This window comes from Phaseolus vulgaris, chromosome 3, assembly GCF_051622355.1.
Source record: "Phaseolus vulgaris cultivar YP4 chromosome 3, ASM5162235v1, whole genome shotgun sequence".
Taxonomy (NCBI): domain Eukaryota; kingdom Viridiplantae; phylum Streptophyta; class Magnoliopsida; order Fabales; family Fabaceae; genus Phaseolus; species Phaseolus vulgaris.
The window spans coordinates 36,691,391-36,763,479 of NC_143500.1; the positions used below are offsets into that span (position 1 = coordinate 36,691,391).

The following is a 72,089-nucleotide window of genomic DNA, read 5'->3' on the forward strand; positions in this document are numbered from 1 at the left end:
AATAAAATTATAAATAAATACAAATTTCAATGTCATCATCTATTTACAATTTGTTTATTCCTTATTCAGTTAAATTATCTTAAAATATAACTAAGTTCTTACAAAATGTAAGATTATATATGTTTAATTGTTAATCAACAGCATTATTATTTTCTTATAATCATGTAATTTTTAAAATTAAAATAATACAAGATATTTACAATAATATACTTAAGTTCTTCCTAATTTACAATCCATGTAAAAGGAAAAAAAATCTGGTGGAAAATAGGAAAAAAGGAGCATCTTAAATTCAACCCACCATTTCATTGATTTGTTTTTTACTTAGAAAAGCTTTGAGTGAGCATTTTTTTCAGCCTTTATCTTTGTGCAATTTGAGTCTGGGGTTTGGTAGGAAGAAATATAACCCTTGTTTCCAACCCCACCTTTGCAACTTGGCATTAAAGTAGTCAACACTCAAAAGGAGAAAAGGTTTACCCAACTTTTTATAGTCACTCAACGTCTGAACTTCGCCATTCAAACTAAAGACTGTTGAAAAAATGTTTACATTTAATATTCTAGAAGTGTGTCCCATAAAATTATCTGTCAAAAATATTATTTATGAAAAATTAAAATAACAAGTAAATCAGCTTTTACTAATAATACCTTAACTACAACAAACAGAAATTAATTTAGACCTTTTTATGGAAAAGAAACTTGTTTTAGCACCATATTTGAAAGTTTAGATTGTTTGAGTACAGACAAGAATATTAAGATCTTGTTTAGCAAAATTAGGTGATAAACTAGCTTGTAATTCAAAAGTTTTTAACTTCTAAATTTTGAGCAAATAATTTATATTATTTGGTTAAAAGTGTTTGGCAAACTAGTTAGTAAATATAAAATTATATAACTAAATAAATTTAATAATATTAATAAAATTGTGCTTTTTAGATAAAAAAATACATTATTATATAATTATAATTTGAGACGTCTTTAAATAATTATTTTTTATTAAATTTCTTGGTACTGTTATTTATTTTTTAAAATTTGTATATTTTTTATTTATTTCAACAAGTCATTTCAGTTAAATGACTTGATGCAATACATATTAATCAAATTTAATTTATATTTATTTTTACAATTTTTTTTTTTAATTTCTCAAGTAACATTTAATTTTATATTTTTACCATTTTCAATGTGTGTAATATTTACATAGCATCATGCAATAAAGCATTAATTACTTCAATTTATAATATTAAATATTTTTAATTTGAACTATATAAGAAATTAAAAAGTGACCCAATAAATTCTAAAAACAACGCATTAATTAATTGTCTCTATAAATATATTATAAATTTAACATGGTTTAGATAAACAACAGTTATTTATCACTTTTAAATAATTCACTATTCAAATCTTATATACTACTTTATCTATGAAATAAATTATGGTGACGGAGAAGTCTTTATATTACTGCTATTAGTCATCGTTTCAAATAATAAATAATTTGTATCTATGAAATAACTTATAATTTTTATTGCATATATGTATTTTATAGGAAGAAGTCAAAGACTAAGGCGAGTCTTAGAGAGTAGATGTTTACGATATATAATAAGTACAAAATATAGTTTCTTAGACATGAAGTGACACAAAATGGCTTTGGGACACATGAGAAAGGAAAAGATTTTTAGAGTTGATATTTTTGTAAAGATGTGTTTATGTTAAAAGACTTAAATATAATTTACATATATATATATATATATATATATATATATATATATATATATTATAAGTCAATTATGCGATAGTGTTTACATAGTTTCTTTCGATAAAGATTGATGTGTAATATTTACACATGATAAAGAGACTATTTTTTACTAGACTCCATAACAATTTATATTAGATTGACTTGATTATATAAGTAGAAAATTCCTTGTGTAGTTTCAAAAGATGAACTTTGTGTACAAAAATTGGAAAAGTCTATATACATGTTATAGAATATTAGCGTAAAGACACGGAAATTTGTGTATACTATATTAAAATATTATAAATTAAAAAAATTAAAAATAAATAAGTCTGTAGGAATAAGAGTTGAAAAAATATATCATTATTATTATTTATAGAGTTATTATTATTATTAGAATGGGGAGTTAGACTCTAAATTTTAGGTTAGAAGATTATTTGGTTATATATTTTATTAAAAATTAGAATTATTTAACACCGAAGTTAAAAAATGTCTCCTTATATAATAATATTATTAAATAACATAAATTATCCAAAATGCTAAAGATTTTATTTAAATTTTTTTAAATACTATTTTTTATTTTAAATTTATTTGATTTAAATTATAAATCTTAAAATATCATATCAATTAGAAGATATATATTATACTATTTTTTAGATAAACTATATATAAAACTTGTGGTACATCACATAAAAAAAAGTTAAAATAAAAATAAAAATATGGAACTAGACTAAACCTATGTGAAAAAAAAAAACTCTCAAAAGTGATATTAGTGAGTTTAAAAAAAAATAAGTAAAGATAAGAAGAGAAACAAAATAACATTCTCCCAAAATTAGATAAATGATTGAATCTAAAAAATCTAATTAAATTAATTTTTATTTGCATTTAGTAATGATAATAAAATTATTCTATAATATTAATGCACTATTATTATTTTTTATTGGATTGATTTGATTTAACGGTCATCTTCAACTTTAGGAGAACAATCCTGACCTTTTTATTATTTTTACTTTATTATTTTTCAGAGTCAAGAATTTAGATACCAAATTCACTCTTTCTAAAAAAATATATCAGCAAAATTAAATTCAACTATATATGGTGTCAACATGGCTTGAAATTATTTTTAGATAAACTATTTGTTGACGATCTCTCTGTTTTATTTAACTAATTTTATAATTAAAATAAATTCAATTAACTTTGTTTAAAATTTTAAATTAGTTAAATATAATCCGAACTAAATCAATATATCATGATGGATAAATTCAATCCAAACTAATAATATTTTTTTATTAATTATTATTATTATTATTATATATGAAGTTTTTTTTTATGATATAATTATGTAATTTTTTTTAATTTTTTTGTTATTAGTTGGTTTATATAAGTAAAATACAATAAAAAAAAGTGTTATTAACTAGGAGAAAAAAATTTCAATAGAATATTTTTTCAAAACAAATTTGTATACACTACAAGAAAATAATGAAATAGAAACCAATTTTCAGATACCAAAATAATTAGTTGTCATAGTAACTAAATTAGATACCATTTTAGAAACTAAAAAAAATTGGTTTCTAAATTAGTTTCTATTATTGTTAAATAGTTTTTAAATTGTTATCTAATTAACAATTAATGTTTTAACTACCAATTATTTAGTTTATAAATTTGGTCGGTAAAACCTTTCTAATTAAATACCAATTTAAAAACTATTTAATCATAATAAAAATTAATTTAGAAACCAAAATTTTTATTAGTTTCTAAAATATTCTCTAATTTAGTTAATAGTGTAACTAATTATTTTGATTTTTAAAAATAATTTTTTTTTCATGATTTTCTTGTATTATATAACTGAATCTAATTAATTTCAACCAAATCAACTTTTACTATTAATCTATTGGTTTAGTTTTTCAAAAAATAATCTGAACAAGTAAAAATTATGATTTTATTTTTTCCTAAAATTTCATCTAAACCGATCATAAATACCTGATATAAGTTTTTTTCGGATTTTAAATTTTGATATATAAATTCAATTCTATATATTTCCGTTACTATCTTTCCCGTTAAATCTTATTTTGATAAAGATTACCAATATTGTTTAAAAAATATAATTACGCTAATTTAAACATTTAAATATAATATTAATATGAATTTAATTTATAATGATAATAATATAACTATGGATTTCATAATTAAAAATAGGAGAAAACATTTACTAACTTTAAAAAAAAATATGATTGCGAAATATTGGAATTTAGTTGTCAAAGGATTTAAAACAGAATAATTTAGATAATGCTCATCATACATTGTAACAGATATTTTTTTTAATTCTCATCCTATTAGTCGGTTATAGTTTCTTTTTTCTTACTAAGACGTTATTTCTATTATATGAGTATATCTCACAATTATACATGTTTTAAGAAATATTTTTTTCTTATGATATATGCATATAGCCCGTCAAAATAAGAAATATAATAATTTCGTCTTACATATTTTCCTCTTCAAAAACTCACATAAATAGTGAGATGATGAACAAAAAGTAACATAAAAAGCTAAGCTGTATAAAAATTGTGTTATAAAAAGTTGAATATGGTGTGCAAAGTCTTCATCATGGTAAAAGATTGTCATGTTAAATCTGGTGTTATGACATGTATGATGACAATTATTGAATTTAGCTAAATTATTTTTTAAATGAAAAAATTATACATGATATACCAGACATGAAAGAAATTATATATGCGTAACTGATAGGAAAAAAAATATTTTGAACAGTATATTATTAAATAAAAAATAAAACATCACATCTTTAGTAATGATTTTTAATACTTTATATTTAACTTTTCATAAACTATATCTGTATTTTAAAACAATGATCACAAAAGGAGTTTAATAGATCGGTTAGATCATTCCATTTAATTATGACAAATTACAGAAGGATCCCAACATAATCGTTTATATTATCCTTTTAAAAACACAGGTTAATAATGACTATAGAATGTCTTCTTAAGGTGTATGTTGTTGATTTTTTTTTTTAGTTTATAATGGATTTTTATAAGTTTATATTAGAAGATTTAAGATAGGATAAAAGTAAATATCTTGTTGTTTTAAAGTTATAAGTGTTATATAATATAAAAAAAATTATAAATATTATATATAATAAAATAAATTTATGGGTTAAATATATTTTTCGTTCGTGTATTGTAATACGCAATGACACATTCCAATCATTTTCATACTACAAGTAAATGCATGGTCTAAAGTTTAAACCATTGATGAAAACTAATTTCGTGTTATACTACAGAGACCCGAAAAATATATTTAACCCTAAATTTATTTATTATTTATCTAAAACTTTTTATTGTTTTAAACTTTCTAAATCATCGCTGACATATCTTTTCTTTTAAATGATTTTTTTATCTTGACTATATAATCTAGTAGCGTTTTGTTGGAGATCCCACATCGACTAGAGATTAGAGCATTTCATTGTATATAAGTGGATACAAACCTCATGAGTCGGTTTTATGTGGTTGAGTTAGGCTTAAAAGTCACTTCGTAATATGGTATCAGAGCCATTTCGAGCCTATCCTAGCGAGTATTTGTTGGGTTTATCAGGCCACCCACTATCGGACCATCCATAATATGTTATCCCACGCATGAGCTGTTATCACTCTCGACGTGAGGGGGTGTGTTGGAGATCCCACATCAAATAGAGATTAGAGTCTTTCTTTGTATAACTTAATTATCCAAACTTCATTTTATAAAAAAATTATCATTTCACTAAAATAGTTATGTCTTCTTTAGTTCTCATAAGATAGATTTTTTTTTATCCTTTTAAAGACCAAAGTCCCTCGTAGTGATACTTGTAGAGAGGAGAATAAAAGTTACCAATAAATTTTATGTTTAGGCATATATGTAATGTCAAGTATAATAGGTGTACATGGAAGTTGGAATTATGTTGTTTTGGTTGAAACTTTTTTAATTTGATTACATTGAATTCAAGTTGAGAATTGTGAAATTTAAAAGTTGTTAGATTCTGGTTAAACTAGTGATGCTGAGTAAGATTAGATTTTTTAAATTTTAAATTGAAATAGTTGTATAGTACAATTTTGAGGATGTTAGAAACTATGTTCTGATCAACTTAATATATTGTTTATGGAAGTTAAAGTAAGATATTATGTTGAAATGTATATTGCATATAGTTGTTGGTTAAACTTGGTTTTTGGTAACCATTTGGAGTTAGAAAAAGTTTTTTTTGAGTTTGAAATTATACGCATGTTATGACTTGCAAAAGCGATATACTATTATGTTTAATGAAGTTTAATTAGTTAAGAATAAGTTAGATGGAACATGTTTAAAATGTTTGTAATATTCCAAAAATACATCTAACTATTACAATACAAATTTTACATATTTCTATACAAGCTTAAAGTTTTTCAAGACATTTCTAATACATGATTAAACCTTATAGAAATACAAATATTTACAATATAAGTTTCAACACAACATTCTAAAGCCCTCTAAACTCTCTGACACTTGTATGATCATTTGCTTGTGTACGTAGTACAGTCATCGCAGTTCACAACACAACAAAAAAAAGCAAGGGCAAGCTAATGAAAAGAAATTTCATAACATACTTAATTCATGATAAAAAAGAACCAATCAGACTAATCAATTATAAACATTTCTTTAAATGTTGTCATATAAACTTTCAATACCAATTACATCATTCATATAGAACACACATGAATCTATTTTCAATCACAATCATTGGATTTCATTTCAATCCATATCACTTTGATTTCATTTCAATTATACTCACAACACGTGAATCCATCGTCTTCTAGAAGACTCATTAAGTATGCCCCTACCAAAGACTAACCTCTAATCCATACATCAAGGATCATGGTAAGTTCAAACATCCAATACTGAGTGTTACAGTGAGACCAAGTGTGTATGAACTCCCTCATCAGCTTCTCACCACCTGATATCTTAGTCTATATGACTTAGATCATCAGTGAAGCTAGAGGATCTATGTTAAACATAGGCTTTTCATACTTAATGTACCATCAAACCACAACCCATACATTATCCCAAATGTATGTTCATACAATTTTCATCATTCATATATAATACATATCATTCAATCACATAACATTTAAGAATTCATAACATATAAGAACCTTTCCAACATAAAAAACAATATTTAACTTTGAAAATATCAAAATCTAATATTTATACATGTTCAAACAACATAAAATCAAATAATTTTATCAAATAACATCCCTTCAAGAGAAACTGAAACTTAAGACCACGTCCCCTCCACATTCAGATCTTCTAACCTGGGGTACTATTGAAAGTTAAAGTTAACTTCCCTTACCTTAATTGTTTGTTTTCCAAGCAACCTCTAGAATTTTATCCTTTGAGTTTAGATAAACTTCAAGATTTAAGGACCTAATGCAAGTTATCCAAACATAATAGAAATTCAGTATATAGTAGAATAATTTGAGAGGATTATTCTTCTCAGCTGACCCCACCAAGATTGATGACTAAATCTCAAGGAAAAACAGAGAATAAAGGATCTTCAGGACCAAAATGAACTTACTATGTTTGAAAATCTAATCGGATAGAATGTTAATTTTGGACGTATGATGTTTTAGTTTTCTAATATTTTTGTGCAAGCAAAAATACTAAGCAAAACTAATAATTTCTCACAGGTCAATTTCTGCTTTATGTGGGAGATTCTCACTCAAGAAAAAATCCAAGCGAGACTCTTGGCCTAATTTGTTGGTCAGACTAAAATATAATTTTCTCTTAAGGTAAAAATCTAACAAATTAAATTTATCTTTAATTATTGAGTTCACTAAAGTGATGTTCATATGATAAAGTTTATATGTTCTTATGTTGATAAATGTTATGCATATGTGTATATAATGGATTCAAACATTTAAAGATGTTCTTTGATTAATGTTGTTTGTGTATATATATGAATTTAAATGATATATTTGGATGAATAAGTACATCATATATGTTTGCTGAATTATAATTGCTTTAGTCACATAATGAGAAAAATATATTGACCTTGTGTGCATTTGTGTATTATTAGTAGAACCTATGAAAGAGCTATCATAATTTCACTAAGTGTTGAATCATATGTATTAAAACCACTTATGGTTGTGAAAATTTAAATGAGAGTTTATTGTACATCTGGAACCATAAGTTCTGAAAGTTGGATGTCTTAACTTAACTTGAACCCATGAAATTCAAGTATGCTTAAATGGTAAATTATTAAGTCTTTGATAAAACTTGCCTAATATGAGTCTTCTGAAAGTGTCGGTAGATATTCCTTGGTAAATATCCTTAGTTATATCTATATTTGTATATGAACATATGTTTAATTAATTAATTTGATGAATGAATAACAGGATGAGAGATGTTTATAGAGCAGTTTATGGTAATAATATAGTATAGTTTTTGTGAAGGTGTTTTTTATTTGGTTTTTGTATCCAGTTTTCTAACAACAACTTATAAGTTATTTAAATCTTAATAAATTAAAATTTTTGTGTGTATTAGGTATATATGTAATTTATAAAAACCTATTTATTTGTATATATATATATATGTGTGTGTGTGTGTTCTGACCTCATTCGAGATATTGTTCGCTTTGAAACTCGAAACTTCATCACAATTTTGTCTTTAAAAGACATATTGGAGGCTTAAGGGAGAAAGATACATTTAAATTGTCTTTGATCTCGAATCATAAGTTATGTGAAACATTTATTGACCATAGCGATGTTATCTCTTGGACCTGATGTCAGAATAATATATATATATATATATATATGTAATCGTCAAAGTGAGGACGTGTTGATTAAAGTATTAGTTCACGTGTGTTTACATTCGCATGCTAAGTCTATACCAATATTTAATTGATTGAATTTTTCTGATGGGAGTGAACAAGTCCAATTTTACTTAGGTGTGTTGGATCTTGATTTAACCTTTGAAGTTGAAAAACTTGTTATTACTGATGCTAGTAGCATTGAAGAGAAAGCTCATTACATAACTCAGAAAAGGTCAATCAAACTTAGCATAATGTTGATGTGAATGAGCATAGCAAGTAATATTAAGTTTTTTCTTTCCAGAACTGAGAGTATAAGAGAATTTATGAGATTTGTGGAAAATGGTTAAGTGTCATATTTCAGTAATATTTCATATTAAAATACAGACACTTATGGATATTAATTGATAAAATAACTATAATATAACGTCTAATTTATGAATTTAAACCTTTTTACATATTTTGTGATTATAATTTTAATAACTATTTATTTCTAAATTTGTATTAATTTCAGGATCCTAGGGAAGAATGAAGATGAAAGGAAAAAAAGAGAATAAACAAAGATAAAAAGGGAAAGTTGAATCGTTGTAGTACTTGCCCAAGTCAAAAGCTCCGAAAGGATCTCGTCCAAGCAAGCCCTATCTCGCCTAGGCGAGATCACTACAGTGACGTTGGACATGTTTTCGTCCAACTCGCCTAGGCAAGCCCAATCACGCCCAAACGAGAAGTCTTTTGGCCCAAACCGAACTAAGTTAAATATGAGACGTGAGACACAACCTTAAACATCAATTGGGAGAATAAAAGATGATAGAAAGCCCTCTAGGAAACAACCATCAAGGAGAAACATCATGGATTTTGTTTTCTTGCTTCACATGTTTGTAATGGCCAACATGAGTGGCTAATTCTATCCTTTAGGATTGGTTGGGAGCAATATGTTCAAACTTTTAGGTATGAGGTGATATTTAAATGTAATATTTTTCTTTTGATTGATGATCGATATTGTCATTTTATTTGTAATCATAATGCTTAATATATTTGAATGTTAGGAATAAATTTGAAATGTTAATTGCTATCAACATCTAAATCATAATGCTGAGTATTTTTTTATAAATATACGAGGAATCAATATTTAAGAGACTCTTTTAATAATTTTTTATATGTGAAAAATCGATGTAAATGAATTTTATATGAACATCAACATCAATCAAATGATAGAATATTACTATGCTATTCAAAATATAAAAGAGTAAGAAAGATGAACCTCAATCTCAATTTTCCCAGAGAAAGTCTTAAGATACAAGGGAGAAAGAATCACATGCTTACTTATAAGAGATTTGATCATCTTAAGGTGATTGGATATACAAATTCAGATTTTGCTAGTTATATGGATACAAGAAAGTCTATATTTTGTTATGTGTATTTTTTAGTCGGATGAGTGATTTATTGAAAAAGTGTGAAAGAGTCCGTCATTACTCCATCCACTATAGAGGTTGAATTTGTGGCATGTTTTAAGGTCACATTTCATACTAATTGGTTGCAAAATTTTATCTCAAAACTTGGAGTAGTTAACAGTGTTCCAAGCCGTCGAGAATAGCCACCGAGAACAGCCGTTGAGAATATATATTATGATACTTGATGAAAACTTAATATGATGAAGATTGGAAACATAAAGGAAGTAAGGTTCTATCTTTGCAAATGAGATTGTCTCAGGTTGGTTATCAAGAAAGAGTGAGAGAAGAAAAAAATTACAAAAAATGAATTGAGAAAAGGTGATTGAAAAAACTATTTACATATAGGTAACTGTTTAATCTATTATAGTGAAATATATGATATGTAAGAATCATATATATATATATATAAAATTCGTAGATATATATTATTATCATATGTTTTGATTTTACATATCTAACATATAAAAATAATTAGTCAGTACCATTGTAAAAAAAGACACCAAATAGTTGCATGTATTTTTATTTTTATTTTTATTAATTAATTTTGTATTAATCAGTGTATCATATTCTTAAAAAATTAATACTTTAAAACCGAAAATAAATATTCATTTAAATACATGTAATAAAATTCACATTCAAATAAAAATTACTGATTTAATTTTGTAATAGTTTAATAAAAATAAATAAAAACATATGCATTTACTGACTATTTCATGGAATCTCCTGAAATAATATACATAATTGTTTCTCATATCATTATTGCAGGATATAAAAATATGTTTTTTATAAAGTTAAATTAATCCACAACTTGCGGTATTCCATTTCTTTTTGACAGAATAATTTTAATTATATTCTAATAATCAAGTCAGTTAAAGAAATTAATAAATTTTTTTAAAATATATTATTTTGTATTTTAAAATATATTTATTGATATTATCTGAGTTTGATAGCATTTGTGTATGCTAAAGTAGGTCCAAATCTGTTTTCAATAATAATTTTAAAATTGATTTAGATCTGATTATTTTAACTTATATATCTTAAAGGGATAAACTTTTACCAACATGTAGCATATTATGTCTTTTTTTTAACTTTATTGAGAAATGAGTTACACGATGTTGAAATGGATAATATTTATTTATTTTATTTTTGGAACGTGTTCTGATATAGTCTCTGTAGCTGTTAATTGAATTTTAGGATGTTATTTGACTATGTTGTCCAGGTATAATTTATGTGAGAAACGAGAGATTATTAAATGACACATTTAGTTTTTGGAATATCCACTAGAACAGAGCATAAATACCCTAAAAATCTTTCTTCTTCAAATTCTTTGTTTAATAAAATTTCAGTGTGAAATCCTTAGTTATAAGAAAGGTACATAACAGTAGATTGAAATCCACTTCTGGAACAAACAATGATGAAAACATACAAATTTTAAAAAATGAATAAATTGTTACAATTTAAAATTTAGTTTATGAATATAGGTTTTCTTATAAATTTATTTATTCGTAAGTTAATTTTATGTTATAAAAAATGATCTAAAATACACCTTAGGATAACATAAAAGTAGTTTTAAACCTTCACTTCTGGAACAAGAAAGAAAATGCAGGACAAACATTTGGCAGTTTTTTGTTGACCGTCACAATATAGACAATAAATTGTATTTTTGTTTTTGCATATATAATAAGAGACTTTATTTTTTTTTATTCACCAACCCATTCCTAAAACTTTAACTAAACAGTTACTCTTTTTGTTGGTCTTTAAGGTTTTCTAGTCAAAAAGATAAACTAAACCTATTTGTGACATCAATCAAAAGGATTTGAATTAGCTTTATAAAGTTATAATATTTGGTGAATCTTTGGAATTTTTTTTATGGACGACTTTAGCCTTTTCATTGAATATTGGACGTCAATATGTTATATTAATTTGAGACAATTTATTATAATGATTGAATTATCTGAAAATTGATTATTTCAGATGATCCCTTATATAAATATATATCCTTAAGAATAAGAAAAACATACATAAAAATCTCATGTAAAATTTTCTCTTAAAGAAGATTACTATATAGCAAACAAAATAAACTATAAATACAGCACACACAATTGAATATTTTAATTAGGATTCAAACACTAAAAAAATCTGAAATAAAAATTATTTTTAAAAATAAAAAATAATTAGTTATTTTATTGATTAAATTAAATATTATTTATTATAAAAAATAATATTTATATTAGTTTCTATTATTTATAAAAAAATTTAAAATTGATATTTAATCAGGATTTATAAATTTATAAATAATAAAATTATTTTATATAATTTTTTTAATCTCTAATATAATATTTTATTTTATTTTATTTTAAATGACTTAGCACATAAAACCATACATTACAACATAAAACTATATTCCTCTTGACACATTTTTAAGTTATGGGAAACTTTCTAAAAATATTTATTATGTTTGTCTTGACTCATTTTTTCTATTTGGATAAAATTATAAGTACCTCCATGCACAATTGACTCACATCTAAGTATATTAGAAGGCAAAGATAATTCAATTCAATTTACACACAAAATGAATTATCTGTTTCACATGTTCCAACATTGCTGAAGCCAAATAAGTGTGACAAATTAGAGCGAAATGACCATAGAAAAATGTACAAAAATGATTTGGTAATGATTCTGTCAGACTGAAGCTTTTTGTTTTGGTGGGCTCTGCATGCATGAATGTTTCGAAATAGCCTAATCATGTGGCATTAGGGTAAGCCAATGAAGTGAGTCCTTGTATAGAACCTTATTCTTGAAGCTTATTTGGACCCCATTAATTTGACGATCAGTTGTAGCCAAAATCACGTTTAAAAATGAACTTGTAGCTAGTAGTAACACTGTTGCACAAACATTTATTGGTAGGTTGGTGAAAGACAAATTGACTCTTGCTAAATCTCCGAGACTGGCGCATGAAATAATGCTTCCTATTACATGACAACACTTCAATATACACATAAGCATCATTTTGGAGCTATCTAAAAAACTTAAAACAATTCTAAGTCCAAAAGATTTTTAAATGTTTATTTTTAATTTAAGTATAGTAAATAAAATTATGTTTAATTTTTAAATATATTAATTTGACATATAAATTTATTTATAATCAAAACAACAATAAATTTAAAAAAAATTAGCAATCATTATACATAAAAAATTTACTTTAATATTTTCATACGTGTAAAGTTTGAACCAAAATCTATTTCGTATTATATATTTAACTTTTTTTTATCCAACATGTTGTTAAATAAAATAATGTATAGATAAATATGTGGGGTCTATAAGAGATGCCCTTATTGTAGCACCAGTCACTTCTTAAAGACTTTTTTGTCAAAATAATAACTAATATTTTTGTGAGTAATGGAAGTTAAGATTATCTGACTCTTTAAAGAAAGCAAAGTAATGAATGGGCATGAGAAGCAACAGTTAAAAAATTAGTGTGTAAGTATTGGTTTGAAAACCGTACAAGTGTGAGGGAGTATTTTTGTTGGTAATTGTAGTACTTTATGTGCACTTTTTTGTTGCGTTTTGTGGTGAGCAAAAGGCATGATTTTGTTGGTTGAAGTCCAATCATCTTAATGAGCATCTAGCAATGAGAGGTGAGTGTCCTTTGAGTGTCCCTTAAAATTACTACCAATTACCCATTGGGAACGCCAGAAGCCACACATGGGTTGCTCCTCTTCTCAACAACAATACCAAATGTTCTGTTTTATTTTCTTAGTTACACATCTCCATAATTCTCCTCTTCTTCTGCCCTTAACTCTTAAGTGCCAATCTACTTTCTTTGTATTTTTGTCTTTACCATTCTAGACCTAACTTCAAGAGAAACCAAAGAAAATAGGGACTTATTGCCCCTAAAGATCAAAACATATCCATTACCAATTTTATCTAATTCTGTACACACTCATTTCTCTCTGCCTACCTTTCATCCTTTGGAGTAATTTCACCACCCACTTTTCATTTTCCAAGATTCCACATTATGTATACATTATATATTATATTAGTATTGTTACATATTCTACCTCCATTAAAAATAAGATTACATTATATTGTATGAGTTGGTAAAAATCTTACTTTAAAAATATGTTTGCTATAAAAACATTGAGTTAAATTTGAAGTTATTTTTAATATAATTATGAGAGTTTGACAAGATTTAATCTATCATTTTATTGGTTATCTAACTATTATCACACCAACTATAAATATCTAATTCTATATTTAAAATGTTTGGCTATAAGAAGTTGTGTTGAAATTGTTTAAAATTAAAGAAATTAATGAAAATGAAATGAACTAATTAATGGATATGGGTTAAATATGTGTACATGTACTTTCACGGGTAAAATTGTTGATTTACTCTATATTTCAAATTTAAAAACCTCCTAGATAATTATATTAAGAAACCATTAAAATGAGTCATTACTAATTTTTTCTTTTACGTAACAAATAAAATTTTGATATACATTTATTAAAATATTTCATGAGTTCGTTACGTTTAAAAAAATACTCATTTTAATAATTTTTTTCTATGGTCTAAAATTTATATTAAAGACAAAAATCAATATAGTATATATAAAAAATATTATAATACATATAAAAAAATATATCTAACCCTTAATAGATTGATTTATTTATTAGTAGAGAGTACTTTGAAGAATTTGGTAAAAGTGAGATTTTCATAGTATGCACTTTGTGAAGTGACCTGTTTTATTTGTTGTCCTTTAGTGCCATGGCATGTTGATGTTACACTACCTAGCCCCCACCTTCTTCTTTCTTCAAATGGCTCTCTTAATTTAAAAGTGGGAATGCAAAAAATTGTTGCCCAACTCATGTGATCAATCCATTGACACACAGTTAGGTATCAATATTATTATATATTATCGGGTCCACAAGATTTTTAAGTTTAGGAATTATTTTGATAATGCAGCAAATGGTATACTATTATTGGTTAAACTCAATTCAATTACAATGAGAACCATTTTTTTTAACATTTAAAGGGGAACGCTCACTAGAATTGACCAAATAAATCCACTCTAATGATAGTTAACAAAACGAGTTAGGTTAGATTGAAAGATAATAATAATCTATTGATTCTAACAAAAAAATAATTTTATTAGTTTAGTTTATTTATGCTCGATCACTAGGTAGGTTTATGAGCAGATCAGTTTTTTAAAATAATAATAATTATTACAAATTATAATATTATTTCAATAAAATATTTAGAACTTTTATTCAAATCACTGTGTTTAAAACAAAATTTAATTTATGTAACTTAAAAAACTTTAAAAAAAAATAGATTTACGTTTTAATTTTGCTAAAATTTAACAAAAATAACTTGTTGATCCAATGTAAGAATGGACCAGACCAATATGTCATAAACCAAGGAAAAGATACATTTGACTGATTTAAAAAATAATAATAATAATAAAAGGTCATCATTTTTAGTTTTATAATATGATTTTCCTTCATCTAACCATGTAATGTGTGTTTGACTAAAGTTAGTGTTAAAGTTTATTTTACTAAGCCACAAATTCATTTAAATAAGACAGTAAAAGAACTTAATTACTAGTTTATAGTTTTTTCAAATGATACTTCACATAGTCTTTGATGTTATATTAGTTTTTTTTTTCATTGCTATCATCATCACCATCGAATTAAACCTTCTCCCTTATCCATTTTGTTCTTTGTGTATTTGAAAAACCTTAACATCTCTCACTCTCATTAAAATATCAAATATAACTTTATGACATAAAGTTATCAAAATTATAATAGAAATTATTTGTATAATCTGGTCTCATTTAATATAAGTATTGAATAAAATAAGCTTAAAAAAAATTACATATTGCATATTTATTTTTTATCAATAAAAAACAAATAACTAAGTATACCCAATTATATTTCAATTAGTCTAGGACTTATATTTTAAAATATTCTTATTCAATTAAGTAGCTTATGAAGTTTTAGTTTCCAAGATCTTGCTAACATTTCCAATGTTTGGTCAAACAGCAACCACACCCAAAATGAAGAAGACTGATTTAATAAGTTTTTTAAAACTGTTTTTCCCTCATGACAATCATGTGGGGCCTCCTAAGTCAGTTGAAAATTGTTTGAAGGAAATAACTGCACCAACCTCACAACTTAGAAATTAAGGAGAGAAAAAAAGAAGATAAATGAGACCAATTACCTTGTTCTTGTGTTCAGACAAGCATGCGCAGTTTTTTATTTACTATTTTATTTTTCAAGCACTCTTTCCTTCATTACTCTGATTCATATTTGGATTTGTAGGACCTCATGTCAAGAGCTCTTTCTCCTTCCCAATTATGAAGTTATGCATCATGGAGCATGCCAATACAAACTTTTATTTTATGTCTATACACACCACCTTTTTTACCAAACAAATTACTATTTCTCTGTTTCATCTCAATGATGCTGTCCAAAATCTGGGTCAGAATTAGGCCCAATCTGTTTCTTGCTCCACCTCCATAACTTATTGTCACAGTCCGTACTTCTTAAATTATTAAAATTACTCTTTATTCTATTGATATTTTTCATTTTAAAATGGATTATCCAGAAAAATTACAATTATAAAATTTGAAAGGTATTGAGTGTCTTTAAAAAAAATAATGTAATTCAGACATTTATGGATGATGTAATCCATAAGATATTTTCATATATGAGAATATTTTTAGATTTTGTAATTTGGAATGTATTCTTTTAAAAAAAATGAAAATATATTTTAAATTCTAAGGTGTAAATAGAAAAAGAATTATACTTTTAGATTGTAAAATTTGGAATGTGTTTTTTTAATAACAAAATGATTTTTTTACCTTACTTATGGAGTGTCAGAAGAAGCAATGGAGGAGGTGCAGGAAGAAACAACCATTAGGTTTTTAAGCAAGGCGAACATTGGCTTTTATAACTTTACAAACAATTCTACTTAGTCAATTACTTCTTGCATCCAATGATTTAAAATCCTCACCCAATCAATTTTTTAAATCCCAAAATTACCCCTCTTTCTGAAATTGAAAATCCAAAATTAAATTTTATTTTTTGAAATTAAAAACCAAAATCTCATCTGAAAAAACAATTCCAAAATAAAAAAATATTATGAGAAAAGAATTCTAAAAAAACAAAAATTTGAAAACATATTTTTTAAAAATATTCCAAAAAAGATATTCTCAAATTCAGAAATATATTTCAAAATACATTTTAAGTGCACACTCCCCATCTATTTAAAATTTACATAGAGCATTTTGATCGTTACTAATTAGGTCGGAATCAAATTGCCTTCTACTCAACTAACACTCTAGATTCAAGGATTATACTCACTTATAACTTGTTAAAACAAGAATTGAAATGTTGGATGATGTAAAAAATTGTTTCCACGGCAAACTTTTTACCTGTATAATACCCTCTAATTAAATATAAATCTAAATTCTCACTCTTGTATGAGAAGCTTTTTGTTTTTTTTTCCTCTTGGAACCTGCAGCCTTTTCTTACATGGTATCCTTTTTTTAAAAAAAAACTATCTCTTCAAATTTAACTAATCTTAGTTTTAATCTAAAACAAATTTTAAATTTTGAATCTTCACGTACCATGTCAAATTTCAGTCTTGGATTTGATCAATCTCAGTTTAAAAATAATTTTTAAAATTTAATAAACCACGTGGAATTAATATTTTAATTCAAAATTCTTTTTCATATCTTATTATTTTTTTAAAGAATTATTTAACTAACTTATTCTTATTTATTATAATATGATCTTTATTATCCTCTAAATATAAATTAGAATAACTATTTTAAATAAATAAAAAATAAACATGATTCAATTAGAGCATATTTTTCTAATCATTATATTGAGAATTCACTTTAATCTAAAACAAATTTTAAATTTTGAATCTTCACGTACCATGTCAAATTTCAGTCTTGGATTTGATCAATCTCAGTTTAAAAATAATTTTTAAAATTTAATAAACCACGTGGAATTAATATTTTAATTCAAAATTCTTTTTCATATCTTATTATTTTTTTAAAGAATTATTTAACTAACTTATTCTTATTTATTATAATATGATCTTTATTATCCTCTAAATATAAATTAGAATAACTATTTTAAATAAATAAAAAATAAACATGATTCAATTAGAGCATATTTTTCTAATCATTATATTGAGAATTCACTTTTTTTTTCTACAAACACCCTACAATCCTTAATATATGTTCTATATAACTCTTTAAGTTGACAAACCTCATGTGTTGTATATAACTCTTTAAGTTGTTAAAGTACAATTTTTCTATTATTTGAAAATTATTTTAATTTTATCTTTTTAATTTCTTCTTAAATAGTAAACAAAATTATCTAATCAATTTTTTAGTTAATATAATATAAACTTCATTATCCTCTAAACATAACCTAAAGTAAAAATGTTTTGTACTACTCAGACTGAATTCTAGTCAACAATAATTTCTCTTATTTAGTTTTATTTTTAAGATTTTCTTATGGAAGGATTTTTTTTCCACACGAGGATTAAAACGTGTTACATAAAATTTAATAAATCACTGATGAAATAATAATTCTCATAAATAAAGTCAATATTTATGAATAATCAAGTTGTATATCTTATATCAAATAACAAAGAACCCTTTTTTACAGTATAAAGTTAGAATGATTTGAATATTTTTCAGAACTTCTATAATTGAAAAAAAGAGAGTATATTTTAATGAAAAAAGCTCTTAGAAACATCTTGTATTCAAAAGGTGGGTAATTCTGATAAAATTGACATAACCTTAAAAAGAAAGAATAAATTGAGGGAAACAATTTTTGCCAGATTTCTTTGAAACTTTAGGATACCAGTGAATCATGTTTACAGACAAAAGAAATGTGAAATGCATAAGGTTTAGTTTTCTTTTCTTTTCTAATAGTAAAAAAATTGAAAATTCCATCAGAAAATTCATTTAAATTGCCAATTAAAAACTTAAAACTAATGGAGTGACTGCAAGCTGGCCAGGGTAAAAGGTACCATTTAAAGAAAACTAGTTCTAAAGTCAACAGCAATGCCTCTGCATCCTCATCTAACAAAAGGAATGAGTAAGTACTCTGCGTAAAATAGCTGCAATAAGAAAAACGAGATCAATACAAGATTGAGAAAACAATTTGAAATTAAATGTACAAATAAGTTGGCAATAATTCATGTCTCCATTGTCACGTGCTTTGAACAAAGGAGCATTTTCACCAGAAGATAAAATTCGACCAATTTCTTGATTATGTTCACCAATTTAGACAGAAATAATTTCACTGTAGTAACGTACCCAGGTGTTATATATTTCAATTGGAATTTGGAAGATAATAGAAATCAAACAATCATTATTTCTAAAAACGGGAAAAGTAATCAGATAGCTATTCCTTATTTCTTTTGAATAACGACCTCATAGAATGATGAAAGGTTGGCAATTACCTTCCAAATAAACATATAGAAGGATGTTATCGAAGCCTTGCTTTTCAAATCTACAGATTTGGCTTGATACCAGAGAAGTGAAGACAAAACAGCGTGTCCCAGACCCTAACACATTAGCAGAGAGAAAAATTCAGATATTGTAAAAAAGTTTACATTCACTTGGTATCATTCTGAACAACAATAGACCTAAGATTGCTTCTGAAAGTGTGCCTGTCTCCTTTAAAGATAAATTTTTACCTTTGACACTAATAACAAGATTAAAAATTTGAAGTGTGCAACAATAACATACACAGCTATCCTAAAGATATATTTCCTTATTCCAGCACATGCTGAATTTGCAACCGTGAAAGAGCCCCTCGGTTTAGTAATTCAGAAGAAAATTGTCAAAAGGCACAAGACCACCCAGTGGGGTCTGGTGAGGGTAGATGAAATAGCTTCACCCCTTCTGCAAGTGGAGAGGCTACTTCAAGATTTGATCCTGTGACATCCGGGTCACAAGGTCAATGTTAATTATCCAACATGCAGTAAAAGAATTGCAGTCCGAGATGGGAAGCAAGTTTGCCAAATGTTGATATTAGACACTAATATACAAAAAAAATACTGCATAAGGAAGGCAAGTATATGATCAACTTCATGCCAACTTGATATCTAACGAATCAAAATCACAACTCATCCCCCTCACCCTGGGACGAAAGATATAAATGCTTAAGTGGAAGCAGGATCAAGCACACCCATAACTGCAGGTGTATACATGTAATCGCTAATAAGTAAATACCGTGCCAATTTTGCTCCAAAGACAGGGAGATGAAGCTCCCACCAGGAGGGCGACTCCGTAAGCTATTTCAAGGAGGGTTACACAAGCCCAGAATACCTGCAAAAAGAGTAGTTAGGATCAAACAAGGGATATAAGAGGAATGAACCAATTCTGCTGAGATGGTATATTTGAAGAACATACCGGCTTCTGACCTAACCGTACTGAAAAAGATTGGATGCCAAATACTTTATCCCCTTCAATGTCAGGTATATCCTAAGTATAAAAACCCAGCATTTTACTTTAGGACACAGAACAAAATATTTGAGGTGAAAACAAACGCGTTCCATAAGAAATTAAAGGTCTTTACCTTAAACAGTGCTATAACTACAGAGAAGAAGCTCATGAATGCAGTAGCAAAAATCAGTGGTCTTGAAAAGACAGGTGACCTCTTGTACACGTGAGTCTGGACATTATTACAAGAATTAGCAACCAAAAACATCAAACTTCCTAGGGATATTGATTTGTTGTAAGGAAAGTTCTGACATACTAGTCAGATACCATGCTGCTAACACTATTGTTGGGAAAATGCATTGATTCCTTTCATTTTTTTTCTTTTGTCGTAGTTCAATACTTATGACAGGTAATTAGAGAATATATGCCTCACTAGAACAAGATGGTGAAGATGGATAAATTCATATTGACGGCAGTTCCAAGTAGTTTATCATGAATCCAACAAAGCAACACATAAAAAATTGGGATAAAGATTACTTATTGATGCTAATTACACAAAAGCTAATGCATGTTAATTCAAAACAAGAAGTCTTTAAAATTAACAGTTAGCTATAGGACATAACCTGCATGTGAAGGAAAAATGCAAGTTGAACTATTACAGCCCGAACAGCAAGGATGCACATAGCTGCGAGGACTGCAAATCTTTTCCATCTCAATAGAGGCACCTGAAGTTTTTCAAACCGACAAAATCCGTAAATATGTTCTCAGCACTCAATTACAAATAAAAACGCAGTTAATTTTTTATGAGAAAAATCAATATCAGACAGAACAGCTATTGACCCCTTAATTTACCATTTGATTAATTGCTATACGAATCTCAGTGCTACCCAATTTCATCTCTAAAATCCTACCATTAGTTTGCATTATTTTTTCAAAAGGAAAATAAAACAAACGAAATGGATATTATTTGACATTTATTGCCATGTAATTTGACAATGCAAGTACTGTGCAGAACCAAAAACAGGTACGATATTAGAATTTAGACATATCATAACTCTTAAATATGCTTTTCATAATATGTGGGGAGAAAGGGAGATTAAACGCAATCCAAAATAACTCACATTGATTGAATAAGCTGTCCCTAGCACAAAACTTACGAAAAGAGCCCAAAATAATGGCCATGAACCTACTATCCAACCAAGCCAGAAACTCTGTAGAAAAGAATAAAACAATAAGCCTCCTTCCACCCAGTCAACATATCTTATCTTGACAAATATCATTGAAAAAAAGGACGAATCTATATGGTACCAGAATTGAAAAGGATGTAACAATAGCAACACCAGTTCCAAAGGAATATTCCCCAGATGCCAATGGAAGATAAGGCTTGTTTATCTGGAATAACACACAGCATGGATCAATAATAACACAATCCATATTGTAGTTCTCTTAAAATATTTGAAGATGGAAAAGGTTGCATTTTTTAACCACATTCAAAGCTTAACAAAATAATGTATAAACCACATTTCAATGGTCAATATTATATAAACTGCTCAAATTGTACATGGGAGAAGAGAGACTCTTGTATGCACTTAGTCTGCAAGTATCTGAATATCCATCCAACTTTAGATAAACCAGACAGGAATTTTGTCAATATAATAAATACATTACTTTTACAGAAAAAATTGAGAAGCCTGGAAGACACTGGAAAAAAAATAATTCATGAGCCATGTCAATTGTTTATTTCTATTAATAAGTTTCATACCTTGTCGATTTCAACATCAGATAATTGATTCAAACCAACTATATAAATATTCATAAACAAGGCAGCAACCACAGCCTGAAACATATAAGAGAAGTTAAAAGATAGAAGGGAGGAGCAATCGGCTATTTAAAGGGACACAGCATATTTGGTTGGGATCTCACCTCCAACACACCAGTAAAAAATAATGGAGATATGTCTGATATTTTCTCAACAGCAAGGAGAGACACAGAAACTATGCTTAATGCCTGTCCAAACATAGAAAAATACAGCCATTTTAAAACCTTCAGAATATTAGAATTATCGAGAATGCAAATTCATTGTATTAAGCATTCGAGGAATAGTTCTAAGAGTAATTTTACAAAAGCCTGAACTTAACTGTACCAATAACTGTGTGTGGCCTGGAAAACCTGTAGAAAGCATCCAAGGAATTCTTAACAGAGTCCAAAACGCTTTTTGGATCAAAAGCTTGAGATTCAGACCCAAAAGATTTTTCTGAGGTGGCTTTCACAACAAATTTTATGCTATATTTTTGAAAGGTATACCCTCCCCCGATGCCTTTGTAACGATGGTCCAAACTAGGCTTCCGAAGCCTCAAACAATTATATTCATTTTGGACTTTCCTTTTGTTCCATGAAGCATTTGGCCCATAAGAACCTAGAGCATCAAATGTTGGATGTTAGTAGCAGTGACCATGCATAACATAAAATACAAATAATTTCTCAGGAAAAATCAAAAACATGTACAGGGAGAGTTTATAATTCTGAAAAAGGAAAAATTATTTACTGCTGTACCAAGACGAATACGGTTCTCAATACATATATGGACATAAGAGATTCAACCGATTGAGACTATTATCACCAAAGTTAACTTCTCAATGACATAGAAGTGACAACAAATAACTCACACTTCCAAACCTAATATTCCCAAAGTCCAACAGTGACTTCCTATTTCATTTAATTTCTTTTTTTTTAAGAAACTATGAAATCACGGGTGTTTTCCATAACAATTACAATAATAAGAAGAAAAAGAAGAAGAAGAATTGGGAGAAAAGAATGAGGCGTATCTGATTATCAAACTTACTTGCATGGGAGATGGCAGCACAATGTCTAGTCCTGCAGAAATCTGCAGCTGCCATTACCAATGGTTGGTGGTGTTAGATGTTAAAGAGAAAGAAGAAGGGAAGCAGAGATGGATAAACAAATACCAGTGGTGAGAGAGGAAGCATGAGGCAGAGATCGGAGAAGCACCGAATCCATGTATATGTTGAATAAGGTGGATTTTGAGATTTTGGGTTTACATGAACCCAAACTAAACAAACACTTCACACTCTACACTTCACTTCTCCCTCCCCTCACAGCTGCCCTGTAATTTTGAGATAGAGAAACAAAGGAAAATACTTTGACAACTTAGTAGCAGCTTAGACGGACATTCATAACACGGAAAAAAAAAATACGTATAATATTTAAAATTAAAATAAAGGATATGATGATATAAATTTATGTATTATATAATTATGAATATATATATTAATACGTAATTTTTTTTTAAAGTAGAAAAATATTTTTTTATAACTGGTTCAAAATGATTTATTTTTTATTTTTATAATCATAATAAAAATTTATACAATAAATTTGAGTTTTTAAAAAATTAATGTATTTTTTCTTTTTGAATTGAAAACTTCATTATACATATCCTACAAATGTCATACGAGTGTCGATATCACGAGGATTCGACACCCACACTAGACATGTATGGACTTTAAAGTTATATATAATTTTTTATGTGAATTTTTTAATGTGATGAGTTTATAAATAAATATATATAATAAATAATAAATTTGAAATTAAATAATATAAAAAATATTAAAATAATAAGAGTTTTAATATAGTTGTATTGAAAATATGAGTTGTTAAGGTAACGTTACCGAGTACTAAAACATATATTTTTATATTTTTATTTTTATAACGCGCTCTCTATTCATTTACACGTCACTCTCCAATGGAACCAACTAAGATGCCACGTGGCGTCCCATGTGGATTCCCCATCTCACCAACCCAACGACAACAAGAGCGTTGCAATCTCGAGTCACATAAAAACGTGTTGTGTTTGATTCGATGTGAACATTTTTTTTGTCTACAGTCTAGATCTAAGGATTTTTTAACTTACTTCTGAATCATACTTTTAAGATTTAATTTAATTTATTTTTGTTAAATTATTTTCTATTTTTATTTTTATTTTTTGTTAAATAGGTGACGTTATTTTCGTTTGTTAATAAATGTGATGTTTTGTGCTAATATAATTTATTTAATATAAAAGAATAAGTAAATATATTTAAAAAAGTATTTATAATATAGTTTTAATACAAATAAGATTAAATATTTTTTATAACACAAAATTAATTTTTCTCACTCTAAACTTTAAACCCTAAAAAATACTTGTAATATAAGAATGATTGAAATTGTTCACATAAAAAAAAATATTCTAACTATTTTTATATTACAAATGCATAAATAGTCTAAAATTTATAAAAAAAAATATCATTAACTACAAAATACAAATAAAATAACATGATAAAATAGAAAATCAGATCATCCATTAAAAAAATTAAATGACAGAAATTCAAATTGATATATATATATATATATATATATATATATATATACTCAATACATAAAAAAAAATTATAGAAAATTTAAATACTTAATAAATCAAAAAAATTAATAAAAAATAATTAAAAATACTATTTAAATTTATGAGAAACTTAAAACTTAATTTTAATCTTAGTATTAATTTATTTATGAAAAACTTAAAACTTAATTAAATTTTATTTTATATTGAAAACTATAAAAGGTAAATTTATTAACTTTGGTGATAGTATATACACCAAGATTTGGTAGGGAATGATTACCATAAAACTACAACTAAACTCTTGTTTAAACAATTTTATAATTTAGGCACCAATGGGTTTTATTATTTAAGATAAAATTAAGAAAATAACAGAAAAATATAAAATAAATAAATAACGTAAATAAAAAAAATGCTATATTAGTGTAGTCTTGTAATAGAAAAGTTGAAAACAAAAATGATTATAATAAAATATATAAAAATAATAATGTTTCTTAAATAATTTAAATAAATTATATTTAATGTTTTTCTCATGGCCTTACAATGAAAAATATCTCATTAATTTATATGAATTATAATTATGGACTGAAATAAGAACATAAAGATAGACTCAATTACTATCCTCCAACATCGCCATGACTTAGTCTTCGTCCTTCTCTCAACTTTCGTTATCACTTTGTTTAATTGCGTGTGGGTCGATCGTCCCTTACAACAATCAATTCCATCACTGAGTGTCCTTTAATCTATTAATTTGGTATATTTCATTTTTTTCAGTTTTAGTAAATAAATGTCTAACTTCCCCAACTACCTCCTCACACTTTTAGTTTTATCCTCATGCATGGTATCTTAGTACTGTGAAATAAATCATTTTGAGTTGGTTACCCTTATTTAATAAAAACATTTCTACCTTCTAACAAACTAAACTAATGCTTTTAATGGATTTTTATTTATGAACCCTTTTGCATTTTAGTAGAAAATAAATTGGATATAAAACGTATTGCGTTCAAATAATACAAGTTCGTAACCTCTCCATCCAAACTCTTCTTCCGTGTGAATAACTTTCTCTAAACTAAAAATGACAACCCTCTTCAATGGCCAACATTTTATAGTGTTCTGTTGGTTCACTTCATTATCTTTGACGAATGGAAAAGAAAATGACAAATTATAAGTGATTTTAATTTTTTAATATGAAAAACAAATAAAAAGAATGGATGTGCAAGTTTCTTGCGAAAATGAAGGAAAAGTTACCTGTTACAGTAGAAACTAGGAAGTTTTGTTGTCAGTTTCTGTTGTGTTAAACATGAAAGGCAACATTGCAATTTGCAAGGAGACTCCTTCTGCGCAAATCTGAAACCTCGTTTATAGCGTTTCATGTGTTTATTTTCTTCGGTCTGTATCTTATCTTATCTTCATCGTTACACATTATAAAAGAACAAAAAATATCGTAAAATGTTAATTAATAAATGAGAAAAAGGAGGTTTTGCTTTGGAAGGCGACAACACGAGGTTTTCCTTTTAACGTTGGAAAACAGTGCAATAATGCAAAAAAAAGTTTTAAAATCTGATTCTTGGGCAGCTTTCTGACCATGGAAATTAAGAAAGCAATAAACATAAAGATATATTGCTTATGCGGATAAGGTTAGAGCGAGGATTTGTGAGTGGGTGACTACCTTGTTTGTTTCCACTGTTTTGAAGGTGTCTGTGCGGATGGAGAAGCGGGTAACTAGCAAATTGTCATCTTCACACAAATGTGCGGATTTGAAAGGATTATATATAGGACCATACATTTTTACGCTGATACCCTTACCCTAATATGTGCATGCATCACAATTTTCTCAGATTGGATCATGTGCAAGGAATCAGAGAATTTTGGAAAAGGTAAAATCGATCTTGTATGCAATGTGTAGAGAAGGAAAATCGATTTTGTCATACAGGAAAATCGATTTTGTATGGAAAGAAGAATTGATTCTTGTTTAACTTTTAGTCATGAAAATTGATTTTGGAGACTTTGTACTCATGAGAGAATCAATTCTCATGCCTTTATAAAACATCCACAATCGATTTTGTTTTCTTTGGTATCATTGAGAATCAATTCTCCTTGCATTTGAATTGCATAGAGAATTGATTCTATTACTGTGTTTCTTTTTTGTTGGTTTTTTTAATTTTTAAAAATTTATATTTATATTTTCTCTTACTTTTCAGGTTAGATCTTGAGTGGTTGGAGTTGTGTACTTGAAACCTAAAAAAAATTGATTGTACTTCAAACCTACAAAAATATATATCATAATTCATTATTTAAATTATTTTAATAACAAGGGTAAATTTGTAAACTTACATTTTACACTTTTTAAAAAAATTATAAATTTCCTTTCAACTATCATCACTCACAAATTTCAATAAACCATCCTCACAAATCCGCTCTTTAATCTTTACAAATCAGCTCTCTCTCATCCTCACAAATCCCTTTCCCAATCCAAATAGGCCCTTAAAAAATAATTTTTAAACAAAAATGAAAATATTTCTAGTCAATATGTAATATTTTGTATTTATAAATTAAAGATATATTTTACATTTTTATAGTTAACAATGTGGTGTTTTTATTTTTATTATTATATATTTTGTATTTATTAGAATTTATATTTAATATTTTAATTTATCATAGATTTATCTTATCTTTTGCTTTTTTTCATTAACCTGCGTGTCCATATTTTTTAAATATACATGTAAAAGCATATAACTTTATAATAAAATTTAAAAATACAAATATATTATCAATATGTTATAAATATATTATATTAATTTTTTTTAGTTTTTTTTCTAAACTCAAGAAATTATTGATATTATGTCATTGTGAACCATATAGTCTATTTTGTTTTTTTACATTCGAATGAAGACTTAATAAAAGTAGATGTAGTTAGTGCAACCAATTATCATTTGATTAGAGTATATTTAACACGTACGTATTTTCTATTATTATATATAAATTAAGGTTTTTATTTTCTAATATAATGGTTCTTATATCTAAGTTTTACATTATCTAGATAGTGTATATTAGTTAACTAATCATCTACACTTTGTAATTTCTAATATTTTTAATTTATAATTCACTTTTAAATCTTTTTCTGGTCTAAGTAATTTTTTTTTTTAAATGCCCAACTTTTATACTTTTAAGTGAACCAATTTTGTAAAATGACAAATTTTTAATTTTTAAAATCTATAATAATTGTAATATACATAAAATATCAAAATATATTTATAAACATATGTATATATATAATTCTTTCATATATAATAGTTCAAAATATATCTCTTTACAGATTTTAAATATTTATATAAGATTAAAACAAAATATTTAAAATAAAATATTTTCATCATTTACTTATTTATTGAAGAACTTTAACACCTACTCCCATATAAATATATGATCATCAAATATTAAAAAAATAAAACACAATGCAAACAACATGATAAGCTAACTATTTTTAAAATTTATAATATAAATATATAAATGTAACTTTAACTATCAACATAAAGCCATCAATTCTTATACATTTTCACAAAATCATCAAGTGTCTATCATAATTCATAGTGCATTTTTTTCATGTCATACTTCTACCGACTCACAACACATAGACACTTAACTCTACTTTCGAAAGATTCGTGTATTGAAATTAGCATCCAGAGACTTGCACATGTTGCACTACTCGTTGCGAATCCACAAAGTCATGCGCATAATCATCTCAATATCTCATCATCTCATGATCTCATATGACAGGGTCAATTCATATGACATGAAATATCATATTATATTTCAAACCACAGACAATCATATGAATCTCCTTCAACTCTCACAAATTGGATAACTTTAGCTATGTAATTTCATTATATCAATAGAGTCAGGATCGTCTCATTAACGGGACATTTACAGATCAATACACCCTAACAACAATCTCAACACGGTATTTCCTTGCCTGAAAATACTATGTTTTAATCACACTTTCACCTCATTGCATACTTCATTTAACATCAATACACTATTCAATCACATTATATTTTAAACTTTCTAAACAATCCAAATATATCTCAAAATTCACTTAAACACATAGCTAAGTTCCTTTAATCATAATTTTAAACAAAAATTATAAATTTCACTTAAAAAAATAAGCAATAATAAACTAGGCTTTCAAAAGCCAAAATAAAAATTTTAAGTTTTTTTTACTGGCTTGAGGGAAAATCCTTTTGTTTGAACAAAACTAAACACAAGAGCACCCCCAGAATTTACCCCATTTTTTCCTGAGCGAGTTTCCTTCTTACTTGAGTGAAAATGAACCCGAGAGCACCTTATCTTTCATTTTATTATCACTTGAGCAAGAATTATCTCGCTTGAGCGAGATATGCAAAAAATATGCATAATTTTATCATTCATAGTCAAACAAAAACAATTTCAATAACTCATTCACTTCAAGAACAACTTACATTATATCTATACAAATCAACCATTTTTTCAGATTCAAACAAAAACATATACCATAAATCATCCATATCAAAATCAACATATTCATATTTTATTCCAAGCAATATCGTACATTACTCATAAACAATCAACCTCGCAAACAAAATTTAGAACTGGTGACCACATCACTCTCACATTCAAATCTTCTAACCCAGAGTTCAATTTGAAATTAAAACTAGCTTACCTTACCTGAGTTTGAGCATGTGCTCACTACGGATTCCAAACCTACCAAAAGTTCAAGCATAGCTTAAACCGACCACCCGTGATAAAAAAATCTAACTATATCACTGAGACTCTGAGCTGACAAAGACTAATTATGAAGATAAATGCATTGCATACAAACTTAAAATAAAAACAAACCTAATCAAAACTAACTCAAAGAAAAATGAGCCGAAATGAACTTACTCTAACTGAGATTTTAATCAGACAATCTAGTAGAGTTCACTGTCAAAAGTTCAATGACCAAGGATGTTAGAATATTAAAAAGAAGGTAAAGGAAAGAAAAAAAAAGTTTTTAAGAGAGATGATAATTTTTGAAATAAAACCTAAATAACTAAAATTTTATTTATATACTCTTTTCATTTTAATAATAAAATATTCAGATATCATTTTAATTATATGAATTTTATTCTAAAACTATTATTTTGATCTTACCATTTTCTGTTTCTTTCCCGCTGCTTCTTAATTATTGTTTTGGTTTTTACCTTTCCAAACACCCAAACTTAGAAAATAAATGGTGGTTCAATTTTTTCTTTTTGCATATTTGTTCCCTGTCTTTAACTTATATATATTACAGTTGTTTTAACACCTCCTTCAGTCTATATATTTTTTTTATTATTTTATGTGCACATATGTCGTTGAAGTTTTTTATTTTCTAATTTAATGTAACGTGTAATTTTCAAGTTTAGCATAATTGAACAGTTTATTCTCGTTTTTTTTTTATCAGCACAGTTTATTCTCGGTAATGTATATAGTCTTGATAAAATTTTATTAATTAAATGATAATTTTCAATATCATTTTTTATTTATTTCTAATTTGTCGTAAATATTTTCTGACCATATAACCACTCATTCTTTAAGAATTTTCTTTTCCCAATTTTAAACGTTTTAAAATATGCAACTAACTATAATTTTTTTTTTAAATGATGGTTAAAACAAATATTTCATAAACATAGGATAATTATATGTTTTCTCTAATTTTACTTCAAATATATCATTAACATAGATATATTTGTATTTATTAAAAAATATAAATTTTATAATAATTATTTTTTAAAACTATATATAATTATATGTTAGCTGTGTTTCAATTAATATAATTTTTTGTAATAAGGATTGTAATTATAAGTTTACACAGTAACATTTTAATTTTATTATAAATTTATATATATCTTATTTTTTAAATTATATTATAATATTTTAATTCATTATAAACACTAAAATTCGATTAGCAAAGAATTTGAGCAGTGAATAATCAACATATGTGTATCGAAAGTAGTGAATGACACAGAATAAAAATCTTGAATGGAGATAATTATTCTTTGTTTACTTATAGATTTCAAACCGTTGCATAAACTGGGTTCGCGTTTCGAATTTTAAAATCTTAAATGAATAAAACCCTTCCTTAGTTTTCCCTCTCCCTGGAAAAATTTTATTCTAATTTATAGTAAAATATTTAAATGTTGAATTTATTATAAGTACTAATTTTTAGTTGTAAAAAATATATGATGAATATTGATACCTATTTTGGTACATGTACATAAAATTCACGAAAATAACCACATTAAGAAAAGTACACATATAACATAAAATTATTCTTTCAAAATTAAAACAAAAGAATAAAGAAAACAACATTAGCAAAAATTATTTCATGTTAAAAAAAATCTAATTTTTTAAATGTTTATTATCAAGAATAAAATTCGAAAATTAATGCATTCAATATTAAAAAAAAAAAAAAACTTAAGGAGATTGGGGTTAAGAAAAATCACATAAAAAAAGAAAATAGTTTAGTTTTTGAATTTCGATACAAGAACCGTGTTTGAGTTTGAGAAGAAAAATATGAACAACATAAACGACATTTCTCTTTCTTTCGCTTTCTTGTTATTCTCCCAAAAACATTGTGTCTTACTTAAAATATGAAGTTAGAGAAAATCTGGAGGTTAACAAAAAGTGAGGAGTTTAAATATTATTTTTTTTTAGAGAAATTAGAAGATGTTACATGGAAGAAATAGAAAAAAAAATATATTCACAGTTCAAAATTCAAAACTGATATACCAACTAATTGCATGACGAAATAACTTAAATAAAATAATTTAATTTGAAAAAAAATATTTTTATTTGAGTGTTTTAAATATAATGGCATGAGTACTTTTTCACATTTTAAAAGATAATTCATTTTTATTTTCCATAATTACTCTTTTTAGATAAATATTTTGTTTTTCTATATTTTTATTCGAGAATGAGATTTTTTTATTCTATTTTTTAGAAAAATATTTAAGATTAAAAAATACTATATTATATATTGATAAAATGAATTCCATATTCATTTGGATAAATTGAAAGATAGGAGAAAAATTCATTATATCGCTTTCTTGTTTTCTTAGTTGTTTAATAATAATAAACACTACATACCATGACATGTGAATGATAATGATGAGTCAAGATTTCTCTTCCTCATTTTTATTTCTTTTCCTTTTAGAATAATTAAGAGACGTATTTTTTTAAGTGAACACGACAGATGTTATTTGTTGTTATCATGGAAGGTTTTTAATTTTTTTTTATCATATTTTAAATATTTATGACTTGCTAAACTACTCATCAGTATTTTTATTCATGCATTTTTGTCTGATTATAACTTTTTTGTACATTCCTACGGTGGGCTTTATTTTGGGCCAAGTGTTTTTTTAAGTCTGATTCTTCCTGCACCTCATAGCTTCTACTGCACCTTTATAGGTAAGATAAAAGATCATTTTGTCCTTAAAAAAATACATTTGGGATTTTACAATCTGAAAATGTATTTTTTTTTCTTCTATTTACGTCTCTCATATTGTAGAATTCATGAAGTACTTTTGGATCCCGAAATATCTTCTGCATTATACAATTCAGAATATTTTTTATTCTTTAAAAAAATAGGATTTAGGGTTTAGGGTTTAGGACATTATGGATTACAAAATCTAAAAGGTATTCGTGGATCTTGAAATATATTCTAAATTGTACAATCCATAGAACCTCATTACTATAATATGTATTCCAGATTCTACAATTTGAAAGGTAAACCCGAATCCATAATTGTCTTCCGTACAATTTGGATTGTAAGTTCAAAATGTGTTACGAATTGAAAATTTTGAAAGGCACTTCCGGATTCGAGTTTACCTTCTGAATTGTACAATATTCCATAGTACATATTACACTAGAGGTGTTATGGTTTGTACAATTCGGTATACGCAAAAGAAACAAAAAGAACTCTAAAATATCTCAAACTTACCTCAATCACCAACGTTCACCGCCAACAACCACCAAACACCATCGGCTACCACTTGAAAATGAAGAATAAGTCATAACACCCTTCACCAATACAAAAACCCTAACATATACTAATAAGTGTTGTAACTTCCCTATTTTTATCCATATTTAATAAAATAATATGCAAGCAATATCTAATTAACATATAAACATATATAACTATATCATATTGTATATCTAAATATATCCCTCTTCATAGGATATTAATATTTATAAAAAAAATTAAAGCAAAACATTAAAAAAAAAAACATTTCATCCTTCATCTACTCACTGAAGAGTTCTATCACCTACAACCTCATTTGTTCCCATGTAAATACACGATCATCACAGATAAAGAAAACAAAACACAAACAAACAATAGGACAAACTAGCTATAAAATAATTCTATATGATTTCAATTTCAATTTCAATTTAACAAACATAAGTCACTAAGTCTCATACAATTTCTCAAACCATCAAGTGTCTATCATAAATCGTTATTCACATTTCTCATGTCAGATTTCTACTTACCAACATACTCATATATTTGACTCTACTTCCGGAAGACTCGCGCATTGACTTAGACTCAGAGATCTGCACTTGCATACTATCTCACTGTGAATCCACACAAATATGCGCATAAATAATCTCAATATCATATTCCCTAATATGATAAGGTTATTTCATATGACCTGAAAGACCATATTTTATTTCACACATAGACAAAATCATATGAACCCCCTTTGACTCTCAAAACCTAATAATCTTCATTTATATGACTCCAATCAGGAGATTCAGAATATCTCCTTCTAGACGAATCCCTAATCAATGCACATCCTAAATAATCTTAACATGGTATTTTCTTTCATGGAAATACTATGTTTTGATTAAAATCCATATTCTACATCTCACAATATCCAAAATCACACAATTAAGTCGTACCAAAGCTTAAAATTTCAAAACACACAAAATATCATCCAATACTCACATAAATATTGTATCGTCCGGTTAGGTCGATTCAATATTAAAGAAATTAAATCGACTCGGAACAAAGACCGAGACTATTATGCTATGGTGTTTAGTTAGATCAGTAAGAAGCCAAATCAAATATCATTTTATAAACGTCTCACTTTGGGAAATATGGGGGGTTCGGTGATGGATAGATATTATTCAAATAGTGGAGTAAAAGAGGACTAGGTAAAAGATACTCGAAATTATGCGAGAAGGAATCTGCCCACAAAAACAAGGGTAGGTGGCATTCATGAAGTTTTCTGAGCATTATAAAAGAGGGAAGACACACCCTAGAAGGGGATGAAGTTTTTTGGGGAGGACATTTGGAAGAAAATGAGAGAAAATTGTAGTGTTTTCGTTGAATTGATCGTGACGAGTAATTAATCACGATTTCGGCGAGAACAAAAATCTAATTAAAGGATTTTTCAATTAAATATACATAAAACTAAATTTTAAATAAGTTATAAGCATGGTTATAGAATCGATATTTGAATCGTGAATTATTTTTCAATTATTTTTTAATTGTGAATCGAATCTTATTATGAATTGTAATATACATAATAAATAAAATATGATATATTTTTAAATAAAAATAAGCAATATGAATAAATGTTCAATCTATAAAATCAAAATGTTCAATTCACACAATCATAAAACATAATATAATGTAAAATACTTTCTATATTTAAATCCTACATCCTAATCTTATGCTTTCATTCATCATCTCTGAGATCAAGATCACTTAGATCATCTTCTTCCTCTAATACAACATTCTCTCAAAGCTCATTTTCATCCTCTTCCTCCACATCTTTGATGACTCTTTACAGCAAGTGCACCGCGTCGTCGGAAGTACTAAGGACAGATATCGAATTCACAAGGAACAATTGAATATTCAAGTAGAAAAATCACTAAATATAAAACAGAATAATAAAAGTTTGTTGGAAGAGTTGTTGCTTCAATTGGAAAAATAAGGATTGAGTTTCATATTTCTCACTCTTTTGTATTTTGATTAGTCTTGATAATATTATGCCCTTAGATTGATATTGATGTTCATATAAAAATCATTTATATTGATTCATCGCATATGAAATTATTAAGACACTCCTTAAATATTGATTCATCGCATATTTATAAAAACAACTTAAAATTCAGATCAGACGTTGATAGCAATTAACATTTCAAGTTTATTCATAGCACTCAAATATGTTAAGTATTATTGTTTAGGTCAGAACCATAAAAATACTTTCCAGACATATTTAAGATTCTAGATAAAGAATTAGAAGCAAAACAATAATATCAATAATCAATCAAGAACATAATATTATATTCAGATATCACCTCAATACATAAGAGTTTGAACAAATTACTCTCAATCCCAAAGGGTAGAATTAGTCATACATCTTTTAACACCTTCTATTCTCCGAATTGGGTTACAAGTTACTCAACGGTGTTTTTATCTCAATCTTGCACACTAGGGTTGTGCCTCAAGCAATTTAACCTAATTTGATTGGTAAGTGGATTCTCGCTCAAGTGAGAATTGGCTCGCTTAAGTGAGTAAAACATCGAACCAGCCCAATGTCTCTGGCACTATCTCGCTCAAGCGAGATATGACTCGCTTGAACAAGATCCACTGGTGGCATCTTGGCTTTTTGTGAATTTGGGCAGCTTTAGTGAGTTTTGATGCATTCCAACTTTCTCTTTTTAGCTTTGTATATTTTCCTTTTGCCCAATTATCTCCATTATTCCCTATAATCTTGTAATTAACACAAAAAATTGGGAATAAATTGTTCTTATTTAAATTAAAATTGCAAAATATTTAAAAATGTATAATTTCATAAATTAAAGGTTATTTTATACTTATTTTATCAATTAATATTCATAAGTATCTATATTTTAATATGAATTATTACTAAAATTTGGCACTTATCAATCTTCAATTATATCTTCAATCTCATTATTATTTGCAATTCCGATAGATTTTCCCTTTCTATCAACCTTAGTAGTTAAATTTCTTGGACCTTTATTCCTTTTGTTGCTTCGAGCCCCCTCTTCAAGAGTAAAAGATTCATTTACATCCATCCATGAAACATCATTTGGTAGGCAAGGATCTTCCTTTTCAATAATCCACTCTGCATCTGATTCCATATCAGATAAACATATAGGATCATAAGTATCCTTTTTTTTTCTCTCTAACCTTTTGTCTCATCTCAAGTTGAAGATTATACTTAACAAAGACAAGAACATTTAATCTTTGTTGTTCTAAGCGATTCCTTCTTTTAGTATGCACTTTATCAAATATGTTCCAATTTCTTTCACACCCAGTAGCATTACAAGTTAGACTTAAAATTCTTATTACTAGATTTTGTAGCTCTTTACCCTCTTCCCCATAACTTTCCCGCAAAGAGCTGCAATTTCGAACAAAAAGCTAACATTAATAAATCGTGATCCAAATTGTTATGTTTTTTATGAAACTATTTAGGATTAATTAAATGCTTTACCATAATGCTTCTTATCCATGCCGGCAAAAAAAAAAAAGAATGCTTCTTATCCCTAGTATTTATTGCCATGTTTCCAAAAAATCCTAGTGCTCTTTTGAATTTGTCAAGTTCTTTATCAAGTTGAAATCTAATCCTTCTATCTGGGATAATTTTTTCAATGGTCTCATATAAACCATATAAAACTTCACTGTCTGCATTGAAATTTTTGTCATAATAAAATTTGATCAAAAGAAACAAAAATTATTGAAATAAAAAATATTATTAATTTGCAATAATTATTAAGGTAATAATAAATTAATAATAGTTACTTACTTAGGATTAAAATGGTAAGCAACAACATGAAGATGCTTATATAATTGCAAATTCCAACGAGTATCAATTATTTCCACACCTTTTTGTATCAAGATTCTTCATTCTTTAAATTTGAGGCTATTTGTTCTTTAGCTTTATCCATAACTTCATATATGTAGGGAATAACAAGTTTTGTGTCTTCATCTACAAGTCTTAATACTTTCACAAGTGGAGTTACACACTTAAAACAATATTGGATGGATTTCAAGAACCTATCATCACTTAAACAAATGTTCACCACTTGTTTACCTTAATTTTTTACTAGCATGATTACTTGTTGTTCATTCTTGTGAAACAAACATACCTCAAATAACATTTTTCTATTGTGCTATGGATTGTAAGGTAAGAAAAGCCGTTGGAAATCGCGTGACTACTGATCGAGCTAATTCTTTTTCTTTGGAATACTTTCTATATAAATTTAGAACCCATGTGTGTCTATAAATGAAAGTTGTGATCTTTTTGGCATTTGCAATGGTATTATAAAATACTGGGAGCTGACCAATGTCTTCAAAAATTAAATCAAGGCATTGGGCTACACAAGGAGACCAAATATAATTTTGTTCTCTTTTCCTCTAACATTTTTCCTGCTGCCACAAAATTAGAAGCACCATCAATCACAACTTGCACAACATTATCCTCTCCAATTTCTTCTACCATAGAATCTAATAGTTCAAACCTTTGTTTGACATCCTTGGTCACATTACTAGTATCAATAGATTTTAAGAAAACTGTTCCACTTGGACTATTCACAAAAAAATTGGTAAGAGACCTTCCTTTTCCATCTGTCTAACCATCACACATCAAAGTACACCCACATTTCTCCCATTCAACCTTATATTTCTCCAAACTAGCTTGGATATTGTCAATTGAATTTTTTAAATAAGACACCCTAACTTCATGATAAGTAGGAGGTATTAGACCATTTTCCATATTCAGCAACATATTTTAACATTTGAATAAATAACAAACTTCTTACCAAATTAAATGGTAAAGCATTACCATATATGCATTTGCAAATGTCCGTAATGACCAACTCTATATCTTTAAACATTTCATTCATGGTTTTTTGTTTTCCTTTCCTGGAAAATGACTCCAATGTCCCCTTCTTATTTTGGATATCCACTTCTTCAAAACAATCTAGACAGTTTGCTTCTTTGACTTTTTCTTTATCTTCTAATAACTTCATAAACATGTCTTTGACATCATCTGTAACAGATATACACACAATGACATTTTTCTTTATACCAGCAAGATGATATTTCATTCTTGTAACACCACCCCAACAAGTATGTGAATAATATTTACACTTCACTATAAGTCTATGAGGGGGAATACTCTCACAATGATTCCATGTAAAATCTGTTTCGCTTTGCTTGACTCATCGTCTCTCTCTACCAACAAAGTCAAACAAGTAACATAAATAAACAAATATGAGATTTTTTTTAAATTATATAATAAAATTAAATAAGTACTAAAATAATTTTATATAAAAAATAAAAGAAACAAAAACTTAAATAATTATATATAAAAAAAGTAAAAATAACATAAACAATTTTTATTTTAAAATACAATTTTTTTTAAAATATAATAAAAAAAAGAAAAAAAAACTTAAATAATTATTTACAAAAAAATAAAAATAACATGAACAGTTTATATTTTAAAATGATTTTTTTAAAAAATATAATAAAAGAAAAGAAAAAATTATTTATAAAAAAGTAAAAATAACATAAATTTTTTTTATTTTAAAATAAAAATTTTTCAAAAAAAAATATAATAAAATAAAATAAAATAAACAGAAACTTAAATAACTATTTATAAAAAAGTAAAAATAACATAAACAATTTCTATTTTAAAATACAGTTTTTAAAAAAAATATAATAAACATAAAATTAAATAATTATTTAAAAAAGGTAAAAATAAAATACAGTTTTTTTAAAAAAATTATATAAAAAGTACTGAAATAATTTTATATAAAAAATAAAATAAAATAACTTGAATAATTATTTATAAAAAAAGTAAAAATAACATAAACAATTTTTATTTTAAAATACAGTTTTTTTAAAAAAATATAATAATATAAAATAATAAAATGGTTTGGCTTTTCTAAAAGGTGGGTCATTTTCTGAAAGATGGTTCAACTTTTCTAAAAGATGGTTCAGCCTTTTAAAAAATAGTTCAAATTAGGTTAGGTGTGGTTCAAATATTAAAAACTTAGTTCAATAATTACTTTACCAAATAAATTTTTCTTCTTCGAATTTATTCTGATGGTCTTTTTTTTTTCTTTTGCCGTGACCCCCCTTTTCTCTTCTCTGATGTTTTCTTCTCACTTGCTCCGCTGACGGTAAATTTATATTTTTCGTGTTCCTCGTTTTTCTTCTTCTTCTCTACTTAATTTATAAGCAAATTGATTATCCCTCTCTATGACGGTTTTGGGATTTTTCGAAAGAAATTAAATATTTTGATTAAGGTTTTTTTTTTGGTACACATTTATCTTTATACAACTATGTATTTTCTTTCTGGATTTTTTTTAAAAAAATTAAATGAATCATGGTCTTTTATCTCTTTTTTGGGATTTTTCCAGAATTTGCTTGAATTAGAAATAACAAAATAGAATCGAGAAATTTGCTAAAATTAAAAATAACAAAATAGAATCGATAATTGCACAATTCACTGGATTCATGTCACGATTCCCACTAAAAAAACCTATTCATCTCCCGATTTGAATTGATAAAGTCAAGTTTTGATTTGAATCGGAAGTCAAATCTTATGATTCGAACGATCCTAACTACTATAGTTATAAGTAAAATCTATAAAATATAAATAAATTAATATTTTAAAAATAATTATAAAAATTCAGTTTAAGTTTTTTTTTAAAGAAAACTGGCTTGAGCGACAAAAATCGTTGGAACGAAAATGAATCAGCAAGTTGATGACATTTTACGGCAAGTGCACTGCATTTGTCAAAAGTAATAATTGTCCCTAAAGACGGATATCGATCCCACAAGAAACAGTGAATTATCAAGTACAATATTCACTACATATAACAACAAAACAATAAAAATATAACAACAAAACAATAAAAAGAGTTTAGAAGTGATGGTGTTGGCACTGATCAATAAGAAAACAAACAAAAAAATTCGTTGTTTCTATTGGAAAAATAGGGATTAAGTTTCATCTCCCCCACTCTCATGTATTTTGATTAGCATGCTAATATTGAGTTCTTTGATTGAAATTGATGCCCGTAGAAAATTCATTTATATCGATTTCTCGCATATAAAATCCTTAATAATGTTTCCTAAATATCGATCACTCGCATATTTTTAAAAACAACTCTATTCCTAGCACTCAAATATGTTAAGTATTGATGCTTAGGTCTGAAACCTAAAAATACCTCTCGGTCAGATTTAAGATTCTCAATTTGTCACGGAAAGTTAAAATTAAAACAACAATATCAATAATTAAAACTAAATATTAATATATCGAGTTTGAGCAGATTACTCTCAATTCAAAAGGGTAGAATTAGCATGCATACTTCTAGCACCTTCCATTCTTCCAATTTAGTTACAATTCACTTTATGGTGTTTTCCTCTCAATTTGACACCCTAGGGTTGAGCATGTAGCCCTCTATTTATCCTAGTTTTCTAGGGTTAGGTTGCTTCCTGTGTCACACGCTAATGGGCTAAATGATAAAACATAAAAAGACCTAATCTTCCTTTGCATCTTTTTCCCATTTTAGGACCTTCCAGCTTTCTCTTTTTAGCTCAAATTATTCTCCTTTATTCCAAATCTTCAATCCTCCCTACAAATCTGCAATTAACACCAAATTTGGGAATAAAATGCTCTTATTCAAATAAAACTCATAAAAATGTAAAAATGTATAAATTCATAAATTAGGAATTATTTTATATGTAAATTAGCAATAAATCATCATAAGTGTTTATATTTTAATATGAAATATTAATGAAATTAGACACTTATAACAAGCACTCCAAAATTTCTCCATTTTCGTTTGAACGAAATCACATATCGTTGGAGTGAAAATGGACCATAAAGTAAGTCATAAATTACCCCATTTTCGCTTGAACAATCGTTTAAGTGAAAATGAACCAGAAAGTACCTCAAAATTTATCCCATTTTTGCTTTAACAATATCACATCTCGTTTGAGCAAAAATGGACACAAAAGCACCTCATATACTAAATCAAAGTGACAAATTCCCTATTAGAGTTGAATAATTACTCTAAATCAAAATGAAACAACCAATACTCAACAACATTATCCTTTAAATGATTCATCAAACTATTTAAATACATTTATTTACTTATTCCAATAAAAAATAATATAATTTTATAACATCTACCATATCTACAATCTCACATTCTAATCTCAATCAAATTCTAATATATCAAAAAACAAGCAATTTTGCAATAAAATTTTGAGACTGGTGACCACGTCACCCCCACATCCAAATCTTCTATTATAGAATTATATTGGAAATTTAAAACTAACTTCCCTTACTTGAACTTGAGAAAATGCTTACTAAGAGCTCCCAATATATTAAAAGCTCAATAGTAGCTTAACCTGCACCACAAAGTCCTGATAAAAAAAAAAATTAACTATATCATTAGAACTCTGAGCTAACATAGACTAATTCTGAAGTTAAAAGAGTCACATGCAACACCTATACTGAGACAAACCTAACAACTTCATATTCACTTCAGGAGTCTAATGACGAACTCCGATCGTCAAAATTCATAAACGAGAAGGTCATAATCTTATAAAAAAGAAAGATAAAAGGAAAATATAAGTTTTAGAGAGATGATGATTCTTTTAAAATGAAACCTTAATTTTCTATTTATAATTTTTTTATTTTAATAATAAAATATTCAGATGCCATTTAACTTATACCACTACTATTCTAAGATTATTTATAGATTTTACAAGTGTGTTGGGTTGAAATTTAAAAAAAAAAATTGAAAATATAAAAAGAAGGAGGCAGTTTCTTTCTGCACCCCCACTTTTTTCTTCCTGCAACCCACACTCTTATACAAAGACGAAATCACCCTTATTAGTTTTCAAAATTCCAAACATATCCCTAATATGAAAAAACCCTAAAATGAAGGCAGCGTTGATTTTCTCATTTGCGCAGCGTTTTTCTTCCTCTCCCACAACAACATAGCAGCGGCACCTCCACAACATTCTTCTTTCAATCTCACACATTCCTTTTTGGTGATCTAGAGTGCTCTTCACAAAGAAGTAAGTAAATTTCTTTGTTTTTCGGATTTACAAATCCGTTTTTTCCATGGATTTATGTTTCCGTAATCATTTTTTCACATTCCGAACTTATGGATCTGGTAAAATCTCGAATTTCTGATTCTGGGAATGTTCTGGATTTCGGGATCCGGTAAGCTTCCAAATTTATGGATCCGATAAGCTTCCGAATTTATGGATCCGGTATTGTATTGGATTGATGTGTCCGAAATAATGAGTTGCTCTTTGTGCTTGTGTTACTCAAATTAGTAAACAACAATTATATTGGGTCAATGTTTTGTTGTGTTTTTCTTGGTATTATATTTAAACTTTATTTAGTGTTTGGGTCAACAATTATACTAGGTTTTGTAGTGTTTTGTAGTAAACTTTATTTAAATTTGACATTGCAGTTGATACCTAAGGATAAAGATGATTAGTGATTGTGGAAATGCAGAACGGTGCCCTTTTCAAATTTTAGGTCAAGGGTAATGTTGGAATTTTTAAAATTTTGGGGGTGCAGGAAGAAAAACGTGGGGGTGCAGAAAGAAGAAGCTGAAGAAGGAATGGAGATGCAAGGAGAATTTGTCGGTTTTTTTTTAATGGATCGGCACTAAGGCGAAGTGCCCGAGAGGGCCAAGGCCCAAAATGATATAAAATAACTTTCCATCCGGGCAGTTTCTTCCTGCATCCCCACATTTTTCTTCCTGCACCCCCACACTCTTGTGCAAAGACAAAATTACCCTTTAAAATTTTTGAAATTCCAAAATTACCCTTAATGTAATAAAACCCTAAAAACTTAAAATGGTTGCCATTTGTGCGTGGAGATCGTCTTCTTCGATAGCACAGCGTATTCTTCAGCGGCGCAACACACATTGAATCTCGGTTTTGCAATAGCTTCTTCTTCCAAATCTCATCCATCTCTCATTCATAAAGGTAAGTACATTCATGTGTTCCAGATTTTGATATCCGTTTTTTTCATGGATTGTTGTTTCTGTAAATGTTATTTCACGTTCCAAATCACAGAATCCGGTAGATTTTCGAATTTGGGGATCCGGTACTTTCCTGGATTTGTGGATCCGTTAGTTTCCCAGATGTGAGGATTCGTGACCTTTCCGGATTTGTTGATCCGGTAGTAGTCCGGATTTAGGAATCCGGTAGTGTTTATATGTAGCAAAACTCAGTAGACCTCTGCTTACTATTCCTCTATTTTTTTGCTTCGTTTTTTTTTTTGCTTGGAACTTCTCCTTTACCTCTAAAAATAGCTAAGCATTTTCGGAAACCAAGGAAAGGTTCATCAAATGTTCAGGTATACTTTATAAAAGATTATAATTAGATGACATGTACACTGTTAGTGCAGGGTACCACATGCAAATTTCTGCAGGTTTATGAATATAAGCTGAATCTAACTTGAATGGTGTAATTGAACAGAAATGGTGAAGACTAGGGGAGGAGGTTCACAAGGTGATCGTCTACGTCCCACAGCCTCTGTTAGAAGAAGAAGAAGAAGAAGAAGAAGAAGACATGTTAATGAAGATGAAGAACATGTTGAACATGAAGATGCAGAAGATGTTGATGTTGAACTTGAAGAAGTTGAACCCCAAATGGAGGTGGAGGATGAAGACGTACCTGAAATAGAAGGTGAAGGTTATCCTGAAGGTCCACGGGATGGGACACTATTGACAGGTTATGAAGACCATGTGGCCATGCAATTATTGAATGGTGTGGTAAGTAAATATGTTGTAATATTATACTTGTTCATTGTTAATTTGATATGACTTTCATTCATTAAATTGTATATGATTTTGGTTGGTTAAATTAGGATCGAGTAGAGTTAAAATCGGTGTCTCATGGCCGAAAAATGAGTAAGATGGGTGCTCCTCATCCTCGGATACTACCTGCAGTGGAGTTGTCAGGTTTAGCTGCACTTATTGGGGCAAGCTATGACACGATAGACAAAGGACTGTTGTGTGCCTTTGTAGAAAGGTGGCACCCAGAGACAAATTCATTTCATCTGCTTGTAGGTGAGTTGACCATCACATTGGATGATGTGTCGAATTTGTTGCACCACCCAATTATGGGGCAATTCTACACGTATCCGAGCTTGAATACAACTACGACGACCGATTTGCTTGTTGATTCACTTCGTGTAGATCGGGGAGTAGTAGCTGCTGAGACTCGTCATTGTCGGGGTGGACATGTGCGTCTAAGCTGGTTGAGGGAGATGTATGAGGACGCATGTACCAGGAGACAATGGACTGTTGCTGCACGGGCATATTTGCTACACCTAGTAGGTTGCACCATCTTTGCAGATAAGAGTGCTACGTCGGTTAGTGTATCCTACTTGGGATTATTTGTAGATTTAAGGCACACCGGAGGATACTCGTGGGCAGCAGCTACTTTGACCCACATGTATGAGCAGTTGGGAGATGGTTCCTATGCAAATACTAGACAGTTAGCTGGGTATGTCACGCTATTTTCATCATGTATATATGAGCACTTTCCGAGTATTGGACACCGACAGCTTCGGGATGCCTATGTTGAGGATGAGCCGCGGTGTATGAAATATGTGGTCGGGAGTAGGTTGTCCACACTTGCCTCAGTTCGGATGCAATTAGATAGCCTTTGTGTTGGTGTTGTTCAATGGATACCCTATGAAGAGCATAGAGCGGTGCGTCCTTTTGAGTGGATTTCATTATTTTCCGGGTACATTCGGTTGAGGGTTTGTAGGCAGATGCATTTCCCTGAACGTGTACTCAGACAGTTTGGATATATACAGTGTATCCCTAGTCACCCAACCACCGTTCATCATGGCGATCCATCCACATCTGATATCGACCATCGATGGTTAGATTATAATGCTAACCTCGTACAGGGTGTAGTATTAGCAGCTGATGTTGGAACCCGTGTTCCTGCATATTTGGAGTGGTTCCGGTCTATATCACACCCATATATCATCCAGATGGCTGAGGATGATCGACCTCCGGTGATTACCCATTATGGATGACGTCAGGGCGGGAATGATACTATCTCTGAGCATCCCGCAGTGGTAAGAACTTATTACTTGCTTATTTAAATAATACATGCTCAATTGCAATTAATGTAATTTGTTTATAATTGTAGGGTCTTTGTAGAAGAATAGCATCCACCTTGCAGTTGATTATAGATGATGGTCATCTAACCGAGGATTCACCTGCATGGGAAGGGACACAGACAGCCTTGATGCTAGCCCAATCAGCCACTGAGGACATGTCTGTGTATGTCCGCAGACGACGACACGGACGTTGATGATGATCATCATTTTAGTTGTTGTTATGTATTTTAATTTCCTGAAGAAAGACTTAGTTTACAATTATTTTTGAATTTGATGAATGAACACTTTGGTTATGAAATTAGACAATTCTTCTTCCGCATTTATAATAGTCAGAATGTTAACATATTCATTTATCAATGCAATTACAACTATAAATGTCGTCTAATGGACATAATTTGTGTAAACATTTGCATCCGACTAGTATAATATGAACACCACATTTTGGCAATTGGATAACAATGAGTAGACCATAAAATATCTGTTGGTGGAATCGGGCAACCTTCTTGCAACTAAACCTGTTAAAAATTGTAAGCAATGTCATTAATTATGTTTTTCTATGATTCCTAAAATTCATTGATAATGAAGTTTAACAAACCTGAACAAAATGATTTCCATGAACATGTCCAATACAGATGATGCGGTGATGATTAAAATCTGTTGGAGGTTGGGATCTTAATGGAAAAATAGTCAATGATTGTTTAAGAGATAAACACACAACAATCACATTATATCGATTTACAATAACGTATCCCATATCTGGTATTGTCATCCACTTATCTATACTTATCTGCAAACAGAATAAAATGTAACAAGTTAATCCACTTATACACCTTTTTACAATTAATAACATCATTTAGAATGAATACAATTACCATGTGGTCAACTAGAAGTGAATTTTTCAAAAATTCAAATCGTTCATCCCCGCCAAACAAATCAATATATTCTTGACGCCCTTGACAAAGTTCTTTATGCAAGTTCATGCGTACAATAGCCTATGACTCCTCTCCCATACCCAATAATGCACCAACCGCACGATAGCCACAATGACCGTCAACCTTAACATCAACAATATCAACAATGTAAGGATGAATTTCCACCGGAAATTGTTGTAGCATTGGTATTGATTTGGTCGGAGGAGTCTCTGAAATAAATCCCTTGCTACATTTCAAACTAGATGAACTATCATGTTGTGAAAGAATGGCATCAACATGTTCAAAGTAAGAAGGAATTCGCTTCGTTGATCTACCAAATTTACTCTGACGCCCTTTTAGTGCACCTTTTGTTTTGACTTTCTCCCTTGGTGGACATAAAGATGTGTTATCTGGATAGGCAATCTCACGTAATTTGGCTTTGATGTTAATCTTACCAGCCATGTCAACCTCCTTGAAACGATTCATGATGACAGCCCACTCTTGTTGGATGAACAACTCTGCTGAAGTATCATCACTTGAAATATCTAAAAAGCTTAATCGTGTCCAAATGAGATGCACTGACTGCAATGGTATGCTACCCACACCAAAGGAAGCCAATTCACAAGCACAAGGAAGGCCATGAGTAGATCTAATGGTGCACCCACAACGAGATTTATCTAAACCATATTGAACTCGATCACTCTCTTCTGCAACATACTGCAAGGCATATTTCGATACGAAGCCAATCAATTTCTTATATCTTGTTACATTGAAGACATGACTCACTACATGCAAACTCTTTTCAAATGAAGATTTAATTGCATTATGTTGCAAGATGATCATCTTATTAATGGATTCCCAACAAAAGCATAAGTCTCCCATTGACGTCTCAAGGATCCTCTTTAAACTCCAATGTGCAGCCTCAACCCTATTACTTGTCGTGTTGCCTAAGTGCATGACTTCATCCGTCCAAGCCTTAACAAACTTTTCTTTATGTGGATTTAACCAAGTACTAATCACATATTCAGTAAATATAGGCCATGGTGAACAAACAACATTAAATGCCTCAATACGATGTTCATAGGACTCTACATTTTCACAATCAACAATTGCTCCCCAAGATTCCATCACTTGATCCCATGCCTCTTTTGGATGAACAATCATTTTACATTTAGCTTTAACATTTTTATCAATGTGAAAACGACATAACAAATTAGCAGCTTCGGGAAACACAACATTTATTGCATTCATTAGAGCAATATCTCTATCACTAACCACAACCTTCGGGTATGAATCAAATCTAAAAAACAAACCTTTCAGCTTCTTAAGGGCCCATACAAAGTTATGATGACGTTATGATGCGAGTAACATAAATGCAGCACTGAAGGTCAATCCCGTTGAGGTTACACCAACAACTTCAAACAAGGGCATTCTATACCTATTAGTTTTATAGGTACTGTCCATCATCAATACAATGTTAAAGGCATTCAATAGCTTCACTGAATCAGGGTGTGTCCAAAATAAATCTTGCACAACATTTGTCCCTTCTTCAAACCTAAACCAATGGACATACATATCACGCTCAAGTAACATCATCAATTGTTGCATTTCAGTTCTATCACCTCGTACTGATTTTTTGTACATATATCGTGCATTATAAACTTGCTTTATTGTGCTCACATTTTTCTCATTATGCTCTTTCATTGTCAGCAAAATATTTGTAGGCTTCACCGAACTGTCTGTCATGTCCATAAGCATTGACTTCTCACTACATGTGAACCTACCAACATATGGATGACCAACCAATATATTTGCCAACTCATGATTATGAGACCCACAAATTAATTTCAATATCCACCTTTCACCACTCTTTACTGGATACCCTCGTAATCTGAAAGGACAACCACATTTCCTAGTTCCACTCTCAATAACCTGTAAATCCTTCTTATATTGTTTGTATTGACCTCTTCTATCACAACCTAATAACACAAATGTTTTCCTTCCTCGTTGGCCAGTTGAAGTATCCGATCTCAATATCACAATACAAAAACCAATGTCAAACGCAACTTTTCTAACCCACTTTAGGAGTTCATCCCGAGTACGAAATACCTACAAAAGTTACCATAACAAATTATTTACTAATTAACAAACAACTTAAAAATACTTTACAAACTTAACTTTACCTCATCTGTAGTAAACGCATCTGTACATTCATATCCCTTCGATTTAGATAATGAATTCTCAATATCATCATCATCCCACACATTCACACCATCATATAATTGTTGTTCAAATTCTTCACTACTGTCCATGCTTCTACAAATAAAAAAAAATAAAACAAAATTATTGCATTCCGGATCCATGAATCCATAAGTGAAAAAAATCATTCCGGATCCAACAATCCATAACTCAAAAAGACTATTCCAGATTCAGGAATCCATAACACAAAAAAACCATTCCGGATTCATGAATCCGAAATGCACCATAACACAAAAAAACCATTCCGGATTCATGAATCCGGAATGCACCATAACATAATACAATTCCGGATTCATAACTCCATAATGCAAGTAAAGCATTCCGAATTCATGAATCCATAACACAAAATACTGTACCGGATCAACCCATCCGTAATGAAATTTAAGCTTATGGATTCAGAAATCTGGAGAACAACATATTATGACATTTTACTTATGGAGCACCCCCTCATCCGGAACACATTATTTCATTTATTCTGGATTCATGAATCTGGAAGGTATTACCGGATCCCGATATCCGATAATCCTGAAATTTCCATAACCACCGTGTTTCTTAAAAAAAACCTTTACTCTTACCTCTATAACCCATACAACACTTCGGCAACGTTGTGTACTCCTCCGCCTTGCTTCCAACAATTATGAAGAACCTCCACAACACTTGAAAACCAAGGATGAAGATGAGCAGTGACTATGGAAGTGCTGAACGTTGCCCTTTTCAAATTTTTGCTCAAGGTTAATGTTGAAATATTTAAAATTGTGGGGGTGCAGGAAGAAAAACGTGGGGTGCAGGAAGAACAAGCCTTACATCCGTATTCAATCACATACACTTTTCTTAACATTTAACATTTTTAAAATGATATAAACCATGGTTTTTTATTAATTAACAACATAAAAATCATATTAACGAGAATTGTTTTTCCTGAGCAGAATATTAATGGTAAAAATACGATGAAAATACTTATTGCTATTCTTACAGTGATAAAACAGATATGGAAGACTAAACCAACATTGTAGAACAGATATGTGTGTGCATAAAATATTTGTATATTGTTTTTTTAGATTGTGCTTTGGCTATTTCATACACCGCTTTTGTTTTTTATTTTATACTCATGTGGACAGAGTGTAGTTTCTGCACATATTTTCTTTCCAGAATTAGGTAAGAAACTCTTTGTAATATATTGTAAGAGATATTTTAAATATTTTTTTAATTGGAAAAAAAACTTTTAAAAAGGTACTAAATAAGTTCAATTGAATTTGTAGTATATTTTGATTGATACCAAACTGCACCAAAAGTACAAATTTCACAATGTGTACACTTTCAGCTTTTAAAATTTTCAGTCAATTAGTTCTTTATTTTTAAATTAAGATTTGCTAAAATTCGTTTTACACAAATTCTCCACGTTCTCTTTTTTTACAAAGTACATTGATCAAATTATTTTAATTAGTATTTTATTCCAAATCTACTTAAAAAATATTTTAAAATTATATTTTCAAGTTAATCTCAATCCCATAATCTACACACTCTTAAAAAAAACATTAATTTTTGGAATTCCAATTTTTTTATTTATTTCTGTATATCTCAAGTTTATTACAAAGCACATAATATTTAGTCGTAAAATTAAAAATGGAAGTTAATTAATCTGATAAATTTTGTTGAATTGTGAAAACAGAAGGGCTTTGATTTAAAAGAAATTAAGTGATTAAAATATCTTATAATTAATATTTAAGTGATAATTTATGTTTAAACTTAAGAGTTGATATAGATGCTTATAAGCATTAAAGTTATTCCACGCAATTTATAAGAGATCATCAGTCATTTTCAAATAAGCATTAAAATGGCAGTTTTGTTAATCCATTTCTCTAGTTATTGGAAACAACCTTATTGTCTGTAAAATTAACTGAAGTTAAATAGCAATAACATTGTTTACCCACAATTATGATTTGTTTGAAACTTGATGCGTGATTTATGCATAACTATTAAAAAGGATTTTATGTAATCATCAGTGTAGTGTATATTATTATTATTATATTATACATTTTATCTTTCCACCTATGCAATTAATTATTTATACATAACTTAATCATTTTCAATTATATAATAACTGAACAAGTTTCAAATACTATTATAGCCCTTTCTTACAATTTAAACAAAAAAACTAACATAATATTTATTTTTTCTTGGTCAATTATCACAATCTCTTTCTTGCATAGAATATGTGATGGAATACAAGATAATGAAAGAAGAAAAATAAAATAGATAAAAAAAGTCATTACAATATTATTTTATTTATTTCTATTATTTGAATATAAATTCATTTTATTATTATAAAAATAGACACACAATTTTTTGTAATTTTACTTTGTAAATATTTTTAAAAAATTAAACAACTACTCACATTAAAAGAACCCACCAATCCAACAAAAAATTTATTAAAGCATGTGTTTATGTTTATATTCATAATTTCTTATAATTCAACAACAATTTTACTGTGGAAACGTTTTAGGATAAATTATAACAGCTCTTTTTATTTGCATGGTAGTTTCTTAATTGAAAAGAAATGTATTTAATTCTTACCCATGTAAGATCGTTTATAATTTTACAATGGCTCTGAATTTTTTTGGTATTGTAAGATTAAACCTATGGAGAAATCCCCATAAAAAGTTTACCCAAGAAGCATCTCATAAAAGGTTTATAATTGAAAAGCACAGAGAAATTGCCACTGAAGTTCTTTCATTACATTTCCACTTTATGAACCCTTTATCATAAAAAAGTTAATTGCTTTAATGCAACACAGTAATAAAATAAATAAATAAATGTTGAGTTGAGAGAAAGAAAAGAATGGAAAAGAAAGAAGTTGTGAAGTACAGCAAGTAGTAGGAAGACAAAAGATCCAACATATCACACACAACACAACACAACACAACACTCACTCTTCCAGTTAACATTACTTTCACACACTCTCTCTCCGACCAAAATGCCGATTAACGCGGAATCTACGCCGCCACCTGCCATCGGAAAAATCGGTCCTTACACTGTTTTCATGACGCCGCCGTCCACACCCAAACCCTCCGATGACCCCGCTACCACCACCAAGATCGCCCCTCCGCCGCCACAGATTCCCAAAACCGTTCCTTCCCCCAAACCCCTCTCCGATTCCGACGATTCCCTTTTTGGCATCTTCAGAAACGCCGTTACCAAGGTTCAAACCGGTACGCACTTTGCCCTTTTAAACTCTTAGGTTAGATTAGATTCTGTGTCGCGGAAAACAAAATGTGTCAAACATTTATAAAATTTAAGATAAAAACTATAGATAAGACCTATAGTTGGTAAGTTAAAAGCCGTTTTTGGGTTATTTGGAATTTTAATTGAGTGGTTTAAAGTGTGTGACTGTTGTGATGGATGACGTTTATTTTTTGTAAATGGCTTAATCATAATTTTATCTACTTTTAGAAACACCTTGATTTGATATCTGAACTATATATATGCGTGTGACTCCAGAATTATTATATTGCATGACCTAGTCTTGTGGGAATCTTTTTGGGTATTGGCATTCTTGTTGGTGTTTTGTTTACTATTTTGGACAAACGCATCTTTTCCTTCTATTTTTTGTTAAGATTTTGGTTCTAGTTCGCTGAGATATGTATACGCTCTCTTCTCGTCACGTGGTTGCAAGCAGGAAGGTAAGTCTCAAATATAGCGATATGTAGTTGGGTTCGAAGTCATTTTTTTTTTTGAAGTAATGAATATGTGTGTTAGTTGCTGTCTAACATGCACTTTGCTGTTGAAGGTGCATCCAGCTCTTTAATGTTTATAGCCATAGATTTTTTGTATGAAAATATCTATAGAATTTACATGAAAATAGATCTATTGCTGCAAAAACATGGTACAGCCCTGCACCAAACTCTATTGAAATGGGTACATCTTAGCATCTATCGTGATTTGTAACATTAGTTGTACTGATATTTTGTTCTATCTACGTATTCAGTTTGATTCCACTGACCAAACTTTTCACTTTTTAAACTCATGCCGTGTTCTTTTATTCTTTGAAATATAACAAACATAAAATACAAACCATTGTTATGTTCTGCCTGTGTAAGTTTGGTTTTATAAAATGTGTATTTGTTGGGTTGTAAGAAAACTGGAGTATTTGGTAACTTGGTTACACAGTGATTGGAGATAACAATGGGTGGGTCCTTTGTTTTCCACTTCTCTGGTTTGCTGAAGTGAAAATAAACATGTCTGGATTAAGTAATTTGAACAACGGCCAGGGGCAGTGGAAACTGTGCCTGAGCATTTTATGGAAATTCTGCATATCACGTTTTCCTTATTCTAGTCAAATAAGTAAATGGCTCTAATTGATTGTTCCTATGTGTGTGTTGCTTCAGTCTGGTTGAGGTAGTGCACTGTCTATTTCTGATGTTTTGCATTGCAAAAAATATATGATTGAGCGTGTATTGCCGCCCTTTTTATTTTGATTTCAGATCCTATAATGCATAGGTCTTTGATTGAGGCTTTTCATTATCTTGTTTATTCTGAGAACCACTACTATTATGTTACAATATCCATTCCTTTTCCTTTTACAGCTCACTCAAGTTTGGATGACCATGTGGCACGTTGGTTTGGATTAAATCAGTCAAAATATCAATGGGCTCTTGATGATTATTATGAGAGCAAGGGAATGGTAAGCAATTGACCGATACTAGTATATGCAACATTAGTGTTTGTGTCCTTTTATTATTGGATATTCTTTTGCTTGTTTTAATGTCCTTTCGTAGTTTAATTTGGACCAATGTTACCACCAAATTTGGTGGTTCCATCTAAGAACCACAAATCGGTTCATGGCTACCTATTCATGGTTCTTTTGTGAATTGGGTTGCTCTAATTTCCAATTTGGTACATTAATCATGTTGAGCCAAAGCTGAGGCAGATGATGTAGGGTGGCCTAGCCTCCAATGGACACTTTTGGGTTTGGGATTTGCTAGTTTGACATTTCGGGTTGATGGAAAACACTGATGTAGAAGGATGAGAAAGAGAAAGAAGAGGAGAAGGTGTATGCAGTGATCAGGATTCCATATCCTGTAAATCTGAATATCACCTACACCTACTAAAAGGACGAGGCAGCAAGATGAGGAGAATGAAAATGTACTGTCTCTCAATCACTGTGATGATTCCACTTGCCTTGAAAAAAACTGATGATTCCACTTCAGAGTGGCCTAGGGAGACCAAATGTGGCTGTAGTTGCAATAATAAATGGTGAAAATTGTAAAACTGTAAGAAATGGTTAGTTATTCCTCAATTGGATTTTGTTCATGAGTTTAACAGTCCAAAGGATTTCACTTTTTCTAAAAAAAAGTGTTATACTAATAACTAAAATAAATCGTGAACATGTTAATGTTAAGCCATTATGATTGACAACAAATATCACATTATCTAATGCAAGTATAAAATTGTTGCAAACCCAAATGTACAGACTAAGTGTATCCCCCACATGTCATATATTTGACACAGTAACTTACTGCATACCAGACACCTGACCAGGTACCTGTCTGTACCCACACTGAAGAGTATTGTGTATAAGGTAATTATGATTTGAACTGTTATATTGATATCATACTTCACTTGTGTTAAGTTTATATTCCTTTTATTGGACTTTTATTTCAACAAGAACCTTTTCTTGCTGGACTTCTGATATATCAAGTAGATGTGGGGGTTAATTAGTTGTGTGCCATGTCCTAGTATGGTACCATGTATCTCGCTTTTAAATTATTTATAAGCATCAGCAATGCTTGAACAGTTGCACAATCTTATTTCAGGAAGTATGTTTAATCTTAAAAGTAAGTATAAGTTCTGTCCTCGCTTGTGGTAAAAAATAAATTTCATATAGCTATTAGTTGGTATTGTTAAGTTGTGTTTGAGCATCGGAGAGCATCAGTATTATGGGTCCTGCATTGACTTGCCAGGGAGAGGGATATTATGCAAAAAAAATAAAATTAATGGAGTTGCATGAGATTTAATCTTACAAGAGGCCTACCTTCTCTTTTACGATGTTGCGTGGGGTTTTCAGTATTTTGGGATGATTGCTATTTATCATATCATGTATTTCGTACTTCACTGTGATATTTGATAGACAAAAAATTTAGAGGGGTCTTGGGTTTGAGTTTGTCAAAGATAAAAGGCATTTAACGCAATTAAGTCTGCCTTTTGACCACATGTTTTTTTTGTGTAAGTTAATGTAGAAGCTACTGTCAAAGCTAATATAAACATGTTTCAGTATGACTCATTGTTGCAATAGCATAATTGAATTCTCATCTGACTTGCACAATAAGAAATGTGAGTACACGTGTGAGTTTTTCTTTTCACTTCTAAAAAATAGAGATTTTGACTGTAGGAAAAAGGAGACACCAAAATGAAAGAGGTATCGAGCAAAGTACAGAGTGTTTGACTTGAATAGAGTTTGGTGGTAAGTAGTCCTACCTTTGTTTTTGGTAATTTATTTATCCTTGAATTGTATGCATAATCCTTTTAACTTGATGACTGGTATCATTATGCAGGATTATTCCAAAGTGAGGTGTGAAGACACTTGCTTTGAGTATATTTATACCTTTGTATTTACATGTTGAGTAGAATGAATGGGTCGGATATGTCAAAGTTATTCGATCTATATCCATTGATATGATTCAATGGTTATTTTCCAACTGCTGCCAGTTGAGTCTGATTGGACAGTCTCTATTACCTGTAATCTAATTACCAAGTTGTTTTCTGGGGCAAATGTTTTTGTTTTTGTATTGCAGCCTGGGTCATGTTTTGGGGTTCTCTCCTAAGCATTTTGTTTGTCCTATTCGGAGTAAACTCTGCGAAAACCCTATGCAAGCAATACTGATTATTATTTATTGAAAAAAATCGTTAGTTATCAGTAGTTAACTAATTTTCATATCACCGTTTTAAAATCATAAAGTTGGGATCCTGGGTGTAGAGAATCTTAGTCATGAAAATGCTGGATTATGTTGTCAAAATTGTTGTAAACATAATTGGATTAATAAATAGTTAGAGTAGAGGTAAGTCTTGAGGTTGGAGGTGGGTATCCGGAATAAGGGACATTAAAAAATTAAAGTTGAGAGATAATTAATTGAAATGAAATAATATATAAAAAAAGTTCAATTATTTTTATTAAAAACTAAAGTAAAGTAGTCTCAGTTCAACTTTTTTTTATTTGTTCTTGAGGTCATGTTTTAGATGAGTTTTAAATGTAGTTTTTAGTTAGTAAATTAAATATAAGTTTCTAATGTAAGGTACAAAAATTGTTTAAATATTAAGAATGTAATTCAATATATTAATTCGTAAAAATGAACTTTTTTTTTATTTACTTTGATAAGAAGCTCAATTTTTTATTAATGGTGTGCTTCTTTACCTAAGACTTTGATACTTACATTAGTTTATTAGATATAGTTTTTTTTATAAAAAAGTGTGAATTTGAGATGATGAAAATAGTGATCAACTTTCATTACCTCCTCTCATAGTTTGTGTACAGGAAACACCTAGATGATGTTGGTCACCCAAAATGTCAGTCACCTAACATTACCCCATGAACAACACATCACCTAGATGATAGGTCATTTGGAATGTCATTATCTATGATTAACCACCTAAACAACATTAGTAAAAATTCAGTAAAATGTTATAAATAGGACAACATTTACCACACAGTATTATTCACTGTTATTGTATTTATTATACATCATTTACGTGTTGTTGACCTTCTCGCAAGAAGAATTGGGAAGTAGTGTCTTGGCAAGTGACGGTCTTATAAGGGCACATCAGCTATTCCACTAACACTTTGTAATGTGAATGTGATTCAAATAACTAAATTAATTTAATTGTTGAAAAAAAATAGTTCACATTCACAATGTGATTAAAATGATATTTTAGTTCAATTTTAACTATTTTTTAACTTAATTTACTTATAAATGAATGTTTTGGTGTGTGCCTTTTATGTCAAGTGAGATTGATTTATGAGATTTCTGGAGCAATGTTGTTTGGGAGATAAGTATTAAGAAAATGAGATGGTAAACATGCTTAACATTTCTTTAGATTTAGTCAAACTGCTTTTTTAGCTAGTAGTTTATTTTTAGGTCTCCAAGAAGATTTTGAGTGTTTAATGTCTCCAAGAAGATTTTGAGTGTTTAATGAGTTACTAAATATGAATTGTGAAATTCCTATAAATGAGTTTTTATGTATGATATTTCAATGTAGAAGATCTTTGACCCTAAGTTAATAAGAGATCAAAATGATAACAATAATATAAATATGAGATATATTCAATTTCTTTTTTAACTTTATAATAATTAAGTAAAGAACAATAAAATAATAATAATAATCAAAATATTTAAAAAATTAATATATCTTTTTTAAATATTTAAAATATTCACATATAATGAAAAACTTGTAAATAGTAACTTGGGTTGATAAGTTATTGAGATTTGAGTACCTCACGGTACATAAATCTTTCAAGCTCAGAATCCAAATATTTATTTAAAATAAATGAACAATTTGATTGATTTCTAAATTTCTGTTAGTTTGAGTATATATTATAGTTGAGTTAAAGATGTTCAAAGTTAAGTCAAATATCTTTAAACTAGTTAAACTAGAGAACACTCAAAACATATAGTTAATTAATCACTATAAATTCATGAATTAGAAATTAATTTTTAGAGACCAAAATAATTAGTTACAATAATAAATAAATTAAAAATTATTTTAGAAACTAAAAAAAATGTTGGTTTCTAAATTAGTTTTTATTATTGTTAAATAGTTTCTAAATTGTTATCTAATTAGGAACCAATATTTTAACTACCAATTATTTAGTTTCTAAATTTAGTAGCAAAAACATTGATTGCTAATTAGATACTAAATTAAAAACTATTTATCAATAATATAAACTAATTTAGAAACATTTCTTTTAGTTTCTAAAATAGTTTCTAACTTTGTTACTATTGCAACTTGTAGTGAATATTGAATCAATTAAAAATTGAAAAGTAAGAATAACTGAATTAAATTGTTGAATGTGAAAGTGTTCTAAATGTGGAAGAAAGATAGCAAAGAATTATAGAGACTAAAGAGAAACTAAAATTCTAAATGGAAAAATCTAAAAGTGTTTAAAAAAGGAAAACCCATATATTAATTGATTGTACAAACTTAAATATATATATATATATATATATATATATTATACAATACTATAAATTTTATACAAAATCCATGGAAAAATCCTACTCAATTTTAGTTTATTATTGACTTGTTGATTTTTCCATATATGCATAATTTCACTAAGTTTTGTTGTGCAAATTGATTGTTAATTTGGCCATTTATTACTCTTTGGAGTGATTTCAGTGGGTTAATTTCTCATGCATTGAGTGAATGGTAGTTAGTTTTGTTATTTCCAACATTTGATACAATTGTTTTTTTTCTCATTTATTATTAATTATAACCAAAATCCATTTTAATAATCCAAATACAATTAGTTTGCTTCACATTTCTTTAGAAAGTCAACTCAATATCAAGACAAAATTAGTATTTTTTTCTTCTCATTCTAAATGAGATGTTTTTTTTAATATGATTATAAGTTAATGTACTAAAATGAATCAACAACCCAAAAATCATAAAAAAATAGTACTCATGTAAAAATATAAACTATATAGAAAAAGTGACCTTTCCAAGTTAATATACTAAAATGAACCAACAACCAAAAAATCATAAAAAATAGTACTTATGTAGAAATATAAACTATTTAGAGAAGTTGAACTATGATGAAGTATGTTTGGATGTGCACTGATAGTAAAAACTAGTGTGGATAGCTTAAAACAAACATAACTTGTTCCATGGATTTAAAGTACAGTATCGATGTATCTAAGGTTGTAATAGTACATAGAAGTTTTCAACATTAGTTTCAGTTATGTTTCATGTCGCATTACTTCAATAGATGAGGCTTAGGCCAAGTGTAATTTTTTTTTCAATAACCTAAGAAATGTGAAAAGGAGAAAGAAAAAAAAACTTTTTTAATTTGTTTGAATTTTGTTGTGAAATATAGAATTTATTATTTTAAGTAATAAATATTTCTGTTAATATTCAGAATTTTATTTTATTTATAAAATCTTAGAAACATATTTTTACCACAAAATATTTTAAATTCTCTAAAAAAATCACAATTCATTTCTTAGAATATTCTTTCAAACAATATTAGTTTATTGGTGTTTATAATTTTGAGATAATCAATTAGTTGACATAAACAATTAAGATGATAAACTTTTTCATTAGAGTATTTATAGTCCAAAACTCGAATTTGAGATTGTTGATTAAGTTGAAATAATTCCTTTTCAATATATCCAAGTGCCTGGTAATAAAGTGAAAGAATTGAATAAAAAATACATTCTCTGTAAAGTTAAAAAAGCATTTAAAAAATATCAATAATTATTACTCAATAAATTGATTAAACCAGATACTAGATAATACTTGAATTTTCTGAATTCAACTATTCCCTTCTTAATTAAAAAATATTAGTTAAGTATATATTATTTTAGATAAAAAAGGTATTAAAAATGTTTATATACTTAGGAATATTTTCAAACATAATTTATTTATAGATGATAATTATTAAAAAAAATAAAAAAATAAAAAATATAATATATATAGATGATGCATATGAAAAAAAAAGAAACAAAATAATTTATTTATAGATGATATATAAGAGAGAATAAACATAGGAGAGGCAAGGTCTATGAATTAAAACCCTGCTTAAAATCGGAATCAGGGCGCAAAAACCCTAATAAGAGTGTGGTGTGTCTCTCTTCTCTTCTTCTACCTTCCCTTCGCTTTTCTTCCTTCTCCCTCACAGTTCCACTTGCAGCGCCCAGAACGCAGCGTTTCGGCAGCATGATAAGCGGAGGGTTAAACTACGTTTCTTCCGCTCCAGCTTTTTCAAAGGATGGGAAGCGCCTTCTCGTTTGCAGCGGCACCTCCGTCTCCGTCTTCAGCACCACCACTGGCTCACTTGTTTCCTCACTCCAAGGCCACACCGCCCTCGTCACCGCCGTCGTTGTGGTCCCCACCACCGCCTCGTTGCTATGCTGCTGTTGGACTGCCTCTGTCGACGGAACCATTCGCCAATGGGACTACCCCGTTCCCGAATGCCTAAGGATTCTTGACCTTCGCCTTCCCATTTTCTCCTTGGTAACATATTCATTTGTTAATTCTTATTGCCTATTCAGAATTTGAATGCAGAAACGGAAACATAGTGTTTAGTTTTGATACATTGTATATCCTATTCAGGTGGTGCCTTCTGTATTGTCCACGAGGGAAGAAAAAGACGCCAAGTCGTCGCCCAATGTTATTGCTTACGTGTCTGTTGAGAGTAGAAATACACAGGACAATCGGCCCAAGCCACTTTTTGGACAGATCAGGAAGTGTAATTTGACCAACTTTCATTCTGTTAGCAACCTAATATTGAGAGAGGTAATTTTTTTAAAGAATGAATGTTTGCTTTATGAAAGGTTGAGCTGTGAAAAACTCAATCTAAATGAGACAGTCAAACTTTATTTTATATTTGTTATTCAGTAACCTTGTAGTTGAAAGCCCTTGGAAGTTGTGATTTCCTAAACAATGTCTACTTGTACTAATGTGCCCTCGAATCAGAAATGATTTCTGTTCATTGGTTCATCCTCAGATGTCGTCAGTCAATATATATGAGAATGCACTTTAATTATTATTATTATTATTATTATTTCTTGTTGCTTAAGTAAATGCATGTTCTCTCACTTTTTGACAGACCGAACAACCAGAATCTTTAACCATTAGTCCCTCGGGAAATTTTTTGGGTATAAAAGACAAGCGGAAACTTCATATATGGAAAGTTCCTAAAATGGATTCTGATTCTGCTGTGTCTAAGAAGATTACCTTGCATCATACAAAGACCTTTACAGTTATTGCATTCCATCCTACAGAGAGAATTGTGGCTGCTGGTGATGTAACTGGAAGAATTTTAATTTGGAGAGGATTTGGAGCTCAGAAATTCACGAACAGTAGTGGATTAGTGAATAGAAGACCAGCAGATAATGATGATAAGCCCGGGGTAAGGGAAAATGATGATGCTGAATCGTGTTGCACTTGGCATTGGCACTCTTCTGGAGTGAGTCATTTGTCTTTCTCTTCAGATGGAGCCTACTTCTACTCAGGTAAATAATATTGGCTGAAGTAAATGAAAGGAGTCATTGAACTGGGTAATACGAGTGTTCGAACTCTCTTATGCATTTCAGGCAATATAATTATTGTTTATATGGCTTCATTTGATATCAGGTGGGAAGGAAGGGGTTCTTATGCTTTGGCAGTTAGACACAGGAAACAAGAAATCTTTACCAAGAATTGGGTCTCCACTTCTTTATTTTGTAGATTCTCCTGAATCATCCCTCTCCTCAGTAAGGATTACTAATATTTAGTTGAACATATAGAATTAGATGTCTCTTGGTCTGTCCTGACAACTAGTCTTTTTTACGTTGTTTAACTAATTAAAGGTCTGCAGTTATCTTGTGCAGATAATCAAATCCATATATTGAAAATGCCTTCAATGGAAATAATAAAGTCTATTTCTGGTATCAAGGTTGGTTCCTATAGTTGTTCTCTTTGTATTTGTATTTTTCTGCTCACCATGTGCTAATATCATTCCTATGCCATCATTTTAGAAATTATTGTTAATTGGAAAGTTAAATGATCACCATCTTAAATTTCTCCTAGATATAGGCTTGTAAGATTGAAACAGCATGGCTAGTTTTAAGTCAATATTTGATTTTGGTGAGGTGAATTTTTCAATTTATTTCTCCATCAAACTATTCTGAGTATTCGAGTAGTGTGTATTCTTGATTCATTTGTGTACTATGAATCAGAATGTTGTTATATGCAAGGTTATCAAACTCGCGAGTTTACTCGCTAACTCGTCCGAGTTTAAGAGTTTACTATTGAGTCAAGAGTTAACTTGTGAACAAAGTCGTTTTTCAGCAAAACTTGAATCAAACTCGGTAGAATCGGTCAAACCCGCGAGTCTCAAGCCGAGTGAACGATTTCAAATTTATTTTGTTTTGTACCTGAGTTTGTTCGTGTTTCATTTAAGGTCTCACCGTCACCTTGTTGCTCGCTGTTGTTTCACATTGGGTCGCCTTGCCTAGCACTGCCGTTGCGTTCTACCTTCGTTTTCAGTTAGATTCTTTGGTTCTGTGTCACAGCTAGGTTTCATGATTTTGTTTGGGATTCATGCATAAATTAAAAAGCAATTTGGGAGTTTCAGGAGGGGTTTCGGGAATTAAGTGATTTGTTTTTTTTTAGTGTGACAGAAAAATAAAGTTAAAATAATTACTTTATTATTGATTGAGTTTAGCAGATATGATGTCTGAAAGTGTTGCTACGTCTTCATCACTTCCACCAAGAAATAAAAATGTTTTTGGATAACCGAAAAAAAGTTAAATATAATTACTGTTCAAAGAATGACACATTTTCATATTTAAAACATCATTTTGCTGGGACTGGTTAAGATTCTGAACCTTGTGTTTCTATTCCAGAAGAAGTTAAAGTCTTAATGAACTTGTTAGGGTATGAATTTATTTATTTTAATATTGTGGAATTGGTATCATGAATATTTTTTTATTAAATTTTTATATGAAATACATTCTTACGAGTCTACGAGTCGGGTTTACGAGTCGAGTATACAGACCTCCCACGAGTCTATGTAAACTTTTGAGTCTGATAACCTTGGTTATTTGTCTCTTAATTATAGTCAGTTACTTTGTTATGAAAGGTGTGCTTGCTAGTTTGTTAGTTTTCTTTTTTCTTGGCTATATATAGCTGGATCCTATTTCTTTTACTTGTTTTTTCAAGAATACAATTCACCTTTTTATCTCTTTTAAGTTGTCTTTATAATCTTTTATTGAGAAAGTATAAAAGCTTCTATGCTAGAGCATCTTTTCTTTCTAAAATAAATTTGGTTAGAACAACTTGCATTTATGTAAATTTTGTAGTATTTATCCATGTGCTTGCATTTGCTGGTCCTGGATATATAACTTTACTTTTTTTTTGGCAGCCCCCTTTGTTGTCTCAAGATATATGTGAAGGTCTTTCCAACCGAGTTTCCTTTGACTGCAGTTCTGGCTCCGTGGCTGTACAAACAGAAAACTATCGCATCCAATTCTACAGCTTGTTTGCCAATCGGGGACTTTATGAGGTAGTACCTTTTTATTTTGATTTTTCTTTTTAAATTAGCCATGTAAATGTATAATGTTTGAATTTGTTTTTCTGCAGGTTCAAGTATGTGAAAGAAACCATCAACCAGTTGATGAGGTCACGGTATGTGCTAGTTACATATATTTCTTCTAATTTGATTTGATAAATCCACAATCTTATTGTCACATTTTGTCTCAACTTACAAAGCATTTGATTGATGATTAATCTGTTAAAGAATATTGTGGTTACAGCTGGTGGTTAGCTTGGTGGAGCTGTCTGTTGATGGCTCTTTGATGGGTACAGTTGAAGTCAAACTTCCTGAAGACGGAATAGGAGGTCTTGTTTGTTTGAAGTTTTGGGAGTTGGATGATAACCAGAGATTTTCAGTATCCACCCTTATTTATGAACCTCATAGGTTTGTCCACAGATTTTCTTATTGAGAAAAATTAAAAACCTTAAAGCTGTATTATGGTTATATAAGTGGGTCCTCATAATGTAATAGTATGGTGCATTCAGTTGTTTTAATGTTGTGATTGATTTTTTAAAACTACTTTATAAACTATTCTATAACTGCACTTCTACCTTTTCATGCTGAATTTTGAGCGGCTAGTCCCTTTAGTTATATTAGAGTGAAGTTGACACATCTACTTATTGATAGGGATGCCAATATTTCTGCTGTTGCTTTCCATCCCACTCGTCGCATGGCTGTCAGCTCTTCCTATGGTGGAGATTTCAAGGTCATTATGGATAATTTGTTATGCATGCTTAGGATTAGTTTCTGGTGCTTATTTAGTTTTCTTCTACATGTTTTAGGTATGGGTCTGCAAGGAAGAAATTGAGAACAAAGGCCAGAAGCTTCAGAATTCTGGTTGGATGTGTCATGCTGTTGGGTCATACAAGTATGTAATTGTACTATGTTAGAATTAACTAATATTTGTTTGTTTAGATTATAGACGTTAAAGAAAAAACCAACTAAAATGTTAGTTATCCTGATGAACTCTAAATTTGTAATAAAGGGGAAAACATTATTGAACATATTAGTTATCATTTAAATAATGGACTGGTCACAGGTTATGGATATCAGATAAGAACAAAAAATCTTTCTCCTACATTTTTTTTAAGTACTATAAAGATGATTAATAGTTGCGTGAAGTATTCCCGAGATTCCTTGCTGAATGCCTTAATTGTGAGCAGCTGTTTTATTACTTTTTTGGTTTTTCCACTTGAAGTATTGTGTTATGTAACTTATGTTATAATTTAGCCCCTTGGCAGCACTTCAAGAGGGTTACTTATTTGCAAAATTAAGAACATAATTATATTCTTCAGATGGATAATCACAATATGATTTAGGTGTTGTTTGCTTCTGTTTGAAATTAAGTTGATTACACAACTAACTGATTTTTATGATGTGGATACATCATGCCTCTGCAGAAATAAAGCCATGAGAGCTGCCGCTTTTTCAGCTGACGGTTCTGTGCTGGCTGTTGCTGCAGACACTGTTATTACATTGTGGGATCCTAATAATAATGTCCTTGTTGCTGTTATAGGGGAAACTCCAATGGTGACCTTCTTGAACCCTGGTCATCCCTATTATTATTATTATTATTATGATTTTGATACTAAAACACATTGTAAACGTGTTATATGTTTATAAATAAACATGCTGATGCAATATGTGAAGTGTATAATTTGACTATTTGCTAGTTAGCACTTGTGTGTATGACTGTTGACATTTCTTAACTATTTAAGTCCTGGTATGAGGCAGAAAAGCCTGCAATTTGGTCTATATTTAGCAGTATGCATCAAAACATCAAATTCAGGACCAGTAAACTAAGAAAAATGAAAAATAAAGAGGCTTAAATATATTTTTGTTCATTGTATGGATAAATTTCATTTTAGTCGTCAAACTTTTAGTTTTGGACCTTTCATTTTTTAAAATCCCCATAATAATTCACTGTTGATGTGACATGCAGCCAATCTTGTTATATCATCCATTCCAAGGTGGCATATCTGATGCATGCCATGCCACCATAAGTGATATGAGGAACCATTTTGAAAAATTATTAAACTTACGAAAGATCTATAATTTTATGTTGAAGAAATAAAACCAATTTAGCCTTATATTTCGAATCTAAAATATATTTTATCCAAGAATGAGAAACAGGCGACAAAATAATTTCCTTTTGTTGTATCTGAATGTGCATGGCTATGATATTGCTTTTGGGTTATATATTGTGGGATTCATTAATTATTGCTCTTACTCATTCCCCCTTATCTCTAATTTGTTGTATTTTTCCCTAGCCTATCACGAGCCTTGTCTTTGCTGGAAGCTCAGATTATCTTCTGTCTGTATCTCATGGTTCAAAACCCCAGCTATCTGTTTGGAGTATGTCAAAGTTAGCCGCATCTTGGTCATACAGACTCCATATAGAAGGTTTGAAGATTTTGTTTCTTTCCATATTAGTGTACTGTTTTATCTTTCTGAACTTATGTGAACGTTATGGGAGTAGTGTTGATCTGACAGAATTATGATGCATATTCTTGCAGCTATCTCCTCTGCGATAGATTTGTCGTATTTTGCAGTCCTTGTTATTCTTCCTGAATCAAATGATTGTACATTTAAAGGTGATGGGATTATCTTGTTCTTCAACGTGACAGATCCTGTTCCTGTGGCTTCCTGGTCTGTAACCAAGGTACAAATCCTTTACATCTCTGAAATTTTCTGACTACAGGTCAAAAATAGAGTTATAAAGTATCAGAGTTGACAATGGGTTTTAAATGCCCATTGCTACTACCCTCAGTGAGTTTATTTTTATTTAATGAAGAAATATATTTTATTTTATTCCCGCCTTACCAAATATTGGTTATTATAGTGCGGGATTTAGTGAAACCTATTACCCTGAATAGCATCAATGTTTTCACCATTTTTCCTTTTGCCAACAAAACCTGTGTTATTGTTGGCAAATGGGGGTTCGTCATTGAAAGAGCAAAAATCTACTCTGCCTTTTGGCGGTTTTATTGTGAACAAATAACAAACAATAGTGGTCTATACCACAGGCGTGTTAGTAGACGAGAATGGGCTATATTGTAGAAACAGAAACTAGAAAGTAAATATAATTCATTCTCACTTAGAAGTTATAGACTAGAATTCTAAAAGTATTGAGACTGTCAGACTGACCAACTTTGAAAATATAACTGAAAGAAATACATGATGAAAATCTTAAATAGAATAGAAGAGAAAGTGGATAATACAGTTTTAGAAGCAGGAGTGTGCAAAAGGGATAGAAATAAGTGAATCTAAAAACGAAATAGATAAATGAAACGAATGGAACGTCAATTAAAAAAGATTAAAAACAGTACTTAAGATAATTAGAGACTGATACATCTTTATTGAAGATGATGGTGCTCATTGGAAGGAGTACTGGAGTGGGCCTCCCTTGACCATTGACAGAGTGGGTCATGCGCACTGGCTGGAGAGAATTGGGGTTCTTGATTTTCTGTCACCTGCAATGAGTTTGGAACAAATCTGTAAATTTGGGTATTTTTTTGAAAAAGCCAAAAGTATAAAATTCAATCAATCTCAAGCCACCAATACCCATCATCGTATGCCATATCCACCATGGCTATTTTAGGTTGCACGAAGCAAAATGGCAAGATGTGCTACACCATTGATGGCAAATTGCCATTCTGCCAAAATCTGCAATGCTATACCTCTGGTGCTGTTGTCAACATAACAAATCTTTGATAAAACTAGACAACAGTGCCATACCATTATTTTGGATATGATGGTCTGAGACGAAAAAAATACTGGAGAAGATTGTTGGAGACAAACTCGTGGTCTATGTCATGCTAACTGCTGAACAATAATGAAACGAGTGCAAACCAGTCTGTGCAATTGGCTTTTTGAGATGTAGTTAGAAACTAATTTTCAATTTTATTTTCCCCCCACTTTGGTGGCAATATTCAGGTATGCATGACAACTTTCAAAGAATAGAAATGGATAATAATTCAGATTGTTTAGGAATTGTATTGAGAAACATCTCTTCCAAAATTGATCTCCATTTAGTGCCTGACTGAATTAACTAGTATGCTTGACGATTTACATTGCTTTGATTGTTCTTCCTGTCTCGCTTATCTCATTCAGGCCAAGGGAGGGGCACTTGCTTTTCTCAAAGGAGAGCCGTCTGAACCAGCAATTACTGATGGGATACCATCGCAGAAACTGCTTGCATATATAAATGGAGATCGTGAATATGTCATCCTTCATCCATATGGCAAAGAAGCCCGTGAGCTAAGTACTACGCAGGATGATCTTGTGTTTGAAGAAACAGGTGTGATGACTTTTATTTTGTTCTGTTCGGGTTTATACTACTCTGCTTCATGTATAGGGACGAAGGAAAAAAGTTATAGGTTCAAGTTCTATCCCATAAGACGAAAGTGAGAGGAGCAATTCATGCCCATAGAATTAAAATGAACGGTTAAGCTTGGCTTTATTTGAAATGGTCTTCAATATTCATGTTTAATTATGTAGCCGAAATTAACACCTCTAACACTATTATTGGAAACGTCCCATACAGAAAGAAAGAATTGAATAGGTTGTATTGCTAAACAAATTTCACATTCTTTTTGTCGTCTGGCTTTCATTTTATTTGTTCATTTTAGCAATACCGTAGGTTGTATGATAAAAAGTCCTTCATAAATATATTGCATTTTATGGTTTTTGAATTTCAGGACAATCTGGATACACGTCAATTTATGGAAAGCTACCCAGGTTTGACTTGAAAAGGAACATGGCTTCATCAATTTCATTTGCTGCTTCGGAGAGGCCCTGGGAGAGCATATTTAGTGGATCATCGCATTCGTTGCCTCCCCTCACCAAATTGTGCTCGGAATTTTTGGAGTCCCTGTTGGAGAAAAGGACAACCAGTATAGTATGACACACTACATACATGAAACCCATCAATGGATTATATTTTTCTTTGACGTCACTCAGCAGAGCTCAAGAGACATAAAGATCGGGCTTTAAAGATATTTGTACGTGCCCTTCAAGACTGGTTCAAGCACTACCTTCTACCCACTGCAGGTTGGTCTGGCATTAGCAATTTGCCATTTTCACATGATGGGGGGATAAGCTGATGCAGGAAAAGATGGGACAACAAAAGGTTTCGGCTTTAAGTTGTTGCCTAGATGGTTTGGTACGCCTGAGATCCCCCCCTTCCAATACCCATTTTGCCTTGCTAGAATGACCTTTTTAATTTATATATTCTTTAGTTATAAGTTCTTGGATGAGGAGAAATTTTTGACAGTAATGAATGATGGTAGTTTGTAGGGTAGCAATTTTGTAAGCTTGTAATCGTTGTCAACGGTATAGCAGCGAATGCTGTAGAAGCTACAGTGCTTAATTCTTAGGTCTAAATGTTATGGATTGTGATCCTAAATTATTAGTGATAATCTGGTTTTGCCCTCTTCATTGCTTATTCGTTTTAACGTAATTTTGTTATTCTATCTTTAGTTGGTGAGGTATGAACCTATACAATATCTCCCTCGCTCTATGGGAGGAGCCTGCTCCTTGAGTATTTAATGAAAATAATTTGATATCGAACCATTTTTGGTTACTGAAGAAGAAATAAAAATTTAATTTCAAATGTATTTTAATTGCATTTCCCCCTTAATATGTCTTGCACACAGGCATTTTAATAAAAATAAAACGTTTTTGGGATGTACATAGTTCATAGCAGGACCACGTACTTTGCTGATAAATGTGTGGATATGATGCATATCGAAATTGAACAAAGGAAAGTACAAAGGGAGGATGAAAAAGATTCAATACTGCAAACGACTATCACAGATTATGACATTATTTTAATTGGACAGGACAATGTTCCAATGGTTTTGGAAACATGTCAGAAATTGATAAAACTCATCTGTTTTCATGTCCTGATCACCTACTCCCTTTCCAGAGGAAAATGTATGTATTTATTTATTTTCTTAAATAATGTCACTTTCTCTTTCAGCATGGCTTACTTGTGCCCAGTTGTTCATTCCTTAAGTGCAACATATACATAGCATTAAATTGATTCATTAACTGTTTCATCATTTTGGTAGCTGATCGAGTAAATTGAGAAAGTAGATAAGAAATAAGGATAACTTATATTTTTATTGTTGGACTTATGGGTGTGTAAGGAGACTAGTCCACCCCTTCAAGTCCTACACATGTTGAAACATCTATGGAAAATAATTTATTTGTATAGTTCATATTTTAAACCATCTTATCTTTTACAAACTACATCGTACTACAAAACCTATGTACTACTAAAATATTTAAGTGTTAAGAAAAATCAACATCCAAATAGAAAATAACAAAATAACATAAAATTCATTAATTAATAATTGATTTTTCCTATTTTTTACTTTTAAAATTTTTGTCCACTTTGTTTACAACACAATACAAATTAATCTTCTTATTCATAGAAAAGTCAACAATGATATCCGAAACAATTTATATAAACTATTTAAATAACTCAGCTAGAAAGTGATTGCTTTGCGTGACTTCCCTTCTCTTGACACGCTGCTATTCAACGATTATAATGGAAACAATAGTAATTTGTTGGCATCTCATAATTAATCACTTTCTTCAAACTGTTCTTCTCTCTGTGTTTCTTTCTATTTACGTTTCTAAAGGTAGAACATTTTTTGTGCATAGCCTCTCGCCTTCAACACGTAAAAGCACTATCATCCCATGAAACCTACCACCAAGATAATAAGAATACTAACTTATTAAAAATGCAAATCTCACCACATACCATCTTACTCAGCTACAGGGCATGTTGTTTTTTAATTAAAGGTAAAATAAAAATGCAAATTTCACCACTTTATATATAAGTGACCAAAAGCTTATTAGGATATAAATTGAAATCACGGCCTCTTCTTCAAGAGTAAAATATTGGCTTAAAAAATATGAGCCATCATTTTATGCTCAATCTATTTCCAATGTCTCTGTCTAAAGTGTTTAAACCTCATATTATTGATAGTGAAGTCACATCATGTAGAAAAGTTGCAATGAGTGGACATTTTTGGACCCAATCACCATGCCTTGTTTCACAAAACTATAATATGATTGAAATTGGTTAGTCCATGAACAACCTTGGTGTGTCATTTTCCTCTAAGAGTTGCCGACATAATTGGATTCAATTACAATCAATATTTCACATCCACAAAAACAAAAATAGATTGAAAGAAAAATGTTACAAGAGATTGATTAGATAGGAAGGAGTGGCATAGCCACATGAACTCCTCTCCATGAAATTTGTATATATACAAGCAATTGAAAGAGGCAAGTGATTCCTAAGTAGTGCTTCCAATGGAATCAAGTAATGACATTGAAAAGGAGCTATCATATTCATACTCAAGATCCTCAAAACCCCAGAACTCCTCCTCCTCTTCTTCTTCTTCCTCTGGCATTTTCCACTTTTCTGTATCTTTTTCTCCCTTTTCCATTACCTCCAGTACCTGTCAATTCATAAATAAATCTCATTAAGATTAATGAGCTCACTATTTCTACACTATCAACCAATTAATCATACATCACAATTTTAAGAGCTGATAAATTTATTATAGATAGTTAGATGTCAGTATGCTTTATTTTCACACGATTAAACAGTACATTATTTATGCAAAGAGTTTTCTGAATTCTGACAATTACATGCATACTGCCAACCATTATTGCTTTGTGCGTGATTCACCTTAAGAACAAGTGGCCCACAATAATAAATTGAATGTGTTTCATCTGTGTGTTGGATAAATGTACAAATCATCACCAAGGGTGACACTGAACCTAATAGAACTGCGCATTTAATTTGTCTTTTAATTTGTGATATATATATATATATATATATTGTTTTATTGATTTGTGTTACACATTTATATCATATGAATTAGCATATATTATATGTGCTGTCGTGGTGCTAGCATAAGGATAAAATTAGGTAGAAGAGAACATCAAGTGATTGATGAATTTGCATGGGAAGAAAATGGCGGCCATTGGCATCCAGAAAATTATGATGAAATCTATGGGAGAATGACGATGAAAGCCACCTTAATTAAATAAATGGAAAGGGTATTATTATATTTATTTAGGTTAATTGATTGTTTGAACTTTAAAGCCAGAAAATTGATCTTAATATGCATAGTTTATTGGTAACTTGAAAACGGAGTAATCTAGAAAGCAATAATAATTGGATTGGTGAACACGCCACATATGCTAATAATAGATAATGTTCAGCCGTTGAGAAAATTAAACAATAAAATATTTGCTTATCAAATAATAATAATAATAATTATTAATGAACCCTACACAATAATAATACTACATGAACGAAATAATAGTCATAATAAAATAAAATGATTAAACAAGATAATACTTTTCTTTTTGTTTACATGTATTTATTTTCAAATGTTATGGAGTCTCTTTAAGATGTTGTTGAGAAAACTAAATATAAAAAGTATTTTGAAAATATTTATTTTGTTATACATAATATAAAACATACATTTAAAAGTATAGTATATTAAATATTTCTTACTAGTGTAAATAATTATCTTGCACAAGATTCAAAAGTGATTCAAAAAGAGTTATTATTTAATGAGATTGTTTTTTAAAATATTAACATTTTTTTAATTTTTTTTTATCTCTTTTAATATAGCCTTTTATTTGTATTACCAATATTTTTAAAAAAGAGTAGATTAATCACTAAACCATATTAATTAATTAATATATTATTTTAGTTGAAAATATTACACAGACTAGTATATAGTAAAATTAGCGTATATACATCTCTAATATATTTAACGAAATAACTTATAAATCCATTAAGCTTTTTTTTATTATTGTGAGGAAATAAGTCCTATAAAGTACTTTTACGAAATATTTTTTTAACTCTGAGAGAAACATTACATGATTTTTTAAAAGATTATTGTCCTTTTCAAAAGATATAGATATACAAACAATATAAAATATTTTAAACATATTTAATTAAAAATACACTTCTTTTTAGTAAATGCTAACCCACGTTCCAGAGAGGACTAAATAAAGAGATAAAAACAAAGAAGAACAATTTTTTAAAAATAAGAAAAGGCTCTTTTAAATATACGCTTTATTATTATTTTAGAAAAAATAAAAAAGTGCATTCTCCAAGCTTTTCATTAAATAAACTGTATTTCTGATTTTTCTAATTTGTAATGAAATTTAATTAATAATGGAGTGCATGTTAGGTTATTTTAGACTGTAATATTAACAACAGTAACTTTTTTTATAAATGTTTTGTTAATTTTATAAATGTTTTGTTAATGTATGTATTGTTTTTGCAAAAGAAGAAACAGAAGAAGGAAGTGTAAGGTACCTCAGTCATGGTAGGTCGCCAAGTTGAAGAAGCCCGAATGCAAAGAGATGCAGCAAAGGCAAATCTTTTTAACTCTGTCACATCATAAGCCCCTTCAAGCCTTGGATCTACCAACTCTTCAATCCCACCCTTGTTCAAAATTGGTTTTGCCTATTTGTTCAAAATACATGGTTAACTACTGAACCAATAATAC

General features: G+C 29.3%; 4 protein-coding genes and 2 pseudogenes across 7 annotated transcripts in view; 2 read left to right on the forward strand and 4 right to left on the reverse strand.

Annotated features, from left to right (window-relative positions):
• Window positions 1-18,840: 18,840 nt before the first annotated feature.
• On the reverse strand, window positions 18,841-23,719 carry HPT1 (homogentisate phytyltransferase 1). Its single transcript, XM_068607915.1, has 13 exons — window positions 23,442-23,719; window positions 23,318-23,365; window positions 22,614-22,891; window positions 22,399-22,482; window positions 22,238-22,312; window positions 21,784-21,867; window positions 21,597-21,686; window positions 21,099-21,200; window positions 20,612-20,707; window positions 20,446-20,517; window positions 20,266-20,361; window positions 19,491-19,595; window positions 18,841-19,145 (listed from the first exon to the last, which is right to left on the reverse strand). The coding sequence occupies exons 1-13, from the start codon at window positions 23,491-23,493 to the stop codon at window positions 19,104-19,106; spliced, it is 1,224 nt and encodes a 407-aa protein (XP_068464016.1). The 5' UTR covers window positions 23,494-23,719; the 3' UTR covers window positions 18,841-19,103.
• A 10,880-nt stretch (window positions 23,720-34,599) lies between these two features.
• On the reverse strand, window positions 34,600-40,283 carry LOC150028826 (uncharacterized; annotated as a pseudogene).
• A 5,301-nt stretch (window positions 40,284-45,584) lies between these two features.
• On the reverse strand, window positions 45,585-48,298 carry LOC137805590 (uncharacterized; annotated as a pseudogene).
• Window positions 48,299-51,037: 2,739 nt separating this feature from the next.
• On the forward strand, window positions 51,038-55,014 carry LOC137807320 (hydroxyproline-rich glycoprotein family protein). Its single transcript, XM_068607916.1, has 4 exons — window positions 51,038-51,454; window positions 52,829-52,926; window positions 54,634-54,705; window positions 54,797-55,014. The coding sequence occupies exons 1-3, from the start codon at window positions 51,220-51,222 to the stop codon at window positions 54,685-54,687; spliced, it is 387 nt and encodes a 128-aa protein (XP_068464017.1). The 5' UTR covers window positions 51,038-51,219; the 3' UTR covers window positions 54,688-54,705; window positions 54,797-55,014.
• Window positions 55,015-58,998: 3,984 nt separating this feature from the next.
• Window positions 58,999-67,971, forward strand: LOC137807321 (Transducin/WD40 repeat-like superfamily protein). 3 transcript variants are annotated; one of them, XM_068607918.2, is made up of 16 exons: window positions 58,999-59,075; window positions 59,146-59,468; window positions 59,568-59,750; window positions 60,064-60,469; window positions 60,591-60,709; window positions 60,814-60,891; window positions 62,362-62,502; window positions 62,580-62,624; window positions 62,753-62,916; window positions 63,160-63,238; window positions 63,315-63,400; window positions 63,933-64,062; window positions 64,803-64,935; window positions 65,049-65,194; window positions 66,646-66,832; window positions 67,233-67,971. In XM_068607918.2, the coding sequence occupies exons 2-16, from the start codon at window positions 59,172-59,174 to the stop codon at window positions 67,436-67,438; spliced, it is 2,400 nt and encodes a 799-aa protein (XP_068464019.1). In that variant the 5' UTR covers window positions 58,999-59,075; window positions 59,146-59,171; the 3' UTR covers window positions 67,439-67,971. The 3 variants fall into 3 exon arrangements, with proteins under 3 accessions (XP_068464019.1, XP_068464018.1, XP_090156917.1); XM_068607917.2 differs by having other exon boundaries at window positions 59,014-59,468; XM_090300791.1 differs by lacking the exons at window positions 58,999-59,075; window positions 59,146-59,468; window positions 59,568-59,750; window positions 60,064-60,469 and having other exon boundaries at window positions 60,598-60,709; window positions 60,827-60,891.
• Window positions 67,972-69,628: 1,657 nt separating this feature from the next.
• The window catches only part of LOC137807322 (putative receptor-like serine/threonine-protein kinase At5g57670), a 4,479-nt gene continuing 2,018 nt past the window's right edge, over window positions 69,629-72,089 (reverse strand). The window contains exons 6-7 of one of the 2 annotated variants that reach the window (XM_068607920.1): window positions 71,897-72,046; window positions 69,629-70,010 (exon numbers count right to left, since the gene is read on the reverse strand). In XM_068607920.1, the coding sequence (XP_068464021.1) occupies window positions 69,846-70,010; window positions 71,897-72,046 (315 nt within the window). In that variant the 3' untranslated portion in view covers window positions 69,629-69,845. Of the gene's footprint in view, window positions 70,011-71,892; window positions 72,047-72,089 lie in introns of both variants that reach the window. The other variant, XM_068607919.1, reaches the window with a different exon arrangement.

Excerpts from the sequence above, each read along its gene's own strand:
- HPT1 (XM_068607915.1), bottom strand. The coding sequence starts at position 23,493 with ATGGATTCGGTGCTTCTCCGATCTCTGCCTCATGCTTCCTCTCTCACC. Across the intron at positions 22,313-22,398 it reads TTTTTACTGGTGTGTTGGAG|GCTGTGGTTGCTGCCTTGTT; the intron begins GTGAGATCCCAA and ends TATATGTTTCAG. Across the intron at positions 19,146-19,490 it reads TCTATATGTTTATTTGGAAG|CTATTTTACGCAGAGTACTT; the intron begins GTAATTGCCAAC and ends TTCTTATTGCAG.
- LOC137807320 (XM_068607916.1), top strand. The coding sequence starts at position 51,220 with ATGCCGATTAACGCGGAATCTACGCCGCCACCTGCCATCGGAAAAATC. Across the intron at positions 51,455-52,828 it reads CGTTACCAAGGTTCAAACCG|CTCACTCAAGTTTGGATGAC; the intron begins GTACGCACTTTG and ends TTCCTTTTACAG. Across the intron at positions 52,927-54,633 it reads ATTATGAGAGCAAGGGAATG|GAAAAAGGAGACACCAAAAT; the intron begins GTAAGCAATTGA and ends TTTTGACTGTAG.
- LOC137807321 (XM_068607918.2), top strand. The coding sequence starts at position 59,172 with ATGATAAGCGGAGGGTTAAACTACGTTTCTTCCGCTCCAGCTTTTTCA. Across the intron at positions 64,063-64,802 it reads TTATAGGGGAAACTCCAATG|CCTATCACGAGCCTTGTCTT; the intron begins GTGACCTTCTTG and ends ATTTTTCCCTAG. Across the intron at positions 65,195-66,645 it reads CTTCCTGGTCTGTAACCAAG|GCCAAGGGAGGGGCACTTGC; the intron begins GTACAAATCCTT and ends TATCTCATTCAG.